Source organism: Phyllobates terribilis, unplaced genomic scaffold (assembly GCF_046119375.1).
Source record: "Phyllobates terribilis strain yellow unplaced genomic scaffold, ASM4611937v1 Scaffold_10__3_contigs__length_209671492, whole genome shotgun sequence".
NCBI classification, from domain to species: Eukaryota; Metazoa; Chordata; class Amphibia; order Anura; family Dendrobatidae; genus Phyllobates; species Phyllobates terribilis.
The window spans coordinates 51,634,641-51,706,729 of NW_027362770.1; the positions used below are offsets into that span (position 1 = coordinate 51,634,641).

The 72,089-nt window shown below is 44.6% G+C and overlaps 1 protein-coding gene across 1 annotated transcript; it reads left to right on the plus strand.

Annotated features, from left to right (window-relative positions):
* The first annotated feature begins 15,550 nt into the window (after nt 1-15,550).
* Nucleotides 15,551-37,972, plus strand: HSPA9 (heat shock protein family A (Hsp70) member 9). The gene is made up of 17 exons (XM_073649555.1): nt 15,551-15,745; nt 18,462-18,520; nt 20,859-20,946; nt 21,939-22,120; nt 22,518-22,642; nt 23,437-23,510; nt 27,670-27,776; nt 27,909-28,071; nt 28,787-28,879; nt 29,019-29,228; nt 29,336-29,563; nt 31,004-31,108; nt 32,266-32,383; nt 32,513-32,607; nt 33,165-33,257; nt 33,684-33,824; nt 37,533-37,972. The coding sequence occupies exons 1-17, from the start codon at nt 15,680-15,682 to the stop codon at nt 37,599-37,601; spliced, it is 2,016 nt and encodes a 671-aa protein (XP_073505656.1). The 5' UTR covers nt 15,551-15,679; the 3' UTR covers nt 37,602-37,972.
* The last annotated feature ends 34,117 nt before the right edge of the window (nt 37,973-72,089 follow it).

A 72,089-nucleotide genomic window follows, 5' to 3' on the forward strand; every position in this document is an offset into this window, starting at 1 on the left:
TCAAGGTGTTGGAGTGGCCTAGTCAGTCTCCTGACCTTAACCCAATTGAAAACTTGTGGAAGGAGCTCAAGAATAAAGTCCACATGAGACACCCAAAGAACCTAGATAACTTGGAGAAGATCTGCATGGAGGAGTGGGCCAAGATAACTCCACAGACCTGTGCCGGCCTGATCAGGTCTTATAAAAGACGATTATTAGCTGTAATTGCAAACAAGGGTTATTCCACAAAATATTAAACATAGGGGTTGAATAATAATTGACCCACACTTTTATGTTTAAAATTTAACAAAATTCAACTGAGCAACATAACTTTTTGGTTTGTAAGATTTATGCTTCTGTTCATAAAACCTACTCTCGTTTGCAGTTTGAAGGCTCTAACTTATTTGCATCTTATCAAACCAGCTAAATCTGCAGGGGGTTGAATACTACTTGTAGGCACTGTAGGTTTATAAATCATACAAAATGCTATTTATTGTGCAGGAGTATATTCCTACTGAACAAATCACACCTAAATGTTATCCATAAAATTGCCGCCTTCCATATGAGCATATATAAATAATTACTTTCTGTGATGAATGGCACCAGAGATCCTGCAGAATCCCACCGCTGCCACCACTTGTGACTGATCCACACCTCATCACCCGCCTGACGTCACAATTACGTCAGACGAAACACCAGATACGGATCTGATCTTTGCAACAACATGACGTTCTGCACCCCCTTGAGGACGCATAAGGTCAGATTGGTACAGTTCTACACAGACACCCCCTGTCCACACGGGTAAAGGAAGGCACCAGGAGTGAGAAGAGGTGGCCCACTCAGTCACTGACATGGTACCACACTTGCTCACACCCCTGACAGGCCGAGAGGCCCCTTCACTAGCCCCAGTGAAGCAGAACCCTGTCGGCCTGGTAGAGCTGACACCAGTTCCTATTAAATATAATTCCCGCTAGGACCGGGGGATTATATCGGGCCAGAAACCAGCCCGGTAGCGTGTTCTTTGGACTGAACAACGGACGTGATAGTACGTGGATTGAGATAAAAGAGCAGCCCAAGGTTAAATTATATATTTAATCGTTTTAAGGGCACACTAGACAATACACTATATACATAAGGGTTATACATACATAATGGTCAGAGATGCAAACACAATTGTAGTGGTACAAAATATATAAGCAGTTATTGAGTCAGTTACCAGTCAGTTGGAAGGCCTGGCTTGCGGGGGAGGGGCTGCCACATGGGAGGCTTGTGGTCCCCTTTGTTACGGGACTTCTCCTACACGATATGTCGTCGTGACCACTCAAGAAAAAGACACTGGGCTATGGCTGCTGGAGCTCTTAATCCCTCTGAGTCACTCCCCCTCCTGCCCCCTGGCTGGACCTAAATCTCCACCCCCGGCCTCTCTCAGCTAAAAATTCCAAAAACTAAAATGGTCTATACTTAATGGACGGTCCTAAGGAGCCAGTTCTGGTGTCATCGGATCCAGCCGGGCCCCTGTTACGCGGGGAGACCAAAAACAGTGGCCCTAGTGGTTGCCGAAAGGCTATGCTGTGTATCTCCTCATCCCTATGCGCTAGACTGTGCTGGAAGCTAAGATGACAGTCCTCCTGTTCGTGTGATTCCAAAAATCTATTCGGTGTATCGCTGGGATGTATTGTATTCCCATAACACGGTATTGAATTATACTTGTCTGACACAAAGGACATGCTGCATGGCTGGGGTCCACAGGGGGTCTTCCTGGGGCAGCTCCACAGCAGAAGATGGGGGTTTTGTTACTCACTGTGCCTCAGCCCCATCCCTTCTTCTTTAGCTTCAGAAGTGTCCGATTACAGCTGTACATTGTAGACCACTATAAGCCCCCGCTAAACAGCGCACAATGATTGACATGGGATTATACCTAGAATATTTTTCATACTTTCCAAATGAAAAAAGTGAACCTTAAAAGCTACTAAAGGTTATGGATAGATGGACACATAAAATACAGGGCATATACAATGAAATAGGTTTACCACTATTCCCTCCTTTGACGCGTGTTTCACCAAGATGGCTTCATCAGAAAGGGTCCATAGCCTATAGCTGAGTGCACTGCAGAAGACAGCATTGGACTCTCTTGCTTTGCAAATGTAAATAACCAAAAAGAGGGAAGCAATAGAGACCCAAGTAATAAAAGTATAACAAACTTTAATTCTAAAGCATAATAAAAAAAAACAGTTAAAAACTTTGTAAAAAGGGAGAAAAACAACAAGAGATATCCCCTACATATAGGTCCTATCTGATGGAATATCAGATATTATTATTAATATATCATCTGATAAGTTTACAATTTCTTGTCATGAGCCACAAAATATATGAGACAATGTATAAAACAACGGTGACCCCTGGTGGTCAAATGAATAGTTGCAGTTGTACTTTAATAATGCAGTAAGGGTAGAGGAGAGCAATGTAAGTAAAAGTACAAGGCAACATGTAACGTCTGTGTCAGGGAAATATTAATGTCAGGAAAGTGTTCTTCCATATCTGCCTGACATAGATATTCACCCCCTCCCTTATTCCCCTTCTGCTCAGCACAAAAGCCCCAATTAACACATGCCTGAGAAATCGCTTACACAAAAAAAGGCCAGCCAAGGAGTGTTATAACTTAATTTAGAAGCAAGCATCTTGTCCCTGGCACACGCGAGGGATAATTACTGGCAGGGTTGCACTAATTTGCGTGTAACTGGGAAAGTTATTTTTCCAAGCTTCAAAGAGAGTTTAACAGAAATTTCTAGCGGCACAGACTCCGAAATGTGAAATATTGTGAGTTCCATACATCTGACAGTAACGGGACCCATATGTTTAGTGACCAAATCAGCCCAGGAATGTATATGTAGTTTTCCAGGGCTGTAAGCAAAATCAGGGAGCTGTAGCACAAAAACACCAGAATAGCAGACTGCAGCTATGCGGTGTGTGGTCTCTCCCTAAAGATAAAATCATAAGGGAAAAAAATGGCATCGTTTGCAGGCTTCTGGGATCAACGAGTGATGAGTTGTTGCATTAGTTAGCGTTTTTAATAAAAATGTATAGGCTGGAGAACGGCCCACATGATGTCACCACAAGAGCGTGTGGCCAGATCTCCCCTTAGGTATAAGAGAACCCATGAACAGTACAGACTCACTCATTGCCAGGGGGGGATAAGAATTATAAGCAACGGGTCCTGTGCTATAACAGCATAATCCAACTGGAGAGCCACTCATCCACCTATATTGAATAGTCTCTGCGATCGTATAGTGTAAGTTATCTTCTTTTATCCTGTTTATTTTAGGTAACTGCTTATATATTTTAATGTCTCCTTTGCAACATCCTTGTATATATTTTTCCTAAACACTGCCTCCCTTTTGGATTAAATATAAAATTTAATAGTCCTGTTTCTCTTGTTCTGTAATTGTTCACTCCCCCGAAGCAATATACGCTACCAAAACGCAGGCGTCCGGCCAGGCCTGTATTATAATTCAAACTCGGCTGGTGGTGGCAGAGAATATTAATAATTGGGCTATCGTGAAGCTGACAGTAACCGTACGGAGGGCATTAAACACGGATTTCAGGCGTTGGAACCCAGGGGTGTTACGCCATACGCTCACTGGTCGCTTGCCGATACCTACGTGGAGAGTAGTCTGGATCGCGTGCTCGCAATTCCAGATGAAATACTGACAGTGTGACGGCACCGTGGGATATTGCGTGATCTCCCTGGTGTCGTCGCTCTGTGTGTTGGAATTCTTGACAGTCTGTGATGCAGATGACTACATCGAACAATAAATTATAAAATGTATGAGGCAGTGGTGAGGCTAAACAGCCCAAAAAAAAGATAATTACTGCTGAATTATAGTGGTAGAATAAAGGTTAAATACCAGTCATGGGCATAAGTATATGTAAGGTATGGGGCTGTCAAGAACACCAGTGACTCAATCAATGCTACTGCATGGTCAGAGAGCAGAAGTGTGAGGTCAGTGGAGGCAGGGGAGTGAAAACCCCTTGGCTCTCTTGCTGTGTTGTGTGAACACCGCTGCTGCTGACTGCAGTAGTCGGGGGAGTGGACATAGGGTCTGCACACTTACTGAGTACTGTAACAATGCTGGTAGGGAATGAAGCAATGTTATCCACTGCCTAGCTCTGACCCTGGCAGGACATAGACAGCGTTACTGTGGACACTTTTCATTCTTGGGCCAGCTGTCAGCGTTCCTACCACAGTAATGAATGAAGAACAGGAATGCAGACACTACATGTCAGTGTCACACAGAAAACTGCTGCTTACCAGCTAATCAGCAGCACTGTACAGAAATCACATTCACACACACCTGCAGTTCCCCATACTCTGCTCCTATGCAATCAGTCTGATACCAGAGGGTCTTGGACATCACAGTAGGACTGGGAAGCGCGCCCGGGAGCAAGGATTCTGAGAAATGAAGGACAGCCGGAAGTCATGTGACGCTGAGCTGTTGACCCACCAGCAAATGCTTCCAGTAGTACTGACAGGAATCTTCTGATGTTTTGTAAATTCGCTGATTTGTGGTAGGAAAGTATAGAATGCTTTATAGGAATATGGCTCCCGTTTAGGCTGTGTTTTTGTTTTATCGTTTTCCTGGGAAACCCCCTTTAAATCTCTAAACACTTTCTTTTTGTCATTTATTGCACCTTTACAGCTCTATTTAACCATAGTGGTTTCTCCCATTTCTAGCTTGTTTATTCCCATAGGGTATATATATTCGGCGCAGAACCTATTCAAGATTCTTATAAAACTGTCCCATTTACTTTGTGTGCTTTTATTTCCCAGGACATTGTCCCAGTTTATGGCATGAACATCTCTCAGCTGTTGGAAATTTGCCTTCCTGAAATTTAGTGTCCTGTAGCCCCTCTACTGTACATCTTATTAACCCCTTCACAACCTTGTCTCTGCATTTGATGCGGGCTCCGGTGCTGAGCCCATATCTTTCCTGCACATGACAGCTGATTTGACCAGCTGTCATGTGCATCTCACAGCCGCGGGTGGAATTGCGATCCACCTGTGGGTGTTCAGATAAACGCCGCTGTCAATCTCTGACAGCATCATTCAACATGCACCGAGTGGAAGCGCGTGATCAGGGGGCACCGATGGGTAGCCATGACAGCCGGGGGTCTCCGGACGATCTCCGTTCCTGTCACTGTAAATATTCTATGAACTCCCATGAATGGTCAACGTTCATAGATGATTTAAGCTACACATAGCAGGGCTGAAGCCCTGTTATGTGTAGCATAGGCGATCAGACGGTTGCAGCTTTAAGTTTCCTAAAGGGACTATTGAAACAAGTCAAATGTAAAAAAAAAAAATAAAAGTGTGAAGACCCAGGGTCTTCCGTGGACGTAACACTACTCAGACAACACAGGGTGAGGGAAAAACAGTGTGGCAATATTTTACTGAATCACAAAGCGGACAATAAACAGATAGAAAGGTCCCAGCAAGTACCCAAGATGGTGCAAATTACAGAGTCCTCACCCTGCCGCTGACCCATCAAGAATAGAGTAGCTGCAATTTCGGGGCTTCCAGGGCCGACTACCCCCAACAGTGGCACCCAGCTTTTGGCAGACCCCCAAAGAGAGAAGGTAACGACAAGCATAGGAAACTAGCCGAGAGCAGTGAAGTCTGGGGCCAGGTGACCCGATTGTCCTAACCTGGATTCTTCAAGACGTCTCTGAGGGTTTAGCAATGGTCAATGGAGCCGATCTGTATTCCTCCAGTTGGGGCCGAAGTCCCCTAAGCTGACATGCTGTAGAATGACCCTGAATAGAGGCAGAGACCCCCTTTTTATAGCTCACAATTGTCCTTGCAGCCATCATTCATCGGTTAAGGATGAAGGTGTAAAGAGCTCATGACTCATTTGTAGCATCGGCGTCTAGACGCCGTCCCCCTTACCGCCGCGGTCCTGCTCCGGCATCTTCTGGCCTCCCTGCAGCTGCTGCTGGTGCACGCAGCTTCCCTGGCCCTGTGCTTAGGGCGCGCGCTCCTGCCCTCTTAAAGGGGCAGGGCGTGCTGTCTTAAGAAGTCCCCGTCCAAGGGCCGGAGGACTTACCCTATAAAAGGCACCTCCTCCAATATGGAGGTGCCCGTGCAAGGTTGTTGCTCTATATGCTAAACTCTGCTTCAGCCCACAGGTCCCGCTGCCTGTCTGACTACCTGTCTAGTCCGTCTATCAGTCCAGTCTGTCAGCCTGATTACCAGTCCAGCCCAACAGTCTGCTTACAGCCCAGTCCGCTAGTCTGTCTATAGGCTTGGCCAGTCCACTTATCCGGAGCCTCCACCTGCTACCTATTTCCGCCTGCCAAGGACACTCTCCAGCCCGACGGTCTGCCTCCGGTCAAACCCGCCAGTCTGTCTATGGGCTAGGCTAGCCTGCCTACTTGGAGAACTTGCCTGTTACCTGGAGGCTCCTGCCTGCACCTGCCATGTATACCTGACAGCCTACCTAGAGGCTCCCGCCCATCACTTGCCGTGACCACCTGACAGCCTACCTAGAGGCTCCTGCCCGTCACTTGCCGTGGCCACCTGACAGCCTACCTAGAGGCTCCTGCCTGCACCTGCCGTGTAAATCTGACAGCCTACCTAGAGGCTCCTGCTAGTTTCCTGCCGTGTCTGCCAGCACGTCTGCCTGGATCTCTTGTCAGCCTGCCTGCCGTGCTCATCTGCTGTACCGGTCAGTCTCTGCCTTCTGACCCGTGGGAGTCACCTGCTCTCATACAAGGTCGGTCCCCAGAGTAGCACCTGGTCCCTTTGCTCAGTCCTTCCCTGGTCACGGAGTCGATTGAGCCGCCGTACGGCCTTGGTCGGTCTGAGTTGATACCTAGTTACGCCCCTCTGGTCCCTCCTTGCACCGCAGCACAGAGGTTCTACCACCCGGATCCGTAACATCATTGTTTGAGCATTTAATCAACTTGCATAGTTTGTCCTCCATTGCTCAGCAAATCAACCTCTCCCTGGGCTGGTATAATATGTAATTAGCATATTATTAAACAGTATTGCTCCATTACCCTATCTTGCAAGATTTGCAGATAATATGTTGCAGTACATAGAAACATAGTTTGTGTTAATCAAACAAAGAAGAACACCAATGCAAAAGTCAACATGAAGATAAAAGCATATAGCTCTTGCCTTACTGAATTTGTCTGGCATAATTAAGAAGAAAAGCTGTGTTGTCACAAAAAGTAAAAAAAAAAAAACAAAAAAAAAATTAAAAAAAACATAAAAGTTGAAATCACCCCCCTTTTGCCCCATTCAAAATAAAACAATTAAAAATACACATATTTGGTATTGCTGCATTCAGAATCGCCAGATCTATCAAAATATAAAGTAAATTAATCTGGCCGGTAAACGGCGTAAGGAGAAAAAAAAATAATCAAAAAGCCAGAATTATGTTTTTTGGTCACTGCAACATTGCAATAAAATGCAATAACAGGCGATCAAACATCATATCTACCTCAAAATGGTATCAATAAAAAGGTCAGCTCGGCACAAAAAATAAGCAGTCACCCAGCCCCAGATCCCAAAAAAATGGAGATGCTAGGGGTCTTGAAAAATGGCGACATTTTTAGCATTTAGTGAACATGGTAAAAAAAACAAATTGTGGAATTGCACTTTTTTTTGTAAATTCACCGGACCTGGAATTTTTTTGCCGCTTTTTCAGTACACTAAATGGTAAAATCAATAGCGCAATTCAAAAATACAACTTGTCTTGCAAAAAACAACCCCTCCCACGGCCATACTGATGGAAAAATAAAAAAAGTTATGGCACTGGGATGGAAAGAAAAAAAAGAAAGCGCAAAAATGAAAAATCGCAAGGTGAAGGGGTTAAAAGACACCTAAAAGCTTATTATTTTGTGATCACTATTACTCGAGTGACCGCCAACCTATACATTTGACATTCTGTCTGGCCCATTGGTTAATATTAGGTCTAGCAGTGCTTGCCTTGCTTGCTGGTGGGGTCCTAATCCAGTTGTGAGAAGTAATTGTCTTCCGTTATTGTCAAAAACCTCTTCCTTTGCTGGACCTGCAGGTTTCTGCTCCCCAATTTATATCAGGGTAGTTGAAGTCCCCCATAATAATGACTTCTCTCTGATTCGCTGCCTCATCTATTTGCTTTATGAGGATATTTTCTGTTACTTACATTATATTTGGAGACTTATAACAAACCCCTATCAGTAATTTATTTTTCTCTCTTCCTCCCCTAATCTCCACCCACAAGGACCCTACATTTTCAGGTCTCTGTTATCCCCTCTATATTATAATTTTCTTCCAACAATCTTAATTCTAATTCCTCCATCTTGTTGGTGAGGCTTCTGGCATTAGTGTACACGCACTCTAAGTATTTTAAAACTGTCTAGTTTGGGTATAAGCTAAGGCGCTGATTAACCCCTTTAGAGCCCATGCTGTATTAGTACGCACATTTGCGTACCCCCCGTTCAGTGAGGGCTGCTGCGCTGAGCCCTCACTGAACCGAGCACATGTCAGCTGATTCTTACAGCTGACATGTGCCCGCAACAGCCACGGGTGGAATCGCAATCCACCTGCGGCTGTTAACATGATAAATGCCGCTGTCAATCTCCGACAGCGACATTTAACGCACGCTTCCGGGTTGCGCGACATAAGCCCCGCCCACCGGCGACCCCGTCACGTGATCGCGGGTCACCGATGGGCGTGCATGACAACCCAGGGTCTGCAGCAGACGCCTGTGGTTGTCATGATCTTGTCGCTATGAGCGCCACCTAGTGGTCGGCGCTCATAGCACAGGACCATTTCTGCTATATGCAGGGGATCTGCTCGTCCCCTGTATGTAGCAGAGACGATCAGACAACTGCTGCTTCTAGTCTCCTATGGAGACTATTGAAGTATGCAGTAAGTGAAAAAAAATGTTTTTAAAAATATAAAAAAAAAATATAAAAAGTTTAAATCACCCCCCTTTCGCCCCATTAAAAAAAAATAAAAAAAAAAACCCCACATACACATATTTGGTATCGCCGCGTTCAGAATCGCCCCATCTATCAATATAAAAAAAGAATTAATCTGATCGGTAAGCGGTGTAACGAGAAAAAAAATTCTAAACGCCAGAATTACGTTTTTTGGTCGCCGCTAAATTGCAATAAAATGCAATAACGGGCGATCAAAACATCGGATCTACCCCAAAATGTTATCAATAAAAACGTCAGCCCGGTGCGCAAAAAATAAGCCCTCACCCAGCCCCAGATCCCGAAAAATGGAGGCGCTACAGGTCTCGGAAAATGGAGCTATTTTTTTTTTGTTTTTTTTTACCAAATTTTGGAATTTTTTTTTCACCACTTAAATATAAAATAACCTATATATGTTTGGTGTCTACGAACTTGTAATGACCTGGAGAATAAGAATGGCAGGTCAGTTTTAGCATTCAGTGAACGTGGTAAAAAAAATAAATAAAAAACAACTGTGGTATTGCACTTTTTTTGCAATTTTACCGCACTTGGAATTTTTTTCCCGTTTTCCCGTACACGATATGGTAAAACTAGTAATGGCGTTGAAAAGTACAACTTGTCCCGCAAAAAATAAGCCCTCACACGGCCATATTGTCCAAAAAATAAAGACGCTATGGCTCTGGGAACCAGGGGAGCAAAAAACGAAAAAGCAAAAACGACAAAACCCAAGGTTGCGAAGGGGTTAATCATTAATTATGGCATTTTTATGCCAGTGCCACCAACTTTTTAGAAGTTGGGCAGAGCAGGGGCGGGGACAAGCCCACCCAATAAACTCATCATAATTGGTTGTAAATTATGCAAGCCCCTGGCTGGAGTAGCATTTCTGGGGGAGGAAAATCGCAGTTGGAAGATGCACAAGTTTATCAAGAAACACTCGCCTCTTAATGAATTTGGCATATCTGCGCTCTCTTTATTAAGACAGGACTACAGAATGCTAGTCTTAGAGAATCAGTCCTAAGAGTAAGGGCCCGTTTATAGAGACCGTTCAGTGGCATTAAACCTTTACCGATTTAATAGCCTGCTTACAGAGGCAGACTGCGGTTAACAGAGCACACTGAGCAATCTGTACTACAGTATTCTTAAGAACCTAATTCTTAAAGGGGTTGTCCGGTCTGAAATGAAAAGTCTCCAGTCACTCTGCGTGACTGACTGCAGACTTGTGAACCTGCCCAGCGCACGCACTGTGAGGATTCACCATTCTCTGCCCAGGGACAGCGGTCAGGTATGTGATATGCATGCTCATGGGAAGAACCTTTCCAGTGGACACGGCCTCACTCAATACACACGTATTAGTGGGCGCGGGCATCTAGTGGACGCTGCCTTGCCCAATGCAAGTGTATTGAGCAAAGCCACACGGACTAGGCTGGTTCTTCCCAGGAGAATGCATATCACATACCTGACCGCCGTTCCCTGGGCAGAGAATGGTGAATCCTCACACAAAGCGTGACTGCAAACTTTTCATTTTAGACAGGATAAACTCTTTAATTTCTCAGTGTAAATGCAGCTTTAGGGAATTTGGGTAAATTTGCTCAATTGTTGTAGACTATAATAGAGGCACTAGATAGCGATTCACTTGTCAGATGATAGCTTAACTAAGTATAAAGCAGAGGGGGTTTGAAATGATGCAGAATAAGCCCAAGTAGGCATTGCACCTAGGGCGCAAAGAGATCCTGGCAACAAAACATCAGGTTAAAGAGAATTTTCCAAAATGTCAAGTTACAACTTTCATTTAATGGCAATCCAGAGTAGGCTTTGGTCCCTGCTGGCCTTTGTTCACAAGCCATTATGCTGAGCTGCAGCTAGTGCCCGACACACTTATGTAATAGTAAGTGCTGGACAAGACCACTAATCCGCTGCAGAGTTCAGGTGCTAGCAGCTAATCAAGAGTAGAGGCCAGCCGAATGAGCCACTTTAAAGGGAAGGTGCCTTAATTTTTATATTAATTATATAATCAATTATTTTTAATACAAGATTAAATGTACCACTTTAATTGTTTATTAATTTTATTTCAGCCACTGGGGGCTGCCATTTGCATTTGATGGCGTTTAAGTGTAATATGAAATTTATATGGGAGCAGAGGTGTAACGTGTGACCCCGCTCCGTCCACTTCCATGGGAGCAGTGGTGTAACGCGAGACCCCGCTCCATCCACTTCCATGGGAGCAGTGGGGTAACGTGTGACCCCGCTCCATCCACTTCCATGGGAGCAGTGGTGTAACGCGAGACCCCGCTCCATCCACTTCCATGGGAGCAGTGGTGTAACGTGTGACCCCGCTCCATCCACTTCCATGGGAGCAGTGGTGTAACGTGTGACCCCGCTCCATCCACTTCCATGGGAGCAGTGGTGTAACGTGTGACCCCCGCTCCATCCACTTCCATGGGAGCAGTGGTGTAACTCGAGACCCAACTGCATCCACTTCCATGGGAGCAGTGGTGTAATGTGTGACCCTGCTACTTCTATAGGTGCAGTAGTGTAATGTGACACTGCTCCGTCCACTTCCATAGCAGCAGTGGTGTCATGTGTGACCCCGCTCTGTCCACTTCTATGGGAGTAGTAATGTGGTGGCCAGAGCAGGGGTCATACATTAGATACTGCGTATCGAATCCCATCCTGTGTGATACAGTCCGCTGAGCTCAATATCTAATCCCAGTGTGTTACTATAAGTGTATCTAATCGCAGCATGTGATAAATTCAATGTATCTATCCCCAGCTTGTGATACAGCGAGCAGCACTAACAGAATCGATGCTGCCGGCTGTCCTCGGTGACACTGTACTTGTCAGTATTACTGTCAGTCTCCAACAAAATGGCTCCACCATGTGATCCTGAACTTCATCCTCTTATCCTTTTACAAACCCAGAAGGGGAGGAGAGGAGCGGCATCACACACATGTGAGCAGATCCAGCCCCCATTTACTGCAGTCGTAATGTGAGCTAGCTGTACACTGGGTTTTCATGGCAAATTTCAGCAGCTGCTCCCCCTAGTGTTTAAAAGTGGAAATAACAAACCTTTTTAATTATTATTTTTCATATTTTACTTCATTAAATTAAATGAAATATTAAGTATTGTTTTTTTTTACATTTTTTCAATTGTTGAAATTCTCTCTTTTTTTATGGCACCTTCCCTTTAACAAGTAATGACCACGACTGCAGTCAAAAGAGCAAAATATGAACAAAACCCTAGAAAAGGTGACTGCATATATATTTAATCAAGTAATTTTATTAGTCAGGCTATCAAGAATACAATACAAACATGATTAACCCCGTTACATGCAGGCTCCGGCGCTGAGCCCGCATGTTTTCGTGCACATGACAGCTGATCTGTACAGCTGACATGTGCTCCTAATAGCAGTGGGTGGAATCGCGATCCAAACGCAGCTGTTAACATGTTAAACTGGCTATCAAACTCTGACATGCATGTGCCAGAAGTGTGTCACTAATCCTGCCCATCGGCGCCTGTGTCACATGACCATGGTTCACCAATGGGTTGCCATGACAACCCAAGGTCTGCAGGAGACCCCTGAGGTTATCATCGGGATGCTATGAGCGCCGCCCAGCGGCCGGTGCTCATAGCAAGTGAGCATTTTTGCTACACGCAGCAGGGCTGAAGCCCTGCTGGTTGTAGCACAGGCGATCGGATGATTGCAGCTTCTAGTCTCCCATTGAGACTATTGAAGCCAGTAAAAAGTGAAAGGAAAAACAAGTTTTTAAAAATGTAAAAAAAACACTCAAATCACCCCCCTTTCAAAATAAAATAATGTAAAAGCAAAAACAAAATACACATTTGGTATCGCAGCGTTCAGAATCGCCCGATCAATATAAAAAAAAAAAAAAAAAAAATGAATCCGATGGGTACACGGCGTAACGAGAAAAATCAAAACGGCAGAATTACTTTTTTTTGTTGTCGCAACAATGCAATGCAATTGAAAGATTGTATCTACCCCAAAGTGGCATCAATAAAAACGTCAGCTCGGCGCGCAAAAAATAAGAAGTCACCCGGCCCCAGATCACGAAAAGTGGAGTCTTGGAAAATGGTGACTTTTTTTTTTTTGCCACTTAAAAAAAAAAAAAAAAAAAAAAGAATCTATGCATGTTTGGTATCTACGAACTCATAATGACCTGGAGAATCATTTAGTGAACATGGTAAAAAACAAAACTCAAAAAACAAATGTGGAATTGCACTTCTTTTTTTGCAAATAAAAAAAAAACTTATGGCTCTGGGAAGACAGGGAGAAAAAAAACGAAAACGCAAAAACCCAAGGTGGTAAAGGGGTTAAAATAGTGGATGACAACATCTAAAAATGGTGCCCAATGAGGTACATAAGGTTGGAGGAATGCATCCAGAAAGGTAATAAATCTGCTTGCAGATCTGATAGGAAGTGTATGTAACCTGATGAACAAATGACATCACAGGAATACATAATATAGCGATGAATGTAAAACAACCCCTTTTGACCTTGGAGGAATCCATGGTGAAACGCGCGTCGGGCATTGAAAGGCGCTGCATCACAGAACATCATGTACTAAACTTTAATTGTTTGATATCATATAATAAAGCCCACAGTTAGTCATACATCATAGTATGTGACTACATATATCTTTCTCTCACCTACATATCGTGGTCAGTCAGACTTGCTGAGAGTCACTATGCCGAATAGCTAAATATATCTATTTATTCACCACATCATATGGGTATTATACTAACCTTTTTCAGACACTCTATCCATGACACCATTGTTTTATTTTGCAGAACAAGGAAAGGAAAGTCAGTTCACCTGCTGTGTTGTAGTCTGGCATCAGTGGAATGGACAATCGCACAGAAACACCCTGGCCAAGGCTGATATATACACGATCATTTATTTAGATGGTTAAAATAGTATATACATAGTACAGGCCACGGATATGAACACGACCAACATGTTTCAGCTCTCAGACCTTAGTCATGGTCTGACTAAAGAAATGTGAAGTTTTATCTGCAAAATAACAGGATTTATAATTCGCTGGAATTTTTTCTCCGTTTTCTTTTGGTCACTATATTATGTATTACTGTGATATCACCATACAATGAACACTGGAACAAAACAACCCAGCAGAATGGCTCATAAAAAGAAAATAAAAAAGATCAGAAAGATGCATGGCCCCAATACAGCAAGCCCTGATACAGCCATCGATAGAAAAATAAAAAGGTTATAGCTCTTAGAAGCCAAGCAGAGAAAAAGGTGAAGAGGAGCCCACTGGGACCCTGGCTGGGACCTCCATCAGCACTAGATAGAAGAGGGCGGCAGTTGCCAGAATATTTGCTTTTCCCCTCTTTATTATTAAGGCACGGTGACTCAGTGAGGAACCGGAGTAACTGTGAGCACATACTGCAGGCATCTCCCTCACCGGTTACACGCCATTGCATCATGCCCTTTCTCAGCACAGGACAGTGGCTAGTGGGAATACGGCCAAGGCTTCTCACAGGACTGCTGAAATGTAATGGGGTTTTCCAAGAAAAAGGTATACAGTAAAAGAACCTATAGTTACCCCAGATCTCAGGCTCCGCAGCTCCCAGTCAGGCTTTATGTACTGGGCTGCAGCAATCAGCTCGTATCTACCTAAGTGAGTGCTGCATCACTGACCTGAGTGATTGGCTGCAGCCACATATAGATCAGTGAGATTCTAGGTGAGAGGGGGTCATCCGGTCACTACGTTATCACGTACACACAGGACAGATAAGGGGCTGAACACTGAGAGCAGAGCTCAGCAGCCACAGAGAATGAATGGCTTGGTGGTCAGCCATATGCACTACCACCCTAATAATAATCTATTTATATAGCACCAACATATTCAGCAGCGCTTTATAATTCAGACAATTTACAGATATTATGGGCACTGTCCCCATTGGGCTCACAATCTAGATTCCCTATCAGTATGTCTTTGGAGTGTGGGAGGAAACCAGAGAACCCGGAGGAAACCCACGCAAACACGGGGATAATATACAAACTCCTTAGTGGGATTTGAAACCAGGAAGCCAACACTGTAAAGCTACAGTGCTAACCACTGAGCCAGCGTGCTGCCATATTCTGCGGTCGGACACCCACCCTCTTTCAGCTTGGATCAGTAGCACTTGAGGGCTCCTGGTATTGCGGGTACACTATGGCCAGGCACGATGTGATCACATATAATGACCACCCCTATGTGCAGTAATGACACATCGGCTGCACTGAGGCCCCGTATTCAGCCGCAGGCGCCGCTGCCCGTCACTGACTGCCGGCATCACCCGCACACCACGCTCGCGCAGATCGTTTCACTTCCTGTCCCCGATAACCTTGACAGCTTGGCCCTGTGCAGGACCCGGCCGGGCTGTCCTACCGGTGCCTGCTGATATGGACATCTGTCGGACCGCACTAGCCCTCGTCTTTGGGCTCAGAATGTCTCGGGCGTTCTCCTCACTACGACAGAGCCCGTTCTCCCTTTCCCGGTAGCCCCCTTACACTCCGTTTCCTCCGTCATGCGGACGCTTCTTGGACAGGCATCTAATGACGCGCCCAAGGCGGAGCCCCGAGGACGTCCCCTGTCGCCTGAACTCTGAGGTCACTCCCACGTGTTTCGGATACTTCTAGAAGTGCGCAGTGTGCCCGGTGTCTGTTCCTGCACTGTCTCCACGTATCACCCACTCCGTCTATCCCGCATCATGCTGAGCGCCAGCAGAACCGTCAGCCGCCTCCTGTCCTGCGTGCCCCGGAGCGAGGCCCGGAAGGTACGTGTCCGCTCCGTATCACACGTGTGACGGCGGCAGTCATCTGTGTTCTGTCACGTTACACGGATCTGTATGAGGGACCGATCAGCCACGGCATTTGTAGAATAGGGCACAGTCTATACGGGGCTACTGACTGAAGAAACCCCCTATACAACGGAATGGACCGGCCTTGGCTCCGTACTGCAAGGTTACACACAACGTCATGGGATTGCACCATCCAGGGGGGAGGGGGGGCTATATCTGCTCTTATTATGGAGGGGATTCGTCTTTAGTGGGATGTAAATGGCAAATGGTTTAGTGTCCCACTGTGAGATGTGACGTCTCCTCTAATTGCAGCACACACAGGCTCTGTGCCCCCCCCCTAATTACAGGGCAGTCATCTGCCCACATACGGGCTCTGGATGTGCCCCCCTAATTACAGGGCAGTCCTCTGCCCGCACACAGGCTCTGTGCCCCCCCCCCCCCCCCTAATTACAGGGCAGTCATCTGCCCACATACGGGCTCTGGATGTGCCCCCCTAATTACAGGGCAGTCATCTGCCTGCATACGGGCTCTGGATGTGCCCCCCTAATTACAGGGCAGTCCTCTGCCCGCACACGGGCTCTGGATGTGCCCCCCCCCCCCCCCCTAATTACAGGGCAGTCCTCTGCCCGCACACGGGCTCTGGATGTGCCCCCCCCCCCCCTAATTACAGGGCAGTCCTCTGCCCGCACACGGGCTCTGGATGCGCCCCCCCCCCCCCCCCCCTAATTACAGGGCAGTCCTCTGCCCGCACACGGGCTCTGGATGCGCCCCCCCCCCCCCTAATTACAGGGCAGTCCTCTGCCCGCACATGGGCTCTGGATGCGCCCCCCCCCCTAATTACAGGGCAGTCCTCTGCCCGCACACGGGCTCTGGATGTGCCTAGCCGTGGGGGGCAGCCATTTTTTGGGAACGTTGCTGATGTAATTGGCTCCACCCCAATATGGCCCCTTCCTGTTTGGTACAATTAAAGAACAGTGACTGTGCACGTGGGTTACGGGAGCAGCGGTATATGTCTGATATTGGATGAATTTATACTGAAACCTGGAAGCTTATGTCCAGATTAGGGTCATCCCCAAAAAGAGCTCAGTGCGATGTTACCTTGAATACGTGGGTCCTTATTATGCTCTCAGATTAAAGAATCTAGCACTCACTCAGTGCTTTACCTAGTTTTATTCCCTTTCAAGGTCCTTCATACTATACGGGCTGTAGGGGGCGCCCTCTCCAAGATCCAGCACCATGGCTGATTCACGTCCTATGTGGCAGTGCACAGTGATGTAATGTGGAGTGGCAGTGTCCCAAACAAGTATTGCATCTTTTAAAGGAGCAATGCACCTCGCTCTGTAGGGCCAGGTTACTCTGAGACGGTGTCATCCACACCTTTACTGATGATCTGTTGCTCCATGAACTGAGAAAAAAAATCACTGTTTTAAAGCGTATGCAAATGAGGCCTAAGTGCTCTAGGTGTGATCAGAGCACTTACCAAGCTGCTGCTTTCCTGGCTTTATTCCCCACCTTCCTCTTGACTGACTGGCAAACAGGTGAGCTGTTGGTGAAGCAGAGGAGGATTGGGCTGGGCAGGGAATATAGGCAGCGGCTTGGGAAGGGCTCCAATCACACCCAGAGCACTTACTCCTCACTTGCATGTGAATGACAGTCCTTTTTGAGTTTTCAAACAAAAGATTGCATCAGTAAAGGTATGGATGTATTAGCTTTCAGAGAGTAACATGGCCATATAAACAGCGTGGAAGGGGTGGATCGTTCCAACAGATTCACATTAAAGCAAATAATATTGTGTCCCCTCTAAAAGTAGTAACACCAACCTGCACAAAAAAAGAATGAGTTTATACTTTCCTAATCTGAGTCCCTGACTCGCAATCAGTGATGGCGCTGTGTGTCAGGACCCCGGCCAGCAGGATGGACAGTGGTGGGACAGGGCCTCTATGGCGTGCTGCTCTTCCACGTGTTAAACTGTAGTTATGTCATGTGATGCCAATACTGCTCAAAATGGCACTCGCCTGGAGATCAAGAAGCCCAGGGCATGTGCACTGCTCCAGATGTTTTGCGCTAGTGTGGTCACTGCCACTTTCCTTTTTTCTTCTTGAGTTTTGCGCCCAAAGCAACCATCCCTATGCCCATCCCTCTCCTACCCATTATAGCAGTGATACCACGTGATATTTATTTTACTCACTTATATAACACCATTAATTCCACAGCTCTTTACAGACATTATCACTGTCCCCATTGGGGCTCACAATCTACATTCCCTATCAGTATGTCTTTGGAGTGTGGGAGGAAAGTGGAGACCCCAGAGGAAACCCACGCAAACACGGGGAGAACATACAGACTCCTTGCAGATGTTGTCCTTGGTGGGATTTGATCCCAGGACCCCACAGCTGCAAGGCCGCAGTGCTAACCACTGAGCCACCAATGTATGAGAAGTGTTTGCAGCCCCCACTGATTATCTGTTCCCTTCAGCACCCTTACCTTCCATTAGCTGCATGTCTACTTTTCTCTTAGCTTGTCCCCAGGTTCATGTCTAATACTGTATAGATGGGCTGGAATGTTCCAGAACTTTTGTGAGGGACAAGGACACCACTAGTCCAATGTTTCTGTAGCCTGTGTTGTCCACCATGGCTCGTTCTGTCTGGACTCGCTGATATCTGTATATAATGCCTCTGACTTCTCTTCCCAGGGTTGTTTCAATGGCTTCAGTGAAGAATTGCTCAGAGCGGCGTCAAAGAGAAACTATGCGTAAGTGGTTTATCACCTGGATTTGTTGGTTTCTTTACACTATATATTTTCTCATCTGTAAAAAGGAAGCCCTTTTTGATAACTCTTGTTTGTTGTCTACGCCCCCATAACGTGAATTCAGCAAGTCTTGGTGTAGGCATTGTCAGGTACAGTACCCCACCCCGGTGCTAGGGAGTATAACAAGCACCAGAGACTATGTATTACTCAGTTACCACCACTACTACTATAAGAACCAATGGCCAATGGGGCATGTGGAAGTGGGTTGTTCAATGTGGGCCAGGACACAAGAACATGCCATGACACATGAGAGGTGACTACACCTGGGTTACATTGCAGTCTCCGATTGCAGAATCCTGCAGTCAGACATCAGATGCAGCATTATTGGGATCTGCCGGTTATATGATATATAAAGTGTCCAGGAAGAAAAGCACAAGATGCCTGTTTGGTCTCATACCTTGCTCTAAGGCTGCGTGCCCACTATTTGTTTTTCAAGCGTTTTTGCTGCAGAATTTCCGCAGCGAAAACGCTTAAAAAAACGCTTGGTAAGGCTATGTGCCCACGATGCGAAAATGCTCCGTTTTTTTTTTCCTGAGCGCTTCTGCATCTCCCTGGCAGAAAAAAGCATGCGGATTGTACATGCGGATTGTACATGCGGATTGTACATGCGGATTGTACATGTGTTTTTCCTGCCAGGGACAAGCGGATGTGAAGCGTTCTTCACTTGCATTTCTGCATGCGGGTTGTCAAGCGCTTTTCCAGGCGATTTTAGCATCACTTGGAAAGTGCTTGACAACTTGTCACACTATATAAATCCATGCAAACGGCATGGATTTATATAGTGTGACCGAAAGAATGGTAAAAAATAAAAAAATAAATATATACTTAGCTTCTGATGGCCCCCGGAGTCTTTATTCGATGCGTCTCGGCTTGCCGGCAGCTCGCGGTACACTGAAGGACCTGCCGACGTCAGCGGTCGCGTGCCTGTCACATGGCTAAATGACGTCAGCGCAGGTTCTTTAGTCTACCGCGAGCTGCCGGCAAGCAGAGACAAGCACACTGAGGGCCAACAGAAGGTAAGTATAATATTTATTTTTTATTTTATTAATTTTTTTTTTTTTTTACAGGTTCTATGGTACCCGGGTCCGGAGGAGAGTCTCCTCTTTTCCAAACCTGGGTATCATCCACACAGATTCAGTGATGCGGATTACATGCGTTCCAATGCAAGTCAATGGCGGCGAAAACGCCGTGCTTCTGCAAAATAATTGGTAGTGCTGCGTTTTTTTCCACAGTGGAAATTTCGGCAGCATGTACACAGCACATGCGGATTATCATTGGGGAACATGGCAGACCTTCTACCAAGCGTTTAAGCGTTTCTGCAGCAGAATTGCCGCTGCGGAAACGTTTAAACGCATCGTGGGCACACAGCCTAATACGTGCCCCATGTTCGCCAATGATAACCCGCATGTGCTGTGCACATGCTACGGAAATTTCCACTGCGGATTATCATTGCTTAAAAATGCTCAGCATGTCCATTAATTTTGCGGACACTCAGCATAATTGCCAACATTGACTTGCATTGAATCGCTTAACATCCGCATCACTACATGTCCTCCAGACTCGGGTACCATGGTACCTGTTTAAAAAAAAAGAATTTAAAATAAAAAAATATTATACTTACCTTCTGATGGCCCCCGGTGTCCTCAGCGATGTGTCCTATCTCTTGTACGGCTCACGATGGTCTAAAAGGACCTTCCATGACGTCATTTAGTCATGTGACAGGTCACGCGATTGCTGACGTTAGCGGTCACTTGACCTGTCACATGACTAAAATGACATCATGAAACGTCCTTTCACACTACCGCGAGCCGTACGAGAGACCGGACGCAGTGGAGAAGGAGACCGGGGGCCATGGGAAGGTAAGTATAATCTTTATTTTTTACCATTCTTATTCTTTTTTTTCTTTTTTAACTATTACTTGGTCACACTATATAAATCTATGCCGGTTGCATGGATTTATATAGTGTGAACAAGTTGTCAAGCGCTTTCCAAGTGATGCTAAAATCACTTGGAAAAGCGCTTGATAACCTGCATGCGGAAATGCATGTGAAGAACGCTTGACGAACGCTTCTACCTGGCGGGAAAAACGCATGTACAATCTGCACGCGTTTTTCCTGCCAGGGAGAAGCATAAAAAATCTGCAGCATTTCTGCATCGTGGGCACATAGCCTAAGCTCTGCTCTGTGTATTAGCTCTCCAGGAGTCCCCCCCCCTCTAGTCGTGTGACTACGTACTGTGACTATTACATTCTCCCTATTAACATTTGTATTTTGATGTACAGATCTGAAGCAATTAAAGGAGCAGTTATTGGAATCGATCTGGGTACAACAAATTCCTGTGTCGCTGTAATGGAAGGAAAACAAGCAAAGGTAATGTCATTAAATGAACAAAAAGGGGGTATGAAAATCCTCACTGCTTATGTCCTCAGTACCACGATCCAACCACCGACTAGCAGTAAAAATGCAAAAAGGATCGATACTTGTGAAGAATAAAACTTCCATTTATTTTATTCATTAAAAACAAGGATATCCATAGTTAAAAATAGAAAGCGTTTCCGGTGGGACTGCCCTTAGTCATAGAATATATATACATGTGTTTTTGGATATCAGTATATTGATCCTTTATATGCGCTTACACAGAAAGGAGTATGCAAATACATATATATCACAGAAAACATGCCTGGTCATATAAACGAAGAATAATCATAATCCTCATAATCAGCACTTCATTGAGAAAATTGCACAAGAACATCTGCAGAAAAGCACAATAAATGCTGTGATCGAATAATAATCCAACCAAATTAGAAGATGTGCGCAAATAATAACACAGGAATAACAAAGAACAGCACAGGGCACAGCAGGCAGGCAGGTAGGTAGTAGCCTCCTGCCGGTTAGTGCTTAGGCACATATATATTGTTTTTCACAAGTCCTGGATATCCCCTTTAAGCACCATGAAGGGAGATCTTGTACGGAATAGGAGCAGCTGATAAAGCGCTTCTCCCAACACTGGCTCCTGTACATGACACTGGTGAAATAGTGCATGGTATTTGCAGACCCTACTACTCGGGGTGCCCCCCCCTTATAACGAGCTGGTTCTTAGGAGGAGAAGCTGGAAGTGTTTCCATAACTTGGTTACTTATTCTTTAGTGGTTACCATCATTTCATATATTGGGCACGTTCGATGTCCCATGTGAGCATATATTGGGCACATTAGATGTCCCATGTGAGTTCACAGGAGGAATCTGAGCGGTGTAAGATAAACGATGTGTGGGTTACACCGTGCGGCGCAGGCTTGATCTACACTTTATTACTAGTCATTCTTCCTGATCTGTGTTTGGTACCTAATAGACTATGTTTTGCAGGTGCTGGAAAATGCTGAAGGTGCCCGGACCACTCCTTCTGTTGTTGCCTTTTCCACAGATGGGGAGCGCTTGGTTGGAATGCCTGCAAAACGCCAGGCAGTAACAAATCCCAACAATACGCTGTATGCCACAAAGAGGCTTATTGGCCGGCGATTCGATGATCCTGAAGTTCAGAAAGACATGTATGTACAAGTATAATTGTTCTGCAAGACCATGCTGACTTATGCACCTAAACTCGTGTTGGCCCACATTAATCTGTTCATTGGCATTAAGTAGGCCTCCCAAAAGTCACAATTTACTTAAAAGTTACGCAATTTAAGACTATTTGCTTTAACAAGTATAATGCTAGTATGATTTTTATAGGGGCTAAGTCCCTTATATCACTGTTAAGCTAGCGTAGTTTAAAATGCATTTTGCTGTGAAGGACTTGCTTTTAACCCATAAAATGGCCCAAATTGTGAAACCAGCCGCACTTTAGTACAGTCCAAAATGTGTCAAATTTATTAAGCAGCATGTGCCGTTTAATCTAGGGCAATTTACTCCATTTATTAATGTATATTTTTATTTTTTTTAATATAGCAAAAACGTTCCATTCAAGATTGTCCGTGCATCTAATGGAGATGCCTGGGTAGAAGCACATGGAAAGCTTTACTCTCCCAGTCAGATTGGTGCATTTGTACTTGTGAAAATGAAGGAGACTGCTGGTGAGTTTCTCCTGGATATTTGTATGTAGCCTGGTTTTTTTTTCATTTTTGTTGTAGTTTTGTAAAGTCTGGCACAGCCGTGGACTAAAGTGGCGATGTCTGTGCTGGAAAGTTAGAGGTATTCCCATTTCCAAGATCCTATCCCAATATGTAGTAGGTATAATACTATTAGAAAATACCTCAAATTAGAAATGTAGTGTAGTTCTTCTGATTTTGCTATGTCGCTGACCCCATGTGCAGGGCATTGCAGTAGTTTATGTATCCATGGTTACGACCACTAACAAATAACTGTTATTGTATGAGTGGTCATAAACATGGATACCTAAGCTATTGCAATGCCCTGCACAAGGGGTAAGCAACCTGTAAATGTAGTATAATTCTTCTGATTTGCTAATTGGAAGTTTTTACTAACCTTATTATTACACCTACTACATATTGGGATAGGATCTTGTAGATGGGAATACCCCTTAAAATATTGTCTGCAGAGAGATATGTCACCTTCCCATGTGAATAGACTAGATCTTGCCATGCTGTTTTACTCCAGCTGTGCTTGTGATTCATAAACGTGGTGGTAAACCATAGACTGCAGGTTTACGTATATTGGGGACTACTGTCAAGGACCTGTATTTTGGTGAGATGGTGCAATGGAATAAAGCTTGTGGATGGGAAGGTGTATAATTTTATGTAGCTTTTGTCACTTAGTACGTTTGCAGAAATCCATGCCACTATGTACTTCTCAACTATATTCAACTTAAAAAAATTGTGACACCTTTTTTATATATTTCTATTTGTAGAAAGTTATCTGGGTCATACAGCAAAGAATGCAGTAATTACCGTTCCTGCTTATTTCAATGACTCCCAAAGGCAGGTAAGTCTACACTGGGCGGTAGAGCACCATTTATTCTTGCCCTTTCCTATGGTTTATGTTAATAATGCATCGTGTGTCGTCAGGGAAAAACACTTTAAGCTCCTTCAAATAAACATGTTAAGTAACTGGTGATATGCCGATACCTGCTGATTGGTGAAGCTTGGCGGGCACAGGGGCAGACCACCCAATTATTCTAGGCTGTCGTTAGCATGGACCGGAATCCTGTACAAAAGATATTCTAGAACAAAAACTGGAAAAGGTCTTAAATGTTAAAAATGTGGAGACCGGCTTTTAACCCCTTAATAACATCTGACGTACTAATACGCGTCTGTGCCCTGGGACTTAAGAGCCAGACCCGTATTAGTACGTCATCGCGATCGCGCGCGCACACAGGCTGTGCGGGCGCGATCGCCGCCGGGTGTCAGCTGATAGTACCGGGTGTCAGCTGTGACAATGTGCAGGGAGCGGTTACGCACCGCTCCCAGCACATTAACCCCCGCGATGCTGCGATCGAAGTCGATCGCGGCATTGCGGGGGCAAGGGGAGGTGATCGCCGATACTCACCTCCTCTTCCGGCTTCCAGCGCAGTCTGCAAAGGCTTCCCGGGTGTTGCCATGACGACCCGATGTCGTCATGACAACATCCGGGTCACCAGAGAGCAGGAAGATTGCTTGGACATGCGCAGTGCATCTCCAAGCAATCTTCACACTGTGCACTTCTGACAGCCTTCATGGCATAGGGATGGTGCTCCATTCCTGTGCCATGCAGGCGATCAGAAAAAAAAAGTGAAAGTCCCAGAGTGGGACAAAGTAATAAAGTGGATAAACTGTGTGAAAGTGGAAAAAAAAAAAAAAAAAAAAATGTGCAAAAATATTATAAAAAAATAAAAAAAATAATACACCAAAAATAAAAATATAATGTACCCATCAATAAATATTATAAAAAAAATAAAAAAAAAACAATAAAAGTACACATATTTGGTATCGCCGCGTCCGGAACAACCTGACCTATAAAACTGTCCCACTAGTTAACCCCTTCAGTGAACACGGTAAAAAAAAAAAAAAAAAAAAAACAAGCAAAAAACAATGCTTTATCACCATACCGCCAAACAAAAAGTGGAATAACACGCGATCAAAAAGACGCATATAAATAAAAATGATACCGCTGAAAACGTCATCTCGTCCCGCAAAAAACAAGCCGCCATATAGCTCCATCAGCCGAAAAATAAAAAAGTTATAGCTCTCAGAATAAAGCGATACTAAAAAATATTTTTTTCTATAAAATAGCTTTTATTGTGTATAAGCGCCAAAACATAGAAAAATGATACAAATGTGGTACCGCTGTAAACATACTGACCCGAAGAGTAAAGCTGCCTCATCAATTTTACCACACGCGGAACAGAATAAAAAAAAAAAAAAAAAAAAAAAAACAATTCCTGAATTGTTGGTTTTTGTTTATTCTGCCTCCCAAAAATCGGAATAGAAAGCGATCAAAAAATGTCACGTGCCTGAAAATGCCACCAATAACAACGTCAAGTCATCCCGCAAAAAATGAGCCGTCACATGACTGTCTGCCAAAATCTGGAAAAATTATAGCTCTCAAAATATGGCGATGCAAAAACTAGATTTTACAAAAAATGCGTCTTTTAGTGTGTGACAGCTGTCAGTCATAAAAACCCCATATGATTCTGGCATTGCTGTAATCACACCGACCCGAAGAATAAAGTCGTCTAATCACTTATACCGCACAAGGAACGGCGTCAAAAATAAACTCTAGGGTTAGGGCTGGGTTTGGGGCTAGGGTTGTGCTGGGGCTAGGGTTGTGCTAGGGTTAGGGCTGGGGTTGGGATTTTTTTCAAAAGTAAGAAAAAAAGATGACGATATGGCGACTAGTGTTGAGAGCAAGTGCTCGCTACTTGAGTTTGCATCGGGTGCTCTGGTATGCATTGAGTATCGTGGGTATTTGAGTGACATGCTCGAGTCTCTGCCCCATATGCTTCGCGGCCAAAAAACTTTACGGGGATTGCCTGCCATGCACGAGCGATCCCCGCATGTTTTTTTTTGGGTGTCTAATAACCGTGAAACATGCGGAGCAGGGACTCGAGCATATCACTCGAGCACACGCTGTACATGGTGCATACCTGAGTACCCGATGCAAACTCAAGTAGCGAGCACTTGCGCTCAAGAATAATGACAACTTATTCAATATGATGACCTAATGTAAACAAATAATGTGCCGTACCTCTGGGTTCAAAATGTTCACTATACACCTTACTAAAATCCTCGAGGGGTATAGTTTCCAAAATGGGGACACTTGTGGGGGAGCTCCACTGTTTAGGCACATCACGGGCTCTCCAAACGCGACATGGTGTCCGCTAACAAATTGAATGGAAAATCGGCTCAAATTGTTAGCGGACGCCATGTTGCGTTTGGAGAGCCCCTGTGTGCCCAAACATTGGAGCTCCCCCACAAGTGACCCCATTTTGGAAACTAGACCCCCCAAGGCACCTTTCTAGATGCATAGTGAGCACTTGGAACCCCCAGGTGCTTCACAAATTGATTCGTTAAAATGAAAAAGTGAAAAAAAAAAACACTTTTTCATTTTTATGAATCAATTTGTGAAGCACCTGGGGTTCCAAGTGCTCACTATGAATCTAGATAGGTGCCTTGGGGGGTCTAGTTTCCAAAATGGGGTCACTTGTGGGGGAGCTCCAATGTTTGGGCACACAGGGACTCTCCAAATGCAACATGATATCCGCTAACAAATTGTCGGCTCAAATTGTTAGCGGATATCATGTTGCATTTGGAGAGTCCCTGTGTGCCCAAACTTTGGAGCTCCCCCACAAGTGACCCCATTTCGGAAACTAGACCCCCCAAGGCACCTATCTAGATGCATAGTGAGCACTTGGAACCCCAGGTGCTTCACAAATTGATTCATAAAAATGAAAAAGTGTTTTTTTTTTCACTTTTTCATTTTAACGAATCAATTTGTGAAGCACCTGGGGGTTCCAAGTGCTCACTATGCATCTAGAAAGGTGCCTTGGGGGGTCTAGTTTCCAAAATGGGGTCACTTGTGGGGGAGCTCCAAAGTTTGGGCACACATGGGCTCTCCAAACACAACATGGCGTCCGCTAATTATTCAAGCAAATTTTACAATCAAAAAGTCAAATGGCGCTCCTTCCCTTCCGAGCCCTGCCGTGCGCCCAAACAGTATTTTTTCCCCAAATATTGGGTATCTGCGTGCCCAGGGGAAATTGCACAACAAATTTTGGGGTCCATTTTTTCTTGTTACCCCTGTGAAAATAAAAAAAATTGGGTCTAAAGTAACATTTTTGTGAAAAAAGTTAAATGTTCATTTTTTTCTTCCACATTCAAAAAATTCCTGTGAAGCACCTGAAGGGTTAATAAAGTTCTTGAATGTGGTTTTGAGCACCATGAGGGGTGCAGTTTTTAGAATGATGTCACTTTTGGGTATTTTCTGTCATAAAGACCTCTCAAAGTGACTTCAAATGTGATGTGGTCCCTAAAAAAAATGGTTTTGTAAATTTTGTTGGAAAAATGAGAAATCGCTGGTCAACTTTTAACCCTTATAGCTCCCTAACAAAAAAAAATTTTGGTTCCAAAATTGTGCTGATGTAAAGTAGACATGTGGGAAATGTTATTTATTAACTCTTTTGTGTGACATATCGCTCTGATTTCAGGGCTTAAAAATTCAAATTTTGAAAATTGCAAAATTTTCAAAATTTTCGCCAAATTTCCATTTTTTTCACAAATAAACGCAAGTGATATCGAAGAAATTTTTCCACAATCATGAAGTACAATATGTCACGAAAAAACAATCTCAGAATCAGGGGGATCCCTTGAAGCGTTCCAGAGTAATTACCTCATAAAGTGACCGTGGTCAGAATTGTAAAAATTGGCCCGGTCATTAACGTGCAAACCACCCGCGGGGCTTAAGGGGTTAATATGTCAGGTTGGTAATTGATCATCAGTTCTTGCTCTTATTTTATTTCGCTGTAATCCTTGTTTTTTTTTTTTTTTTTTTTTTTTTTTTTTTTAAAACCGGCAGAAATTGCTGAGGAATAGAGTGCAGACTTATAGAATTGTCTACTATGTGATTACTGTATACCCACTAGTGATGACCACATATTTATTCTTAGGCAACTAAGGATGCTGGGCAGATCGCTGGGCTTAATGTTTTGAGGGTCATTAACGAACCAACTGCTGCTGCTCTTGCTTATGGCTTGGATAAGTCTGATGATAAAGTGTAAGTTAATTTCCTGCCTGTACTTAACAGGTCTTAAAATCCTGTACCAGATACTCCATAACTTGCCTGGTTCATGAGCAAATGTTTCTCCATCGACATCTTATATCTGTGTGTATTGTGCTTTTCTTATAGCATTGCAGTCTATGATCTTGGAGGTGGCACTTTTGATATTTCTATCTTAGAAATTCAGAAAGGTGTTTTTGAGGTGAAATCTACCAATGGCGACACTTTCCTAGGAGGAGAAGATTTTGACCAAGCTTTGTTACAGCATATTGTGAAGCAGTTCAAGAGAGAGGTTAGTGATTTTTGGTAGTGGCTGCCCTTTCTGTATTGTCAAAAGCATGAGTGGGGGGGGGGGGGGGAGTGGCGTAAAAGCTTCGAAAATATACATTTTTGCTCAACACAGAATTGTGCAAAAATGTTGCGACTTTTAGCGGTTTCACGCCACTTTAAATCAGCTCCGTGGAAATAGGTGGCGCTGAGGAGGAGCCAGGATGGTAACCACTTGGTAGAGGCGGTGAATTAAGTGCCGTGTGCCTCGTAAAGAATTCGGCACAGTGTACTGTCAACACTGGCTTAGCGCAAGCTTGTGCTAGTCTTGATGAGTCTGCCACAGTGTCTCTTGTATATACCTGTTATACTTGATGTAAAATTTATAGGTTCTTTGCCATGTTGATTGCTTTTCCCCACTCATATGGTTGTCTTAATGCAGACTACATTTCCCTTAATTCCTTAAATTTTACTAGGTGGAATAACCTCCTCACACTGCACTTCTTATGCTGAGTTCTGGCAGAATATGATGAATGCTTAATTTAGATCTGCTGTCTCCTCATGCTGCGATCTTAGTTTATCCCATGTGATGCAGCTTCAGCATGTTTCCCTGATATCTGCTTGTGATGGGGTTCTCCCTGTCAGCTCTTATAAGCAGGAGGAGCAGTGTGCTTTTTTGACTATAGTGTATGATTTTTAATTTGCATTATTAATATTCTGTCCCTTTTTTAACCTTCCAGACTGGAGTAGATTTAATGAAAGACAACATGGCTTTACAAAGAGTTAGAGAAGCTGCCGAAAAGGCCAAGTGTGAGCTGTCTTCATCCGTGCAGGTGTTTTTTTTTTTTTTAAACATTTTTCTCTAAATAGATGAGCCTTTCACGCAAGTGAAATGGACCCTGTTTAACTTGCATGATTGCCATACAGGGTTTTTCCTGAAACCTTGTTGTTTTTTCCCTACTCTCCTTGTAGACTGATATAAATCTGCCATACCTTACCATGGATGCTTCAGGGCCCAAGCACTTGAATATCAAGTTGACTCGTGCTCAGTTTGAAGGGATTGTGGGTGATCTAATTAAAAGAACTATTGCACCAAGCCAGAAAGCTATGCAAGATGCCGAAGTGAGCAAGAGTGACATTGGAGAAGTTCTCCTAGTTGGTGGAATGACCAGGATGCCAAAGGTATAAAATGTTTGCATATGTTTGAGGGTCAGTATACAGGGCTTTGCTGTGTACTTTGCTTGCTGGATAGTACATTTCCTAATCCAGTTTTTGTGTGATCTGTGAAGGTTCAGCAGACAGTACAAGACTTGTTTGGCCGTGCTCCAAGCAAAGCTGTTAATCCCGATGAAGCCGTTGCCATTGGAGCTGCTATTCAGGGTGGAGTGTTGGCTGGAGATGTTACAGATGTTCTCTTGCTGGATGTCACTCCGTTGTCACTTGGAATTGAAACATTAGGTGGAGTCTTCACTAAGTTAATTGGCAGAAACACTACGATCCCAACCAAGAAGAGCCAGGTAATATATTAATGCAATAATACTTTACAATTTGCTACAAACCTTGGAAGTGACAGCTTTCCTATGTGCTTGGATATTACAATACTATATGGTATTGCATAAACATACAGAAAATGTATGTTCATTGTAGCATTTGGTCCCTTTATCAATAAAGATGATTAAAGAGTTTGTCAGCAGGACTTTTTCTGTTTAATATGCGAGCAGCATAATGGATGTAGGGGCCGAGATCCTGATTCTGATGTATCACTTACTGTGCTGCTTGATGTTTCAATAAAATCAGGGTTTTCTGATCCGTAGATTATCACCAGAGGACTAGGTGTCTTGTTCCATGTAGTCATCCTTTTTCGAAGTCCGACCCACACTGCTGGCAGCTTTTTGCCTATGCATAGTTTACACAGAAAGCTGCCAATTGGTGGTGTAATTGGGTTTATACAGAACTTTGCATTCAGAGAACTGGTAGATCTGCAGCAGATACAGGGACTTTGATCAAAACTGCAAGCAGTGACACATCGGTAGGAATCAAGTTCTCTGCACCCACATCATGCTGCTCTCATATAACAGCTAAAACATGGTGACTGATTTTCCCTTTACAGGGGTTGTCTGGTCCAAATCAATGCGTTTGCAGTTGCTCTGTGTGACTACAGACTTATGAATGCTCCCAGAACACGCACTGTACGCTGGTTTCTGAGCCGGGACTGAAGGGTATGTATGCATTATGCCAAAGCCCATGCAGTGGGAGTGTCCTTGCTCCATACACTTGTATGGAGCGAGGCCGCGTCCTGACTAGTGACGTAGCTGTCCAGTGGGCGTGGTCGACTAGAAGGCGTGGCCTCCATACAAGTGCATGGAGCAAGGCCACACCCACTGGTTGGGCTGTGGTCGGGAGTATGTATAACTCTTACCCTCCGGTCCCGGCTCAGAAACCGACGAATCCCCACAGTGCGTGCGCTGGGGGGATTCATATCTCTGCACTCACACAGAGTGACTGCAGACTTATCGGTTTGGACCGGACAACGCCATTAATAAATAATTTCAGCTCCTCGTAATGCAGACACACTGTATCCCATTCCTAGCTTATGTGATGCTCAGCAGTGGAGAATTTATTACTGCCCTACACAATTAGGATTTAATTTCCGCTAGTCTCCACTAGATAACCCCAGCATGGTAGTTGGCTGTTATTGAAGGAAGCTGCGAGCAGGTACGTTTTAGTATTACATGACCCTTGTGCCGATGAATAGGTGACTATGTAATGCATAATTCCATAGTCCATTCCAGCAGAAACTGTATTTTTTTTTTCTTATTTTCTCTGTGCAACGCACTAGATTTGTAAATCTGTGTATAGAAAGTGTGGTTGTCTAAGATGGGCAACAGCTGATGCATTTGTGCTGGTTTTTGATTGCTAGAGATCTGATCCGCAGGCTATATTTGTTCTGTGTCTAGGTTTTCTCCACTGCTGCTGATGGACAGACCCAGGTGGAAATTAAAGTCTGCCAAGGTGAAAGAGAAATGGCTTCTGACAACAAACTTCTTGGCCAGTTCACCCTAGTAAGTGGCTGTAGTTAAAGGGGTCCTTTACTCTGCAAACACAGGATATTTTGATTATTTAAAACTCGTTGGATTTTTACCAAGAATATTAATGGTCTTGCCTTAGGGTAGGACATCAATATTACAATGGTGGGGTCTCAGCTATGCATCCCTGCCAATTAGATGTTTGAAAGGGCCACAGCACATCAGAGGTGCGGTATGTACTGTTTGCCAGGCACAGATCTGTACTTTTAGGAACTGATGCTGCTGGTCTTACAGCTTTCAATCGCAAGTCTTATGCAAGTGGATGGGACTGAGATGTAATGCTAGACAGAACACCAACTAAATGTCATGTACTAATTTATAAAGGAGATGCTGTTTTTACCAAAGCACCACAGCCTCTTTAACTCCTTACCGCCATGACGTACTGATGCATCATATGCCAGCGCCCTGATTTTGACGCGGGCTCGCACGCCGAGCCTGCTTCTTTCTCTGCATATGACTGCTCATTTAATCAGCCATCATGTGCCTCTAGCAGACGCTCCCCCATATTTGTTAACCTGCATTTAACATGCGCCGGCAGGGACGGCGTGTCGTTCCACACTCCCATTGGCATGTTTGTGACTTGATCCCAGAACTCCAATTGGTTGTCATGACAGCCCCCATGCGTGTTATTATGATCCTTTGCCTGGTATTCATATATCGTGATTTTAGCTACACATAGCAGTGATAATGCACTGCTATATATAACAAGCAATCAGATGATCACAGCTTCAAGTCTCCTAAGGGGAGGATTAAATAATTATTTTTTCACCACTTACCAAACATGCATAGGGTTTTTTTTATTTAAATCTGTGTACATGTACTGATCTGGAGAATCATATTGGCAGGTAACTCTTACCATATAGTGAACATGGTAAGTAAAAAAAACAAAAAAAAAAAAAAACAAAACAATTGTGGAATTGCATTTTTTCTTTTGCAGTTTCGTTCACTTGGAATTTTTTTTCTTGCTTTCCACTGAATCACATGATAAAACGAATAGTCTGGGGACGAAGGTGTTACATAACTGACCTGCGGAGTGTTGATAGTTGGACCCACACAATTTTATATTTTCTGGCCATCCATTTTTAAACCTAGGTTTTAAGACTTGTTTCTTTTCTTGTGTCTTTGTCTCATAGGTAGGTATTCCGCCAGCACCCCGTGGTGTTCCTCAGATAGAAGTTACTTTTGACATAGATGCCAATGGAATTGTACATGTATCTGCAAAAGACAAAGGAACCGGTCGTGAGCAGCAGAGTACGTTTCCTGAAGACAAACCTCTGGGGAATTGCACTTCTATCCCACTGCTTTTGTGATGGATGGAGGAGGAGGTGGGGCTGTCAATGGAATTGAATAACTGATATCTATTTTTTTTTTTTTTTGTAGTTGTTATCCAGTCCTCAGGCGGACTTAGCAAGGACGATATTGAAAATATGGTGAAGAATGCTGAGAAGTATGCAGAGGAGGATAGAAGGCGGAAGGCAAGTATTAGATTTTATTTATTTTATTTTTTTATTTCTCTAATAAAATCTAACCCTACTTGCTAGTATTCGCACAGTCACTGGATGATTATCTATGACTGCTGTTCCAGAAAGCCTTGTTTGGCCTTGTCTTTACCCTGCAGGGTTTGCAATGGATTGACAACCATATGATACTTCGATGGGCAAAGCCTGTCAATGCAGGAGCTGCTTTTGCTTACAATAGACGCAGGGTTATCTCAGTGGGAATATGCCATCAGAAAATGTCCACCTGTTTTTATATTATATGTATTGTTTAAAGGTTAATAATTTTTTTTTTTTTTTTTTTTTAAATATACAGTGGGTCACTTTCTGATGCATTGTTTTAGTAGGAAGATCTGTACACTATTTCTGGGAAGATGCCAGACCCCTCTTGCAGCCACATTATGTGTTCATAGATGGCAGATAATGGGGCTTGCCTCCAGAATAAATGGCTATTGAGCGGTTCTGACAAGGTGGTGCTCTGGCTGATTAGTATACTGCATGGCAGTTGATTGACGCATAGGTTTTTGCTGTTTCAGGAACGTGTTGAAGCGGTGAACAATGCAGAAGGCATTATCCATGACACAGAATCCAAGATGGAGGAATTCAAAAGCCAGCTGCCAGAAGATGAGGTTTGTGCTTGTTTTATGTGTTGAACTTTTTTGATATTTGTGTAGTTTAAGGCTATGTCCATGTTGAGTATTGTCCCCCTCCCCTGTCACATCATTTGCTCCATCGTGGCTTGCTTTGAAGCTCTGGAAAACGGCATTCAGATGTTTGCACAGACATGGTCATTAACTGCTGTGTGCTCTGTCCGACATGATTTTCGGCCGTAGCTGCCGGTTAGAGGAGGGCTCCAAGACATGGTTGACTTTGTTTTGGTGTCCTCCTCAAATAGGCAGATATGGACAAAAATGGTGACTTTGTCTGCATCATTAGTCAATGGCACCAACAGTGCAAGAGTCCAAATCCTGTTTTCCGTGGTTTCAAACATAGCCACTGATAGAATGGTAATGCAGTATGAACATAGTCTGACCCTGTACTGTCCTTTATTTCAGTGCAACAAGCTTAGGGAGGAGATTAGCAAAATGAAGGAGTTGTTGGCAAGAAAAGATACGGAAACCGGTGAAAGCATCAAGCAGGCTGCATCTTCACTCCAACAAGCTTCTCTGAAGTTATTTGAACTTGCGTACAAAAAGGTAACCATCCTGACGTGTCCTAATGTATCCAGGATCTTTATTTGTCTGCTCATGTCCCTGGTGGACACAGCAAAGTTTAGTACAGACCTTTTACTCTTACCTGCATCTACTTCATCAGTATTTGGTGCCCCCCCCCCCCCTTCCTTGTCTCCAATTATTTCATTTTTTGCATGTTTTGTTTTTTTCTGTCCCCTTCTTCCAAGACACATTTTATTTTATTTTATTTTTTACTCACTTATATAGCGCCATTAATTCCACAGCGCTTTACAGACATTATCGGCACTTGTCCCAATTGGGGCTCACAATCTACATTCCCTATCAGTATGTCTTTGGAGAGTGGGAGGAAACCGGAGAACCCGGAGGGAACCCACACAAACACGGGGAGAACATACAAACTCCTTGCAGATGTTGGTCTTGGTAGGATTGAACCCAGGACCACAGCATGTTCTCTAATTGGCCTGTGTTGTTATTTTTTTGGAGACTCTTAGCTTTATTTTTCAGATGATGGAGATTTGAGGTGCAGTGACTGAAAATCATCATCACTTCTGGCATTTCATATGGGATAAATTTTATATTTTGATAGATGGAGCTTAGACTGATGCAGAGATGGCAAATATGCACAAATTCCATCACCTGTGCATTACTAAAGAAATCCTGGAAACATTACTCTTTAGGGGGATCCTTGAGGACTGGGAGTGAGAATCCCTGATTTTAAACGATGTTTAATAAGTTCCCACAATGAATTTTATGATGCCGCAAATTTTCGCTGTGCAAATCCGCAGCGTCTTAGAATTCCAGCTAAGTGGATGCGAATTCTAGGGATCTCATGCCCACTGTGCTTCTTCTTTTTTTTTTTTTTTTTTATAATGTGGCACAAACTGCCCAGCGGTGTGTGTTTTGAAATCTGCTAAATGTAAATTTCTCGGAGTACGCAGAGTTTTATGTGTGGAATTTCCTCATAGAATTGTTTAGCTGTGGAACCATGCGTTATTTAGTGCTTTTCTGCTGCTGAAATGTACTAAAATCACGTGTAATCTGCACATGACTATATCAATAATGTTTTGTCAAAGCTAAATACTAGGAAAAGGCTTTATTTCAAACCTGACATGCCAAAAAACCCTCTAAAAATGCAGGTAACCTAATTTAGCTTATAGGTGCAGAAAATCTGCAACATCAAAATTGCACCAAATACTCACGTTAAAGGGTTTTCATTTAATTTTCAGACTCCTCCACCCTACCTAGAGGAGTTACAGCTCCTGTATATGTGTGACACCTAAAAGGGTTAACAAAAAAGATTCTTTAAGTTTCTATATTGTATAGATTTTATGCAGAAATCTTGGTATGTGTGTGCAGCCTCCATGTCAAAATACACTGCTCAAAAAAATAAAGGGAACACTCAAATAACACATCCTAGATCTGAATGAATGAAATATTCTCATTGAATACTTTGTTCTGTACAAAGTTGAATGTGCTGACAACAAAATCACACAAAAATCATCAATGGAAATCAAATTTATTAACCAATGGAGGCCTGGATTTTGAGTCACCCCCAAAATTAAAGTGGAAAAACACACTACAGGCTGATCCAACTTTGATGTAATGTCATTAAAACAAGTCAAAATGAGGCTCAGTATTGTGTGTGGCCTCCACGTGCCTGTATGACCTCCCTACAACGCTCCTGATGAGGTTGTGGATGGTCTCCTGTGGGATCTCCTCCCAGACCTGGAGTAAATTATCCGCCAACTCCTGGACAGTCTGTGGTGCAACGTGACTTTGGATGGAGCGAGACATGATGTCCCAGATGTGCTCAATCGGATTCAGGTCTGGGGAATGGGCGGGCCAGTCCATAGCTTCAATGCCTTCATCTTGCAGGAACTGCTGACACACTCCAGCCACATGAGGTCTGGAATTGTCCTGCATTCAGAGGAACCCAGGGCCCAACCGCACCAGCATATGTTCTCACAAGGGGACTTAGGATCTCATCTCGGTACCTAATGGCAGTCAGGCTACCTCTGACGAGCACATGGAGGGCTGTGCAGCCCTCCAAAGAAATGCTACCCCACACCATTACTGACCCACTGCCAAACCGGTCATGCTGAAAATGACCACGGCGTCTCCAGACTTTGTCACTTCTGTCGCATGTGCTCAGTGTGAACCTGCTTTCATCTGTGAAGAGCACAGGGCGCCAGTGGCGACTTTACCAATCCTGGTGTTCTGTGGCAAATGCCAAGCGTCCTGCACGGTGTTGGGCTGTGAGCACAACCCCCATCTATGGACGTCGGACCCTCATACCACCCTCATGGAATCGGTTTCTAACCGTTTGTGCAGACACATGCACATTTGTGGCCTGCTGGAGGTCATTTTGCAGGGCTCTGGCAGTGCTACTCCTGTTCCTCCTTGCACAAAGGCGGAGGTAGCGGTCCTGCTGCTGGGTTGTTGTCCTTCTATGGCCCCCTCCACGTTTCCTGGTGTACTGGCCTGTCTCCTGGTAGCGCCTCCAGCCCCTGGACACTACGCTGGCAGACACAGCAAACCTTCTTGCCACAGCTCGCATTGATGTGCCATCCTGGATGAGCTGCACTACCCGAGCAACTTCTGTGGGTTGTAGAGTCCGTCTTGTATTACTACGAGTGTGAAAGCACAACCAACATTCAAAAGTGACCAAAACATCAGCCAGAAAGCATTGGTACTGAGATGTGTTCTGTGGTCCCCACCTGCAGAACCACTCTTTTATTGAGTGTGTCTTGATAATTGCCAATAATTTCCATCTATTGTCTATTCCATTTGCACAACAGCATGTGAAATTGATTGTCAATCACTGTTGCTTCCTAAGTGGACAGTTTGATATACTTGGAGTTATATTCTGTTGTTTAAGTGTTCCCTTTTTTTTTTTTTTTGAGCAGTGTATTTTAAAAAAGGGTGGTCTGTGACTGACATATTGATGACCTATCCTCGGTCATCAGTGAGATCAGTAAAAACTCCACATGTAGAGTCTGTAACAAAGCAATGTACAAGGCAGAACACAGCAGCCCTGTATATTGCTTAAAGGGAATCTGTCAGCAGGTTTATGCTATGTAATCTGTAGAAAGCATGCTGTAGGAGTTAAAACACAGATTGCAGTGATGCCTCTCATTAGCTCCAATGATTGTTTTAGCACCAGTAGCTTATCATTGCTGTGACTAGCTGGTGAGTGAGCGCTGGTCTGACATGCCCCCTGCTGTTATAGGCAGCTCACTGTCTATGGACATTGTATATGTAGAGCCTGGTGTGGGCGGGGTTAGCTTTCTCAACTCTGTATTGCTAAATCTAAAAACTGTGTCAGAACGGCTGCACCCAGTAGTCAAAGTGATACATCATTGGATCCAGCTTCTCTATGCCTACATTACACTGTTCTCCGATGAGGTAGCAAAAACATGCCAACAGATTCCCTTTAATGGTCCCAGACGAGTAGTTTGTTATAGTGATTGGTGGGGGTGCCAAGTTTTGGACCCCCACCCATATCATATTTGTGACCTATTGTATGGATGAGTTAACAGTAGAATAGTTCTGGACAACCCCTTTAATGAACTTATGGTAATTCGTAGTCCCTTTCGTAGCCTATAATAATAGAGTTGCTTTCTGTAAGACCAGCCTAATGTAGTGTATTAAAAATCTTCTAATTAGAAATACATATTCTAACTGTTCAATTCCTTACATTTGTTTTTGCAGATGGCATCAGAGCGAGAGGGTTCTGGAACTACTGAGCAAAATACCGAGCAGAAAGAAGACAAGCAGTAAAGGAGTAGTACAAGTAGATTGGTGGCTTGGGAGCCAATTTCCATAGGGATGTCCTGAGCAGATATGTTCAAATGTCAAATGTTCTACTGTGTTTTGGCAGTACTCTTTATATAATTTCTTTACCATATTGATTACTTGTATGTCCAGTGTTTTTTTTTTTTCTCATTTAATTATGCATCTTTGGCCCTACGTAAACTTTTTTTTTTTTTTTTTTTTATATATATTTTCATTCAGTGTCTTGGCTTTACAACCTCGTTTTATACTGTATAGAAGTTTGGGAGTCTGTTGTACATTTCACATTAATGCCTCATATTTGAGGCAGTTTTGTGTAAGTCAAAGTTAAGTTATGCTTAATCATAATCTAAATAAAATGCTGGCTGAACAGTGTCTGGTAGTCCTTTAACTTGTCTCATCTTTATAGAAAACCAAGCAGCCGTTCAAAGGCCCCAATTTAACAAAGCTATTGCTCCAGACATCTAGAGCACACCGCTTCGAAAAGTTGGAGTGGTGTTTTAAAAAAAATAAATAAAAAATGCAACTTTTGACGTTTACATGCTGAGTTTGGCCAGCTTTGCCAAAATGAGCAGGACAGGGATGTGGCGACGGCTTCTCATCAGTCATTATGAGCTGCGGAAAATCTTACCTTCTTCTTGGACTGGAGTAAGATTTGTGGCGAGGCACACACCACTTTTCAGACTCTCCTATTTTATTAAGAGGCATACCTCTCTTCAGGAATCCTAAACGTGTAACTCCAGCAGGACCCTTCATCAAGACCGCCGTGAACTACTTGAATCACCCACAGCATGTAATGCCTTTTGTAGTTCTGATTGAGCTATGCATTTTTAGGAAAGCTGTCACACTGTAAATACAGCTGTAATTGCTTTCCCCAGCACTGTTTTATTGAATATAATATGGGGAAATGTATCAATGACTTTACAGCACATTTCTAATGGGGGCGGTGGGGAAGCATAAATGATGCGCTTTCCTGCCACTTGTCAAACGAAACAGGAGAAATCTGCACCAGCCCTCTAGATAAACCCCCACCTGTCCGGTTGCACTATGCAATAAGCAAATTTATAGTCTAAATTCCAACCCCTTCCTGACCTCTGCCATACATGTACAGCATGGTGGGCTGTAATCTGGCTCACAAGCAGAGCCAACTTCATTACCAGCAGAGTGTGGGCTGTAAATCCTAGCTGACGCCCTGTTGCAATCGTTAACCCCTTCATGACCATGCTACTTAACTTTTTTTTATTTTTACCATGTTCACTATATGATGAAACTGAACTGGCAATTCTGATTCTTTAGGTCAGTATGAGATCGCAGATATCAAACATGTAGAGTTTTTTTGTTTACAATTAAGTGGTGAAAAATTCTGAATTCTTCTTCTTTTTTTTTATTTTTTTTACAAAAAGTAGCCATTCTCTGAGACCCATCACGTTTTTATTTTGAGGGATATGGTGCTGTGTGAGGCCTTTTTTTTTTTTTTTTTTTTTTTTTTTTTTTTTTTTTTTTTGCGCCTTGATTACTTTTTTACTGATACCATTTTAAGGTAGCTATGATGTTTAATCACTTCTCGTTGCATTGTATTGCAATGTTGCGGCTGCCAATAAAATGTAATTGGGGCGTTTTTTTTTTTTCTTTTCTCGTTACGCCGTTTACCGATCGAATTAAGTTATTTTATATCTTTGCGACCGCAGTTATACAAAATGTGAGGTTTGGGGTTTTTTTGCTTTTATTTTTAATGGGGCAAAAAGGGGTATGATTTGAACCATTTTATTTTTTTCATATTTTTTTACTAATTTTTTATTTAGCTGCATTTGTCCCTTAGGTGACTTGATGCTGCTGTCATCTGATCGTTTGTGCTATACATAACTGCATGCATAACCAAAATCACGGTCTCAAATGAACACCTTTCACAGGAGAGTCTTAAGCAGACCCCCAGCTGTCTCCCTCCCCACCTCCCTGCTTCAGAGTGTTTTAAATTTCCACAGTCTGAGATTGAGCGCAGCATTTAACATGTAAACAGCAGTGGATGGACTTCTGCTCCACCCACAGCTGTTAGAGGCAGATGAAGACTGTATACTTCAGCCATCATCTGCTGGGAAAGATGTGGGCTTGGCTTGCAAGCCCACATCAAAGGCAGGGAGGGACACGACATATGATACAATGTAAACTTGCATGTCATAAAGCGGTTAAACCCCTCAGATGCTGCTGTCAATAATGACTACAGCATTTAGATGTTTATTTGAGGGAGAGTGATTCCTTTCTATCCCCATTGGCACCCTGTGATTGCATAGCGCCAATGATTGCAATTATGACCCGAAGCCGAATATTGGCCACGGTATCACTCGGGCCCTGCCATAAACCTTACATGCCTCCTGTTGTTACAAGACTGCAATACCATGAAATCTTATGTATTAGACACTGACTAAAATAAAGAAAGTTGATATTGTGCGTGAAACCCAACTCTCTTCTATGCCTTTTGCACTCAACATATTAAGATTTTTTTTAACGAGATCTCAGGAAATCGGACCGTACAACCTTTATTTTGATGTAATTGGGATTTCTGGTTTATTAATGCACTTAAATAGTGTCACAGACAAAGGAAACTTCCGCCGAAAGATATAGCGCATGGAGACATTCGGAGAAGCCAGATTGGAACCAGCCGGTCATCTGCCCCCATGGAAACTCTCAGAGAGGCCAGAGTGGGACCCTTGGGTCTCCTGGCCTTGTACCTCGATGGACTGTCGGCTTCCTAAACTTTCTGCTACCTCTTCTAGGTTGGGGGCTGGCCAGAAGCGGGGGGACTACTAGTTGAGGTTGTTGGCCCTGAAAGTTCCAAAGTTGCAGTTCTATCCCAGGCGGGCCAGCGGAAGGGTGAGACTGTAATGTTGTACCATCTTGGGTATATGCTGGGACCGTTCTATCTGTTAATTGTCCGCTTGTGGTTCAATAAAGTATTGCCACACTGGTTTACCCTTACCCTGTGTTGTCTGAGTAGTGTTATTCTTACGGGAGACCACGAGTCTTCACAGTAACCAATAGGAATTTAGAGGCATCTCAGGAGGCGTTTATAGGAGCGTGCTCCCCATGTCCTCAGGTCTTTCCTACCTGCCTCACCTCAGTTGGCAGTCTACCTGCCATAACTGAATACCCATTACTGTATCACAACTATGGTTCTCTTCTTGGTTGGGGCCTGTAATATACAACCAGGGGCTCTTTGATAAGGTTTCCCTTACACAGGGACCTGATTAAATTTGGTAAGACACAGATTAGTGCTTTTATGGTTACATATACCATTACAGAAAATACTAGTTGCATACAGGTTTGTGTGATCCCTGATACCCAGCTGCTTAGTCTTGGACTTACTGGTTGCGTTCATGAAAGACCATGTTTGTCCCCACTATGAGTCTTTATTTGTGGAATACTCTTGTAAACATTTCTCCTTTATTTCTGCTATTTTCTATATATCAGCCCTCACCTAGAGATTTCCTATAAGGTTGATATAGTGACCACATGTAGGACCTATTGCTTAACCCAGGGGTCTCAAACTCAGCTGGGTATATGGGCCACATATGGGAAAGAATTGAATTTGGGGGGGCCGCATTCTTTGCATGACAAAGTGACATTTTTAGTGATACCATTTTTTTTCTATAAACCTTTTGAACTGGTCCTCATCTTGTAGTAATGCCCCATCCTGGTCCCCATCTTGTAGTAATTTGCCTATGGCAAGCTCGCACACGTGCCATGCATGCCTCAACATAGTGGTTCAGCGGTTTCTGAAAACTTACCCAGATTAGTTTGAGCTACTTGTGAAGGTACGCCACAAGTCCATTTCAGCAAGTCAGCTACAGCTGCCGCTGGTCTGGCAGTGCTGCAGTTGCAAGTGTAAGCTCACCGACTGGTGTGCGACGTTATCCTGCACTGGAACTCCACATTACACATGTTTGCAAGGCTTTGTGAGCCGCAGAGGGATGTAGTTGAATACCAGCTACAACATGCCCATCTGTATTCTGGTCAGCCTTGACGCATAACAACTGACAAGTGGGAATGAATGTCTGACATCTGTGAGGTTCAACAAAACTTTGAGGAATCAACAGAAGAGGGTGAAGGGTGATGACTCCAGAATCAGTGTAACCATTCCGCTTCTGTGTCTACTCAAACGCTTACTGCTCACAATTAAAGAGGAAGCTTTGCATGTGGACCAGGTGGAGATGAAGGAAGAAAGTACATAGGTTGATATTACCCAGCCCAACCTCATCTCATCTTCTCTGTGCAGGATTGGGTGATAATGAAAAGGCTGAGGAGGAGTAACAGGAGATGGTTGCCCCTTAATACAGAAGATTCTACCCACACCAGCTTCATCCCATCTGTTCCTTGTGGGTGGGCTGAAAAGGAGGAGAGGAAGAAGGAGTAGAAGATGGAGAGTCATCCTGGTGGGGACAGGGAAGTCTTGCCTGTTGGGAGTCTGGCACACAAAGCTGATTTTATGTCCCGCTGCCTTTCCCGTGACCCTCGCATTATACGCATTTCATCCAACACTGGTTACTGGTTGTTCACTCTTCACGACCCATGCTACAAGGAGAACTTTCCATCTTTCCTTTCTGCGGTGGAGAGGGCTAGTAAAATGGTGCAATACCAGAAAGCCTTAATCAAACAATTAGTACAAAAAATCCCATCTGACAACGAACGCTGGCGGCAGAGGTCATAATTTCTTGGGCAGCCAAGGAAGAGAGATGAGGGTCCAACAGAGACAGAGTAACACTATCAAAGGTCTGGGACAGTTTAATTAGACCCTCCCAGTGCTCAAGCCATGATGCGTGGGGTAGTCTGACAAGGAGGGAACATTTTTGGAAGATGGTGAAGGAGTTCCAAGCCGACCGTAGCAGCGTCCTCTGTGATTCCTCTGTGCCGTATAACTATTTGGTATCCAAGCTGGACACATGGCATTAGCAGTCTCTGTACACCTTGGAGATGCTGGCCTGCCCTTCCGCTAGCGTTTTGTCAGAGCGGGTTTTTAATGCCGCCGGTGGCATAATAACTGATAGGCATATCCGCCTGTCAACTGAAAATGCTTACAGGCTTTTATAAAAATGAACAAGGATTGGATTGGCCCACACTTCTCAACTCCACCGGATGACAGCAGTGGAACATAAAGCCAATTCAAATGTTCCTTTTTTTTCTGGTGTATTACCATGCACTCCTTCCCACCCAAAAAAGGGTACATTTTTTCTTCTTTTTCTTGTCCTTCTCCATCATATCAACAGGGTCATCATGGGGCCCTCGCTCCAAAACTTTAGAGGGTCATAATGCGTCCCTCACTAAAAATTTTTAGAGGGTCATCATGTGGCCCTCTCTCCAAATTCTTAGATGGGCATCAGGCTGCCCTCGCTTCAATTTTTTTTATGATCATCATGCTGCTCTCGTACCAAATTTTTAGAGGGTCACCAGGCGGCCCTCATTCCAAATTTTTAGAGTGTCATCATGCTCTTAATTTTTGTGTGTATGATGCCCTCCTTCATAATTTTTACAGGATGTGTATGAGCCCTACCTCTACAATTCTCTTACATACATATACGTATACCCACCCAGGGGTAAATGTTTTTCAGCCCTTGCACTAAGTGCATACACTTTACCAGTCTAGGAGTCCCACTCCTTAAAAATGGGAAAAAATGTTTTATGAGGCCCTCCTTTACATGTCTTCCAGGATGTATTGCAGTCCCTCCTAATTTTTGGCAGCCCTTTCACTTAGTACATAGGCTTTATGATTCTACCTAACAACTTTGACAGAATGTGTATGAGGCCCTCCTTTATATCTAATACAGAGGAGTGTATCGGAGTCCCTCTTCCTTCTAATTTTTGGCAGTTCTTGCAATGCCCGCATAGGCTTTGTGAGTTTCAGAGTCCCTCCTTCTTAAATTAAACAGAATGTGTCTGACCGATCCATGTCACACACAGAGCACATGCCCAGATAAAGTAGTAAAATGTTAAAATGACATTTACCGGTGACTACTGGTGAGTATGGTTTTATTTCTCCATCTACTGTAGTCATAGGCGATGGGAAATACTGTGAGGGATGGCCTGGCTATTAAGGGTTGGAGGAGGCAGTTTTTTTTTTCTCTTTTAAATTTTGCCTCATATACAAGTCATTATACAGGAAAGAATGTTTCCTAACATTTTTTCCTGTAAAATCGATTTTATCTTCAGTTTTGTATGTTTTATTGTCGTCCGTAAAAGTTGTGTAATATTCTGAAAACATTGTTCCCAGCAGCAACCTGGGAGTCAGAGATGCATCCAGGCATCTTCCTGGTGCTGTTCCCATTCTATTATAGTGCTGTTTCCATTAGTTTAACCGATTTTCCTGGCCCACCAGCCCTCCTGTTAGTGTCTTCTGAAAAAATGCTTGAGTTTCCCAATGACTTCCATTATATAGTCGAGCCTGTCCGATCGTCCGACCTGCTCGATTCGAGTCCTGAGCACTCGAGCATTTTAGTGCTCACTCTTCACTAACAGTCACCTAAAAATTAAAACAATTACACAAAAGAAAGTTGCTATACCTGTTGTCATAGGAATGGCGCAGATCTTGTTAAGGGGTGCACTCCATTTAGAAAATGGCGTAGTTCTTACAGCACGCTTTATCTCCCAGGTGACTTCAGATTGGGGCCGGTAGATAAGATGCAAGTTCAAGTACCAAAAATTATGAGCTCCCTGATTTTAAAGATATTTGCCCACCTTGGAGGTCCCAAGCTGAAGATATTACCGTCATATTTCCTATGATTATAGTTTTCCATTCATATGAGACATTTCATATGCAACTCTACCCACCTGGCCGATAATAATTTTAGCCTAATGGGCAGGTCGCACAGTAACACAAGTGAATGTGTTGCGTTCAGCACTGCATCACAATGCCAAAAATATGTCTCCCATATCAATAGAATCTACACCTGTTACTGATATCCCAATATTCTTATCTTTTAATGTGACCTTGAAAGGCTGGGATATTGGCCATGTGGAATTGACCGTTGCTTTGAAGTCAGGAAGAGCCTACTTAGAAAGGGACAGAAAATTGTAACCACACAAACCTGTTGTTTCACATTCATACTGACCACATCAAAGGAGGTGGCTGCAGACTCTCTGCTCAGTGGGGGGTCATCGAACAAATGGGAGGAAGAGATTGTCCGCTCTGCTTCCCATGGCCATGATTCACAATTCATAGTGAAACCATGCTCCTATGCTTGGTATGAGGGTGATAAACCTATTGTGGTAGATTGGCTCACTTGGCTGCACACGAAGATAGACACGGAACGCTGTCTCTTTAAATTTCTTATTGGTTTATTAAATGACATAAACCATTATAGAGTTCATAAAAATAAACACAGCCCTTCGGGCATAACGGCAATGCAAGAGAAAATGTACAGCACAGTCCTTACACCTGTCGGGGTCCGGCCTCTCAGGTTTAGCAAAACACATAGTTCAGATTAGCACAAAACCACAAACTCCTCTCTCTGGAGTTTGCCTCTCCAGATACTGAACACACATGATTCAAAAGGCTGGCTATTTATATTGCAGGCCACACCCTGGGGTGGAGATATGGTGAACAGCCTCCCACCCGCTATACAGTTGTTCATATGAAATCCTAGTCCATTAAAAATGACTGATTAACCCCTAGACACAGTGTGCAGGAGCAAACTTCTAGGTTTCAACTCACTGAAGCTTATAGCCTCAGTGAAACATATCTCCCCTCCAGTACTTTTCCAATGACTTTGTCAAACTATTCACAAAAAAATTATAGCTCAAATTTTTTTTTTTATTATTTTACAAAAGAATATTAAATATAAAAAGACACAGTGAGCAAACACTAAGGCGACAATAACAGCAGGAGGAGATGCAGTATTTCATATATTCCAGGAGAATAATAACATCTGATATAGGTCATAAGGATGCAGGTAAAACAAATATAACTAAACACATGATCGAGATCCGGTCACGTGTCCCGGTCCGGGCTTGGATATAGACGCGGTGAGGAAAAGGACCTGCTGGTCGAAGATGCGCATGCGCAACTACCAAAGAACGCTGAATGAATGAAACATGATAGAAAATAATAAGGAAAAAACGGTTTTAACAATGACAAAAGGACTATGTATAAATGACTATAATAATAATAGACAAAATTCCTCTCGTATGTTAGTAGAATTTCTTCATATGTGCTCTGGAAAAAAAACAAAGATTATTCAGAAAACTGAAAAACAAAATGGGCGTAACGCTACTCAGGCAACACAGGGTGAGGGTAAAACAGCGTGGCAATACTTTATTGAACCACAAAGAGGACAGTAAACACATAGAACAGTCCCAGCAAATACCCAAGATGGTACAACATTACACAGTCTTACCCTTCCTTCTCCGTCTGCCTGGGATAGACCAGCTGCGACTTTGGAGACTTTCAGGGCCGACTACCTCAATCAGTGGCCCCCCCTCTTCAGTTGGGCCCCCACAGAGAGGAGGTAGCAGCAAGCTTAGGAAGCTAGCAGTCCATCAAGGTACAAGGTCAGGAGACCCAAGGGTCCCAACCTGGCCTCTCCACAAATTTCTTTGGAGCCAGATGACCGGCGGGTGCCAATCTGGCTTCTCCAAATGTCTCCATGGGTTTCAGGTGACCGGTGGGTCCCTCCTGGCAACCCCAAACAACATATCCATTGGTCCAGTTGACTTCCTCGTCCCTCCCTAGTCTCCCTAAAATGTATCCATGTGTCTCTGATGGTTAATGGAGCAGATCTGTATCTTTCCAGTCAGGGCCGTACTCTTATGCTAGAATCATATAGAATTCAAATCTGTGTCCCTTTGCATGCCATGCAATCCATCTGCTGTCCTGAAGGATGTCTCTCATTCTCCTTGTAAAATCTTTCTCCAATCTCTGTTTCAAGTCTCACAGCTACAGAAACACATGTCCCTTCTGCTTCTCTGAGCTCAGCTCCCTGAATGGGCAGAACTGCTTTCATCCTCCCCCCGCCAAAGCTAAGTGTGCATTAGTAGAGGTATCTTTCTCAGGTTGACAGCATCACCTGGGTCTACATGTGAGGTGAAGGCTCCATTGAATCTTCTTTCAACACTTACACAAAGGGCCTAGACGATTTTTGAACAGTGGTTAGAGGCTCCTGAGATACTAATGAGATTAGTGGAATGCTGGACACTTTACAAGTTAAAGTAGTGTACATAAACTGACGAGCAAGCAGAACATTAATAAAACACAGCCAGCAATCTGTAATAAAACGCAATAAGGTATTTCTCTTGGATTAACAAATCTAATCTTCTGGCTAATTAAGATTTTACACTGTACCGTCACAATAGTTGTTAGAAAAACATCAAGAATATTTTATATATATACAAATACAAAATCTTTATTGTGTAACAAATAACAATAGATAAGTGAAAGAAGGTATAAAATCAAGTTAAAATTGTTAAAAAGAGAACAGGTAAATCAAGGAAATACATTTTTGAATCAAGGAACTAAAACTTAGAGGAATGATGCAAAACTGCAAACTTCATTTAATCCCATTGGCTGCACAGTATCAAGAGTCCCTCCATGAACACCAGTCAATGCCTCTCATTTTTGAAAGTGTGGCATCACAATGATGGTGACTTTTAAAGTGTTTTGGTATTGGTTTGAGACAATCTATGTTGTTTTCTTTATTTGCTGCTGTAATGTCGCAAACATGTTTGCGTTACTCTCACTTTTAGGGTTAGTGCCCACAATGCAGATTTGATGTAGAGCGTTTTTGCCTCTGTCTGGCAGAAAAAAACGCATGCAGATTTACATGCGTTTTTTCTGCCAGAGAGAAGCGTTTTTTCAGCGTTTTCGCATGCGTTTTTGCATGCGTTTTTTCAAGCACTTTTCCAAGCGATTTTGAGCATCACTTGGAAAAGTGCTTGACAAGTTGGTCACACAATATAAATTCATGTAACTGGCATGGATTTATATTGTGTGACCAACTTAGATGCTTTAAATGCTGCATCTATAGTAAAAAAAAGAATTAAAAAGTTAAAAATAAAAAAAACCTGTATACTGACCTCTCCGGTCTCCTCCCGGCCACGTCCTCTCTCTTCGGCATCCCGCGGTGTACTTGCAAGACCTGCGGTGACGTCATTTTCTCAGCTGATGGTCACGCGACCATCACCTGACCGCTGACGTCAGCGGTCGCGTGACCATCAGCTGATTAAATAACGTCACCGCAGGTCCTGCAGGTACACCGCGGGACGCCGAGCAGAGAGGACGCGGCTGGGAGGAGACCGGAGAGGTGAGTTTACAGTTTTTTTTATTTTTAACTTTTTTATTTCTTTTTTTCACCGCGTGGTAGCCGGGATGAAGAGGAGTTGTAGTCTCCTCTTCATCATGGGTACCACATGCACCGAGATTACGCCCCAAATTCGTGGCCATTGAATTTAATTGAAACGCAGCAAATCCACATATACCTGCAGGTTTGCTGCATTTCAATGTTCCTCAATGGCCGTGAATTTGCGGCGTAATCGCAGTAAAAATGGTCATGCTGCATTTTGAAACGCAATGCGAATTCAGCGCGCTAATTAGCGCATCATGTGCACAGCACGTCCGAATTCACATTGCTTTGCATGGCAGACGGTTTTGAAAGCATTTTCGCGGCCATAAAAACGCCGCAAAAACGCTACAAGAACACTATGTGGGCACATAGCCTTAGTTCGCGTGTTGTAAGCCCCACGTACACTTTTGGACATGGGCATATTTCACCACAGCCCGTGTGGAACAAGTAATGTGATGAGTGATGGTATAATTTCTTGTACTCGCCGTGTTGGAGAAACTTGTAGCATGTTCAATATTTGGACAAGCAACACCATTGCCACATTGTGCACAGAAATGGGTAGTGGAACAGAAGAAGTCAGGCACCTTTGAGTTGGTTGGTAATGACTAGACTCAAGTATGTCTTTTAGATTTAGTCCACATCTAGCAGTAATACTGGCAAGTGTGCCCAAACATTGGCGCTCCCCCACAAGTGACCCCATTTCGGAAACTAGACCCCCCAAGGCACCTATCCAGATGCATAGTGAGCACTTGGAACCTCCAGGTGTTTCACAAATTGATTCATAAATATGAAAAAGTGTTTTTTTTTTCACTTTTTCATTTTTACGAATCAATTTGGGAAGCACCTGGGGGTTCCAAGTGCTCACTATGCATCTAGATAGGTGCCTTGGGGGGTCTAGTTTCCAAAATGGGGTCACTTGTGGGGGAGCTCCAATGTTTGTGCACGCAGTAGCTCTCCAAACGCAACATGGCGTCCGCTAACAATTTGAGCCGATTTTCCATTCAATTTGTTAGCGGACACCATGTCGCGTTTGGAGAGCCCGTGATGTGCCTAAACAGTGGAGCTCCCCCACAAGTGACCGCATTTTGGAAACTATACCCCTCAAGGATTTTATTAAGGTGTATAGTGAACATTTTGAACCCAGAGGTACGACACAGAATTTGTTTACATTAGGTCATCATATTGAATAAGTTGTCATTAGTCTTGAGCGCAAGTGCTCGCTACTTGAGTTTGCATCGGGTACTCAGGTATGTACCATGTACAGCGTGTGCTCGAGTGACATGCTCGAGTCCCTGCTCCGGATGTTTCACGGTTATTAGACACCCAAAAAAAGCCATGCGGGGATCGCTCGTGCATGGCAGGCAATCTCCGTAAAGTTTTTTTGGCCGCGAAGCATATGGGGCAGAGACTCGAGCATGTCACTCAAATACCCACGATACTCAATGCATACCAGAGCACCCGATGCAAACTCAAGTAGCGAGCACTTGCGCTCAACACTAGTCACCATATCGTCATCTTTTTTCTTACTTTTGAAAAAAATCCCAACCCCATCACAACCCTAACCCCAACCCTAACCCCAACCCCAGCCCTAACCGTAGCACAACCCTAACCGTAGCACAACCCTAACCATAGCACAACCCTAACCGTAGCACAACCCTAACCCTAGCACAACCCTAACCCTAGCACAACCCTAACCCCAAACCCAGCCCTAACCCTAGCCCAATCCTAACGCAAGAGTTTATTTTTGACGCCGTTCCTCGTGCGGTATAAGTGATTAGACGACTTTATTCTTCGGGTCGGTGTGATTACAGCAATACCAGAATCATATGGGGTTTTTATGACTGACAGCTGTCACACACAAAAAGACGCATTTTTTGTAAAATCTAGTTTTTGCATTGCCATATTTTGAGAGCTATAATTTTTCCAGATTTTGGCAGACAGTTATGTGACGGCTCGTTTTTTGCGGGATGAGTTGACGTTGTTATTGGTGCCATTTTCAGGCACGTGACATTTTTTGATCGCTTTCTATTCCGATTTTTGGGAGGCAGAATAAACAAAAACCAGCAATTCAGGAATTGTTTTTTTTTTTTTTATTCTGTTCCGTGTGTGGTAAAAGTGATAAGGCAGCTTTATTCTTCGGGTCAGTACGTTTACAGCGGTACCACATTTATATCGTTTTTCTATGTTTTGCACTTTTACATAATAAAAGCAATTTTATAGAAAAAAATATTTTTTAGCATAGCTTTATTCTGAGAGCTATAACTTTTTTATTTTTCGGCTGATGGAGCTGTATGTCAGCTTGTTTTTTGCGGGACGAGATGACGTTTTCAGCGGTACCATTTCTATTTATATTCGTCATTTTGATCGCGTGTTATTCCATTTTTTATTTGGCAGTATGGTGATAAAGCATTGTTTTTTGCTTCGTTTTTTTTTTTTACCGTGTTCACTGAAGGGGTTAACTAGTGGGACAGTTTTATAGGTCAGGTTGTTCCGGACGCGGCGATACGAAATATGTGTACTTTTATTGTTTTTTTTATTTTTTTTTTTATAATAATATTTATTGATGGGTACATTATATTTTTATTTTTGGTGGATTATTTTATTTATTTATTTTTTATATTTTTGCAATTTTTTTTTTTTCACTTACTGACAGTTTTTATACTTTATTACTTTGTCCCACTATGGGACTTTCACTTTTTTTTCTCTGATCGCCTGCATGGCACAGGAATGCAGCACCATCCCTGTGTCATACAGGCTATCAGCGCTGCACAGTGAGAAGATTGTTTGGAGATGCACTGCGCATGTCCAAACAATCTTCCTGCTGTCTGGTGACCTGGATGTTGTCATGACGACATCGGGTCGTCATGGCAACACCCGGGAAGCCTTTGCAGACAGCGCTGGAAGCCGGAAGAGGAGGTGAGTATCTGCGATCACCTCCCCTTGCCCCCGCAATGCTGTGATCGGCTGCGATCGAATTCGATTGCAGCATCGCAGGGGTTAATGTGCTGGGAGCGGTGCAGGACCGCTCCCTGCACATAGTACCGGGTGTCAGCTGTGACAATCAGCTGACACCCGGCGGCGATCGCGCCCGCACAGCCTGTGTGCGCGCGCGATCGCGATGACGTACTAATACGGGTCTGGCTCTTAATTCCCAGGGCACAGACGCGTATTAGTACGTCAGATGTTATTAAGGGGTTAAAAGTTCAATATATATATATATTTTTTTTATTTTTTATAATTCTTTATTTGTTGAAATTTTTAACATTGTATGGAGTTTCTACAATGAGAATTGTGAATCATGACTAACACGTAAACAAACACAAAATAGTACAAGTATTATCAAGATTGAGTTTGAAGTCTAGATAATAGTAAGAGCGTACCAAAGGAAATATTTCTCATCTAGACTATCATTATAATAATAATAAATGTCCAAAACAGGGTTAGTTTATAATATTATTTAAGATAGGTTATACCAACTTATAGCAATGGCTGAACTATTTAATAAGTAAGTATAACACTATTTTACCAGATGTAGAACTAGATAGTTAGACCTAAAAGACTTAAAGCATGGGCATTTATATTTTAGGGCTATATTTTTGTATCCACGGTGACCAGGATTTTAAAAATAATGCATGCGTATGTGTCTTCCAACTGGAAATTTCTTCCATTCTGTATAGTAGTCTGATTTTATCTATCCATTCTGAGTGCGTTGGAGAAACAGGACTTTTCCAGTGTATTGGACTTAGATGCTTAGCTGCGCAATCATTAAGGTGAGTGGGTCATAGAATCATAGAATGGTAGAGTTGGAGGGGACCTCCTGGGTCATCTGGTCCAACCCCCTGCTCAAAGCAGGATTCACTAAATCATCTCAGACAGATGGCTGTCCAGCCTCTGTTTGAAGACGTCCATTGAAGGGGAACTCACCACCTCTCGTTGCAGCCTGTTCCACTCATTGATCACCCTAACTGTCAAAAAGTTTTTTCTAATATCGAATCTGTGTCTCCTCCCATTCAGTTTCATCCCATTGCTTCTAGTCTTTCCTTGTGCAAATGAGAATAAAGATGAGCCTTCTACAATGTGACAGCCCTTGAAATATTTGTAGACAGCTATTAAGTCTCCTCTCAGTCTTCTTTTTTGCAAGCTAAACATTCCCAAATCCTGTAACCGTTCCTCATAGGACATGGTTTGCAGACCGGTCACCATTCTGGTCGCTCTTCTCTGAACTTGCTCCAGTTTGTCGATGTCTTTTTTAAAATGTGGTGCCCAAAACTGGACGCAGTATTCCAGATGAGGTCTGACCAAAGAGGAGTAAAGACCGATAATGACTTCACGTGATCTAGACTGTATGCTTCTGTTAATACATCCCAGAATTGTATTTGCCTTTTTTGCTGCTGCATCACACTGTTGACTCATGTTCAGTCTATGATCTATTAGTATACCTATGTCTTTTTCACATGTACTGTTGCTTAGCTCTATTCCTCCCATTTTGTATAAGCTTTTTTCATTTTTATTGCCCAGATGTAGTACTTTGCATTTTTCCCTGTTAAAAAACATTCTGTTAGTTACTGCCCACTGCTCCAGTTTATTTAGGTCTTTTTGAATCCTCTCTCTCTTCTCTAGTATTAGCTATCCCTCCTAGCTTTGTGTCATCAGCAAATTTAATCAGTTTACCCTCATTTTCCCTCATCTAAATCATTGATAAAGATGTTGAGCAATACAGGTCCCAGAACAGAGCCCTGTGGCACCCCACTTGAGACATTCATCCAACTGGATGTGAAGCCATTTATGACCACTCTTTGAGTCCGATCACTAAGCCAGTTATGAATCCACCTAACAGTTACCTTGTCCATTCCATACTTGGTAATTTTTTCAATAAGGATGGTGTGAGATACTTTGTCAAATGCTTTGCTGAAGTCAAGATATACTATATCTACAGCATTTCCCTGATCCACCCAGTCAGTGATTCTGTCATAGAAGGAAATTAAGTTAGTCTGACATGACTTGTTAGTTACAAACCCATGCTGACTCTGGTTAATCACTTCATTCTTATCCAGGTACTTACATACATGTTGTTTAATAATTTGTTCAAAGATCTTTCCTGGTATAGAAGTCAGACTCACCGGCCTATAGTTCCCTGTGTCCACCTTCTTCCCCTTTTTGAAGATAGGAACAACATTTGCTCTTCTCCAGTCTTCTGGGACTTCTCCTGTTCTCCAAGAATTTTCAAAGATTATGGAGAGTGGTTCTAAAATTTCTTCTACTATTTCCTTCAGTGCTCTGGGGTGTAATTCATCTGGACCTGGAGACTTGAACTCATTTATGTTATCCAAATATTCCCTCACAATCTCTCTGTTTACAGATAACTTGGATTCTTCTATTCCTTTAATAGGACAGTGAAGATCAGTTGATGTTACATTTTCTTTCTGAGAGAAAACAGATGCAAAATAGGAATTAAAAAGTTCAGCCTTCTCAACATCCTTTCTTACCATTTCACCATTTTCATCCTGTAAAAATCCTATAGCATCTTTGACTTTTCTTTTACTATTGACATACCCCCAAAATCCTTTTTTATTGCTTTTGACATCTCTTGCAAGCCTTAATTAATTGTCAGCTTTAGCTAACCTGATACGTGCCCTGCAGGATCTGCAGACTGCATTATAATCTTCTTTAGATATGCCTCCCTCTTTCCATTTGATAAACATTTTTTTCTTTCTTTTTAGCATGTGTTTAAGTTCTGTGTTCATCCATCCTGGTTTCCTTAAATGCTTCCCATTCTTCCTACTTTTCGGGATTGTTAACGATTGTGCTTTGAGAATTTCATTTTTAAAAATTTCCCATCCTTCCTGGACATTTTTGTCCTTAAGAACATCCAGCCATTGGATCCCTCCTATTCTCTTTCTGAGTCGCTTAAAATCTGCCTTTCTGAAATCTAACCTTGAAGTTTGAGTCTTCACATGTCTTCCTCCTCTAGTTATCCAAAATTCTATAATAGCATGATCGCTGCCTCCTAGGGTTCCAGCCACTTTTACCTCCTCAACCATTTCCTCCCTATTTATAAGGATTAGATCCAAAGTAGCAGATCCCCTTGTTTTCTCCCCTACCTTTTGGAAGATAAAGTTGTCAGCAAGAGAGGATAAGAATTTGCTTGACCTGTTAGCTTTACTTGAGAGAGATTCCCAACAAATCTCTGGATAGTATTATCCTGTTTCTTAGTTTAAAAGCTGGAGGAGGGACAAGAGAGTAGAATTTCTTTCAGATTTAAATCTCTGCCTATCAGGCCTAAATTCTTGAGTGTTTTGTTTACCTCTCTCCAAAACTCTTGTAATAGAGAACAAGACCAGAATATATGCGTCATGTTTCCCACACTGGATTTGCATCTCCAGCACATTTTCGATTTAGATTAACCCAGGTGATAGACTGGTGTTCTGTTACGGGTCCGGGAGGTGGAACCTCTGAGCTTCAATACAAAGGGGAAGTCCTTGTAAGGAAGCGGGTGACTCCCAGGGAAGGCAAGCAGGCAGCCACAACAAGTGACGGGGACAGTCTCTGGGTAGACAGGCAGGTGGTCACAGCAAGTGATGGGGACAGTCTCTGGGTAGACAGGCAGGTGGTCACAGCAAGTGACGGGGACAGTCTCTGGGTAGACAGGCAGGTGGTCACAGCAAGTGACGGGGACAGTCTCTGGGTAGACAGGCAGGCGGATACCTGACAGGTAACTGTCGGGCGCTCCCAGGTGAGCGAGCTGACGGAGACAGCAGGTAACAGGCGGGTAACTGGTGGACGCTCCCAGGTGAGCGGTCAGACAGACGAGGCAGGTGACAGGCAGGTAACAGGCAGATAACTGGTGGACGCTCCCAGGTGAGCGGTCTGACAGACGAGGCAAGTGACAGGCAGGTAACTAGTAGACGCTCCCAGGTGAGCGGTCTGGCGGACAAGGCAAGTAACAGGCTGGCAGGCAGGACGAGAAGTCAGGCTAGCAGCGGAACCTGAGGGCTGAAGCACAGGTGAGACACAGTGCAAACAACATTGCTCCGGCACCTCCATTTTGGAGGAGGTGCCTAAAATATGGGAGGTCCAACGGCAATTGGCCAGGGACTCCTTAGGACGGCGCGCGCGGTCCCTTTAAGAGAGGGGGAGAACGCGCGCGCGCACCCTAAGCACACTGCCGGGGAAGAAGCGCGTGCCGGAAGCAGCGGGGAGAGAAGCGCTGGAGGACGCCGCGCCAGAAGTGGGGAGGTGAGAGGGACGGCGTCTCTGCCTAGCAAGGGGCAGAGACGCCGATGCTACAGTACCCCCACCTTAGGCCCCCTCTTTTTTAGGCCAGAAAGAAATTTTTCAAGGAGAAGCGGGGCGTTGATGTTTTCCCTGGGTTCCCAAGTTCTCTCCTCAGGACCAAACCCCTTCCAATCTACCAGAAAAAAGGTCTTTCCTCTTACCCTCTTGGTGGCCAGAATACTCTCTACCTCAAAGACGTCTTCAGCGGAAACCGGAGCAGGGGGAGTACCTGGATTGTTGTAAAAAGAGTTAAAGACAACGGGTTTGAGGAGAGATACGTGGAAGGAGTTGGGAATCTTTAAGGTGGCCGGGAGTTTTAATTTGTAGGCCACTGGATTAATTTGCCTGTGGATTTCGAATGGGCCGATAAAGCGAGGACCTAACTTGTAGGAGGGTATCTTGAGCCGTACATGTTTGGAGGAGAGCCAAACCTTGTCTCCCGGACGGAATTGAGGCGGATCCAGACGTCTCTTATCAGCATAGTTCTTCATCCGCTCGGAGGACTGAAGAAGTGCGGACCTAGTACTCTCCCAAATGGTAGAAAACTCGCTGACGAGACTGCGCAGCAGGGTTGTCCACAGAGGCGGAGACGGGAAACGGAATCCGGGGGTGCTGGTCATAGACAATAAAGAACGGGGATTTGGAAGAGGATTCGCTCTTGTGGTTATTGTAAGAGAATTCGGCCCAAGGGAGGAGGTCCACCCAATCAGAATGGTGGGCAATAACAAAGTGCCGGAGGTAGCTGGTAAGGATCTGATTGATCCGCTCCACTTGACCATTGGACTGTGGGTGGTAAGCGGAGGAGAAATCCAGGGTGACGTCCAGCAGCTTACATGTGGTTCTCCAGAAGCGTGAGGTGAACTGAACCCCTCGATCCGACACGATGTGGAGGGGTAGGCCATGGAGACGGAAAATGTGGCGGATAAAGTCCTTAGCCAGCTCGGGTGCAGATGGGAGACCAGGCAGGGGAATGAAGTGGGCCATTTTAGAAAAGCGGTCAGCGACCACCCAAATGACTGTACACCCGGCAGAAACAGGAAGGTCGGTGACAAAGTCCATAGCAATGTGCTGCCATGGAGCAGCGGGCACGGGAAGGGGCAGAAGATGACCGGCTGGTAGATGTCTGGGAACTTTGTTGCAGGCACAAGACGAACAGGCCGCGACGAAGTCTACAACATCCTTACGCAGGGTAGGCCACCAGTAATGCCGGGTAATGAGCAGGAAGGTCTTCTTTTGGCCAGCATGGCCAGCTAGTTTAGAAGAATGACCCCAGCGAAGAACCTTCTCACGATCTGGTACAGCTATAAACGTCTTATCGGGTGGAAGATGAGTCAGATCCAAGGGGGCCACATTCATCACCTTGGAGGGGTCGATGATGTGCATAAGCTCCTCCTCTTGATCGGAGGACAGGAAGGATCGGTACAAGGCATCAGCTTTGACATTCTTGTCCACCGGGCGGAAATGTAAGATGAAGTCGAAGCGGGCAAAAGACAAAGACCACCGGGCCTGACGCAGATTAAGTCTCTGGGCATTTTGGAGATATGCCAGATTTTTGTGATCCATGTAGATGATCACAGGGTAAAGAGCCCCTTCAAGCAGGTAGCGCCACTCCTCCAGCGCCAATTTGACGGCTAGCAATTCTCGGTCTCCTATGGAGTAGTTGCGCTCAGACGAGGAGAAGATTTTGGAGAAGAAGCCGCAGGTTACCATTCTCCCGGTAGAAGATTTTTGGGTGAGTACCGCTCCGGCTCCGGAGGAGGAGGCATCAACCTCCAGGTAGAATTGTTTATTACAGTCTGGACGGTGCATGACTGGGGCAGAGGAGAAGGCTTGCTTCAGGGAAAGTAAGGCCTCCTCAGCTTCGGGTGGCCATACTTTGGGATTTGCTCCCTTACAGGTGAGCGCAGATATGGGCGCAGTCCGAGACGAGAAGTGAGGAATGAAGAGACGATAGTAATTAGCAAAGCCCAGGAATCGCTGTATCGCCTTCAAGCCCTCCGGACGGGGCCACTTTAGGACAGCAGAGAGCTTCTCGGGATCCATTCGCAAGCCTGTCTGGGAGATAACATAGCCCAGGAATGGAAGAGAGGTCTGCTCAAAAAGGCACTTCTCGTATTTAGCATAGAGGTGGTTCTGCCTGAGCCTAAGCAGGACCTGGCGAACATCCCTCCGGTGTGTGGGAAGATCCGGAGAGAAGACCAAGATGTCGTCCAGGTATACCACCACGCAGGAGTAAAGAAGGTCACGGAAGATGTCGTTGACCAGTTCTTGGAAGATGGCGGGAGCATTGCAGAGACCGAAGGGCATCACATGGTACTCATAGTGTCCATCCCGGGTATTAAATGCCGTTTTCCACTCGTCTCCCTGACGGATACGGACCAGCTTATACGCTCCACGTAGATCCAGCTTGGAAAAGATCCTGGCGCCTTTAAGGCGATCAAATAACTCAGAAATGAGCGGAAGGGGGTATTTATTTTTAACCGTGATCTGATTGAGTCCTCTATAGTCAATACAGGGGCGTAGCGAGCCATCCTTTTATTGACAAAGAAGAATCCGGCTCCAGCCGGGGAAGTAGACTTCCGGATGAATCCCCTGGCCAGATTCTCCTCTATGTACTCAGACATGGCCCGGGTTTCAGCTACAGACAACGGATAAATACGCCCACGGGGTGGAGTGGCGCCAGGTACCAGGTCGATCGGGCAATCATATGGCCTATGAGGTGGCAATGTCTCTGCTTCCTTTTTACCGAAGACGTCAGGATAGGGCCAGTAAGGAGCCGGAAGACCGGGTAAATTAGCTGGGGGTAGGTGGAGGACGAACCGGACGAACCGGAACCAGGCATGTCTTATGGCAGACCGGCCCCCACCGGCGTACTTCACCGGAATGCCAGTTCAACACGGGTTCATGTGACTGGAGCCAAGGTAGTCCTAGCAATAAGGAGTGGGAGAGTCCGGGCAACACATGGAAGGAGATTACCTCAGAGTGCAGCATTCCCACCTGCGGGGTTATGGGTTCCGTGACGAGCAGGATGGTCACCGGAAGGAGTCTTCGATCCACGGAGGCGACTGACAACGGTTCAGCCAGAGACTTGGTGGGAATACGGTATTTCTCAACCAGGGACTGGGAGATGAGGTTTCCAGCGGATCCAGAATCCAGGTGGGCGAGTTCAAAATGACGGTTCTCTCCCCAGGAGATAGATACAGACAAAGTCAGGGTTGGAGAGGACTTATTTTTGTCTAGGGCGACCTCTCCGAGCGGTCCTAGACACCGGAGTTTCCCGGCCTCTCCGGGCAGGAACGAATCAGGTGCTCCTTACAGCCACAATAGAAGCTGCTCCCCTCGGCTCGGCGTGACTCTTGGCGAGATTTGACCATCTTGGTCTGGTCGATCTGCATGGACTCGGGTGAGTGCGCCCGGGGAGTGACAGAAGAGGAGACAGGTTTCTGGAAAGTAGGAGCTAGGCGGGGAAACCTTCTCTCACGGGTGGTCTCTTTGGTGCGTTCTTGAAACTGGATGTCAATCTGGGTAGCCAGCGACACCAGGTCATCCAGGGATGTAGGAATGTCCCGACCGGAGAGCTCATCTTTAATCCGACCGGAAAGACCCTCCCAGAGGACGGACACCAGGGCCTCATTATCCCAGGCAAGCTCAGAAGCGAGGGTGCGGAACCGTATGGCATATTGGCCCACGGTGAGACTCCCTTGGCGGAGACATAGCAAAGAGGAGGCAGATGAGGTCTTTAGTCCCGGTTCATCGAAGACTCTCCGGAAAGCAGTGAGGAAAGACGACAGGTCAGACACCAGGGGGTCCCCTCTCTCCCACAGGGGGTTAAGCCATGCCAGTGCCTCCCCAGTGAGATGGGACATGATGAATGGTACTTTGGCCCGGTCGGAGATAAACTGGTGAGTCAAGAGTTCAAAGTGCAGGGTGCACTGGTTTATGAAGCCCCGAGCTTGAGCGGGGTCGCCTCCGAAGCGAGGAGGTGCAGAAAGCCGGGGTCCGGGGCAGAATGCCATGGTATTGGTGGGCAGCGGCGCTGCCGGGGTGCGAGTCGTGACACTAGCGGTGGTTGCTGGTGGAGCAGTCAGTGAGTCCAGGTGGGAGTTGACATTCCGCAGGAGGTTCAGGATGGACTCCTGCTGGGATCTCTGATGGGAGACTTCATGGTATAGGTCAGAGAGTGAGGGAGCTTGGGTGCCACCGGGTTCCATGGCCCGAGCAAACTGTTACGGGTCCGGGAGGTGGAACCTCTGAGCTTCAATACAAGGGGGAAGTCCTTGTAAGGAAGCGGGTGACTCCCAGGGAAGGCAAGCAGGCAGCCACAACAAGTGACGGGGACAGTCTCTGGGTAGACAGGCAGGTGGTCACAGCAAGTGATGGGGACAGTCTCTGGGTAGACAGGCAGGTGGTCACAGCAAGTGACGGGGACAGTCTCTGGGTAGACAGGCAGATGGTCACAGCAAGTGACGGGGACAGTCTTTGGGTAGACAGGCAGGCGGATACCTGGCAGGTAACTGACGGGCGCTCCCAGGTGAGCGAGCTGACGGAGACAGCAGGTAACAGGCGGGTAACTGGTGGACGCTCCCAGGTGAGCGGTCAGACAGACGAGGCAGGTGACAGACAGGTAACAGGCAGAAAACTGGTGGACGCTCCCAGGTGAGCGGTCTGACAGACGAGGCAGGTGACAGGCAGGTAACAAGCAGGTAACTAGTAGACGTTCCCAGGTAAGCGGTCTGGCGGACAAGGCAAGTAACAGGCTGGCAGGCAGGATGAGAAGTCAGGCTAGCAGCGGAACCTGAGGGCTGAAGCACAGGTGAGACACAGTGCAAACAACATTGCTCGGGCACCTCCATTTTGGAGGAGGTGCCTAAAATATGGGAGGTCCAGCGGCAATTGGCCGGGGACTCCTTAGGACGGCGCGCGCGGTCCCTTTAAGAGAGGGGGAGAGCGCGCGCGCCCTAAGCGCACTGCCGGGGAAGGAGCGCGTGCCGGAAGCAGCGGGGAGAGAAGCGCTGGCGGACGCCGCGCCAGAAGCGGGGAGGTGAGAGGGACGGCGTCTCTGCCTAGCAAGGGGCAGAGACGCCGATGCTACATGTTCTATACCATCTTGTCAGGATTTTGTATGCATTTTCCTGTAGAAGCATACATCTAGAAAAGCCGTGTGAATTTACCAGTATTTTTTGAACCTCTAAATCATTTAGTGAGATACGTGATTCCTTCTCCCAGGAGACTATATAAGCGGGTTTAAATATCTTTGGAGGGGAAGTTATATTCTTGTATATTCTTTAAAGTATTTGGGGAAAGGGAAATTTGGTCAATAAATCGATCCAAGACCACTCCCTAGCAGTTGGGAATTTTGTTTTAAAAAGGCTAAGTCTGTTCACAACATGTGAATGCTGTAGGAAGTTTATTGGATGCTTTATGGCATCTTTAGGCCAGGAGTTTGCCATGGGAATTTTGTTAGCAGTTAGTTGAGATTTTGTGTACAATGGTGGTGGTGCCATAGGTCATAGATATCTTTATAGTTAGGATCTAAGAGATAGGGTATGATACTGATAGGTGCCAATGCTGGAAGAATGTTTGATGTAGATAGAGATTTACTTATACCTCTTCTAATTTTTAAAGTAGTCGCCGTGATGGCATCTATACTCTTCCTTAAAGGAGGTGAAAGGTCATTCCAAATGTAGTGGCTTAATTCTTTTCCAAGTTGAATTAGTTCTACAGGGTGGGCCATTTATATGGATACACCTAAATTAAATGGGAATGGTTGGTGATATCAACTTCCTGTTTGTGGCACATTAGTAGGGAGGAGGAAAACTTTTCCTGATGGGTGGTGACCATGGTGGCCATTTTGAAGTTGGCCATTTTGGATCCAACTTTATTTTTTTCAATGGGAAGAGGGTCATGTGACACATCAAACTTATTGAGAATTTCATAAGAAAAACAATGGTGTGCTTGGTTTTAACGTAACTTTATTCTTTCATGAGTTTTTTACAAGTTTATGACGACTTATAAAATGTGTTCAAAGTGCTGCCCATTGTGTTGGATTGTCAATGCAACCCTCTTCTCCCACTCTTGACACACTGATAGCAACATCGCAGAAGAAATGCTAGCACAGGCTTCCAATATCCATTGTTTCAGATGCTGCACATCTCGTATCTTGATGATATGGTGTGGTATATGGGGTACAAAGATAGTGGGGACATTCTTCATCAATGGAAACTTCAATGCCACTGGATATTTGAAATTGCTACATGATGATGTGTTGCCCTCTTTATGCACTGAAGATGGCACATTCCCTGAGTTTTTCCAACAAGATGGTGCACCACCGGGTGTCAGGTCCGAGCATTCCTACATGAACAGTTTCCTGGAAAGTGGATTGGTCATCATGGGCCAGTTGAATAGCCACCAAGGACTCCCAATCTGACCCCCTTAGACTTTTATCTTTGGGGTCATCTGAAGGCAATTGTCTATGCTGTCAAGATACGAGATGTGCAGCATCTGAAACAACAGATAAAGGAAGCCTGTGCTAGCATTTCTTCTGTGGTGTTGCTATCAGTGTGTCAAGAGTGGGAAAAGAGGGTTGCATTGACAATCCAACAAAATGGGCAGCACTTTGAGCACATTTTATAAGTGGTGTAATGCAACGGCTTGCTGCATTGCTAAATTATCCAGGGGGTGTGTTCTGGCTGACCATTTACCTCCCCCTCAGGTGACTGATCACATGACTGTGACATCATCACAGGTCCTGTGTGCACAGAAGGATATATAAATCCTGGTGGTTTAGAAATGGAGGGAGAGAGTGGTCTGGTGAGGCCTGGGAAGGCAAGAGGCCTGGTTCCTGTTAGCTTGGAAGGCAGAGGCTGGATCCCTGTGTCTGAGATACCAGTAGCCTTGGAAGGCAGAGGCTGGATCCCTGTGTCTGAGATACCATTAGCCTGGAAGGCAGAGGCTGGATCCCTGTGTCTGAGATACCAGTAGCCTTGGAAGGCACATGGCCTGGAGACTACGTCTGGGAGCCTTAAAGCCACGGATGTGGCAGAACCGAGCTGATAGAAGCAGCTGAGATCCAGCAAAGGTAAATCGGCGCTTTAAGTGAATATTGTTGCTGTATCTTGCTGAAGTTTGTATTTGAAGCCAAGCGGGCATAGCTGCCACTGAAAAGGCTCTATGATACATGTGTAACATTCCTGCAAGCCACTGAGATGGACTATGTTATGAGCAGTTTATGATGTGTAATAAACTACTGGTCTTCATATTACCAGAAAACGTTGCATGTGTGCTTTAATTGATCTGATGAAGCGAGTACCCCCAGTGTGATGAATAGCGCTACCTTACATGTGATTGGAGAATGCGGGCAACTGCAGCCTGGTTGCTAGGGGTAACGGCACAGGACGACGATTGTGGATGCAAGCATCTTGCTGTGGCTTGGCGGGGTCACGAAGAATAAAGCATCTGGCTGTAACTCGACGGGGTTATGAAAATTGTCGACGCACTCAAACATGGTTTGCTGTGGCTCGGCGGGGTCACGAAGATTAAAGCATCTTGCTGTAACTCGGCGGGGTTACAAAAATTGTTGTCACACTCAAACCTGGTTTGCTGTGGCTTGGTGGGACCACGAAAATTATCCGGGGAGAGCGGTGTGAAGTGTCTAGTGTGAACAGTGTACCGCGATGGCTATGAATGGAGCAGTATCCCCAGACGGAATGGAGAAGTGGTTAGATGACCGGCTGCAAACGGTCTGCAGCAAAATAGAATTTCCTGAAGAAATGCAGGAACTGATAAAGATGGCTGTGAAGGGAGCAGCAAATAAGACTGAAGCTGTTGAACAATTAAAGTGCCTGTTAAAATCGCAGCAGCAGGCATTTGAGAAACAACAGCAGGTATTTGAGAAACGACAACAGGACTCGCAGCAGGCATTTGAGAAACGACAACAGGTCTTGGTACAGGAAGGGCAGGAGCTGTTGGCCCTTTACAGAAAGGTGGCAGCAGACCATTCCTTGAGTTCTCCTGTGGCGCCGGTACTATCACAGAGTTCCCAGGGAGGCAGTAAGATATGTTGTGAACGGGGTCCTAAGACTATTGCGTTTTTTTTTTTAAAGTATCTCCTACAGTGTGGTTGTCCAAAAGGGGGCAGAGTCTCAAAAGGGGGCAGAGTTTCAAAAGAGCGAGGAATATAGAAAACCAAATTTGTTTACTGGTTGTGGGTTGGTACCACCTAAAAATGACAATTTGACCTTTGATAACAGGGTAGCTCCAGTAGAAGGGGTTGACGTCAAAGTGGGAGGTGACTTTTTGGTCCACAACACCATGGGGAGTGACACAGACCCCATAGCTGACGGTGAAACTACGAAAGTAGAAAGACAGTACAGTCAGGAGGAGCTAGACGAGGTGAGAAAGTCCCCCTCTCGTCGTCGACGGCGCAAGAGCCACAAAAAAGTTGCTCCTGAAGCCTTTGCTGAAAGGGCAAATAAAGAAAATGCAATGTTGTGTGCCTTTATTCCGAGTGTGGATCCTCCTTTAGAAGATCAGGAGGAAGAGTTGGATGCAGTTCTGCAGATTAGTTACAAGCAGGATGATCTACTGAGACAGAAGGATCAGGAACCGACAGCCCTGAAAGAGGAGATGGCCAATCCTGACCAAGAGCTGGAGCCTATCAGGCAGCAGTATCAGAGTGACGTGCATCAACTAAAGAAAAACATGGAGAACGTATCCCCGGACCAGCTGAGCCTGGAGTCCGAACGGCAGAAAATAAATCAGGTTGTGAGGAACTTGCAGCGAGAACTGGAGGAAAGCAGCGAGGAAATCAACAAATGGAAGGAAAAGTTCCAGAAAAACAAAGAGGAGGTTTTTCAGTTGGAGCTTGACAAAGCGAAGTTTGAAGATGAGCTGTGCAAGATGAAGGATCGTTTCTCCCTGGTACAATTAGAACTGTCTGCCTTAAAAGAGGCGCTGCAGGATGAAGTTTCTAGACGTGATCAAAACCTAGAATGACTGCGCGAACAGTTCAACCGGGAGCTGTGTGAATCCAAGAAGGAGTATTGTGAACTCAGTAATGATCTGCAACAAATTAAGAGAGACTATGAGGATCTCCTCAAGGTTAAGGAAAAACTAGAGGATGATAAGGTGGATGCAGAGCACATGCGCCGATTGATTGAGACCACTCTACAAGGTGAAGAAGCTGAAAGTCAGTTGTCCCTGATACCTGAGCCAGATGATCATTTGGAGACCACTGGTGAGACAGAAACGTCTCGGTACAAGTGTCTCATAGATGTACCCGAAGATTTGAGAGAAGAATGCACCAGAGAGTCAGTGCATGAAGAGTTTAAGAAGGCCGTGGGAGCCTGTAAGGTGTACGCGACCTCAAAAGCTAAACAGCTGGTGGTCCTGTCAACAACCGAAGTCACAGTGAAGAGGGTGGCTATCCTAAGTGACATGTACTGGCGATGTGTTCGCACGAAGCGGTTTGTCCGGTTGAAAACGGAACAAGCCATTAGACAACTGAAGCTTATGAGAAAAGTTCAAAGTCTGTGGGAAGAAGTCATCCGGGTGCCTCATGCTTTGGTAAGAAAGCTCATTGGGAGAAATGGCTGAACCATGCAAATGATGGTAAAGTAGTCTGGTGTGATGAAAGTAAGCAGTCCACGTGATCGTCAGGACTGGATACCAGATGAAGACGCATGGTGTCATTCTCCGCTGTCGGAACAGAAGAAAATCTTGCATATATACGCATGCTGATGGAGTACCGAGTGACCTACCTGCGAGAGGTAGAACAGTTGAATCTCGCCAGACTGCGAATGGAAAGACAGCATAGTCTGAGCAGCAGAAGAAGGCAGCCGTCTATAAGTTGTGGGACCAGACAAAGAAAGGGCCCTTCAAAATAATTGGACGGCTACAGTAGAAGTTAGAGACCTTCCAAGATTTCCTGAGGATAGTGGGTTTAGAGGTAGTGAGACCTCCAGTAACTCAGGTCTGAGAGGCCTATACAAACGACCCAATAGAGTACGGGACAGCACGAAGTCAGACCTGACCTTATATACAAGGGCAAGTGAGTCACACTGCTGTATTGACCGCTGGGAGCAGGGGAGATCTGACAAGGTTACGACTGACCGCTGGGAGCCGGGGAGGTCTGACAAGGTTAGGACTCGGAAATGTGACTTGACGAAGTTTGTGACAATGATAGATGGTAGGTCCCTAAGGAATGGGCTAATGTTGATGACTAATGTTCCAGGGGCTGAGCAGCGCAAATGTCAAGTCCATGGTCTCTGTGTGAACTGTAGGTTATAATGATTGTGTATATTATGTGTTCAACCCCACAAGTTTGAACAGAGGGGGGATATGTAATGCAGCACCTTGCTGCATTGCTAAACTGTCCATGAGGTGTGTTCTGGCTGACCATTTACCTCCCCCTCAGGAGACTGATCACATGACTATGATATCATCACAGGTCCTGTGTGCACAGAAGGATATATAAATCCTGGTGGTTTAGAAATGGAGGGAGAGAGTAGCCTGGTGAGGCGTGGTGAGTACTGGGAAGGCAAGAGGCCTGTTTCCTGTTAGCTTGGAAGGAAGAGGCTGGATCCCTGTGTCTGAGATACCATTAGCCTGGAAGGCAGAGGCTGGATCCCTGTGTCTGAGATACCAGTAGCCTTGGAAGGCACATGGCCTGGAGACTACGTCTGGGAGCCTTAAAGCCACGGCTGTAGCAGAACCGCGCTGATAGAAGCAGCTGAGACCCGGCAAACGTAAATTGGCGCTTTAAGTGAATATTGTTGCTGTACCTTGCTGAAGTTTGTATTTGAAGTCAAGCGGGCATAGCTGCCACTGAAAAGGTTCTAGGATACATGTGTAACATTCCTGCGAGCCACTGAGATGGACTATGTTATGAGCGGTTTATGATGTGTAATAAACTACTGGTCTTCATATTACCGGAAAAGGTTGCATGTGTGCTTTAATTGATCCGGTGAAGCGAGTACCCCCAGCGTGATGAATAGCGGTACCTTACAGTGGTCATAAACTTGCAAAAAACTCATGAAAGAATAAAGTTACGTTAAAACCAAGCACACCATTGTTTTTCTTATGAAATTCTCAATAAGTTTGATGTGTCTCATGACCCTCTTCCCATTGAAAAAAATAAAGTTGGATCCAAAATGGCCGACTTAAAAATAGCCACCATGGTCGCCACCCATTTGGAAAAGTTTTCCCCCTCCCATATACTAATGTGCCACAAACAGGAAGTTGATATCACCAACCATTCCCATTTAATTTAGGTGTATCCATATAAATGGCCCACCCTGTATATTATCTGTGTTAGCTTGTTTTTGCGAATTGACCAGTTTCAGCCATCTGTTGATTTGTATAGCTTTATAGTATGAGAATATGTCTGGCAAGTTCAGTCCTGCTGACCTCTTTGGGTAAGTAAGATGTTTGTGCGAAAGCCTAGCTTTTTTATATTTCCAAATGTATTGTGAGATAAGTTTTGATGGTAGTGAAAAACAGCTTGGGTAGGTCTATAGGGAGCATGTTCATTGTATATACCAATTTCGGAAGTATATACGATTTAACTATGTTTTTTCTCCTTTTCCAGGAAATAAATGGCAGATCATATGATTTCAAAAGGGTTGAGTATGTATTAATTAGTTTTACATAGTTTTTTTCATACAGATGTGTTGGACTACTAGTAATTAGTGTTCTGTCTCCATATAAGGTGAATGATGGTGAACCTGGGTGATAAGGGGCTGTGAGAGTTCCTACCTTTGTATCCTTGAAGTGAAGCAGACAGGACCATTACATCTATGCTCAGCATCCGTAGACTTGAATGTAAACCATTGCGTTGTTTCAATCCAAATCTTGGTTTATTAGAACCCGGATACAGCGCTATACTTATGGGTACAATGTAGTAACTTTCTCTGAAGTTGCTGGCACAGGTTAATGTGTGTTTTGGTGGTCATAAATTGATGCTTTCACAAGCCAGTAAATGTGTGTCTTTCTCACAGCATGAGGAAAGGAAGAAAGATGGCTGCTGAGAGGAAGTGACCCATGAACTGCAGAGAAAACACACCCATTATGAATAATTAAAATTACAGATACAATAAGTATAACATATTGGCCAGCAGGTGGCAGCAATGCAATATGAGTAACAGTAACAATACAACTAACTAAAGACAAGCAATGCAAACTTATACTATCAAATATACAAACTGAACTGCCGAATAGCAATTATACCTGGGGGACAGCACAATAAATATGTATTTAATATAGTTTGGAGGCCAATTGAAAGGTGTAGTGCTAATGTTATGTCATTCAACGAGGCAGTGATATTAAGCGCTTCTGACTTTTCCAACTTGACTTTAAAATTTGAAATCTCCCTAAATTTGCTAAGGATTTCAATAAGTTTAGGAAATGCCAACTTAAGATTAGTGAAGAGGAGAAAAAGATCATCTGCAAATGCTGTCATCTTCTGTTCTGTGTGCCCTATTCTAAGTCACTTGTTTTCCGGGTCTTGTCTGAGTGTTTGGATTAGAGTTTCCATCACTAAAATAAAGAGAGTAGGGGAAAGGGGGCACCTCTGTCTTGTTCCTTTATAGATATCAAAGCTATGCGAGAAGGCTCCATTAACTTTTACTGTTACCGAAGGAAAAGAATACAAGGTAAAAATGGCTTTAATAAATTCTATGGGGAAGGCAAATTTTTCTAATGTTTTTACCATGAAATGCCAGCTAACACCATCAAACGCCTTTTCAGCATGTGTTGAAAGGAGTGTTAACCCCTTTCCGACGTGCTCAGTAATAGTACGTCGTACTGACCGGGGCCTATTGGACCAGGTACGTACTATTACGCGCACTGCGATCGTGCCCGCCCACAAGCAGTGCAGGGCAGGTAAGCATGACCTACTTACATCCTCTTCGACGTCCCACGCTGTGGGTCCCGGTAGTTGTCATGGTCACCCGATGTCGTCATGACAACATCCGGGTCACCAGACAGCAGGAAGTTACTTTGATCATGCGCAGTGTGCGATCAAAGTACCTTCTGCCTGTGCAACGCTGACACGCAGCAGTGATGAGCCTGCAAAAAATGAAAGTCCCATAGTTGGACAAAGTGTAAAAAAAAATGTCAGAAAGTGAAAAAAAGAAAAAATTGTAAAAATATAAAAAAAAAATGAAAAAAATAAATAAGTATTATTATGAAAAAAAACCTATAAAAGTACACATATTTGATGTTGCCGCATCTGGAACGACGCTTTATCATCTATCAGCGATTTTGTTGCCAAATTTAAACCCCACTCTGCTGATTGGTCGCGGTTGCCGGCCGCAACAAATCAGCAGTATTGGCGCCAAATTTAAACCCCGCTCTGCTGATTTGTCGCGGCCGGCAACCGAGAACAATCAGCAGTATTGGCGCCAAATTTAAACCCCGCTCTGCTGATTGGTCGCGGTTGCCGGCCGTGACCAAACAGCAGCATTGGCGCCAAATTGAAACCCCGCTCTGCTGATTGGTCACGGCCGCGACCTATCAGCGATTTTGTCGCCAAATTTAAACCCCGCTCTGCTGATTGGTCGCGGTTGCCGGCCGCAACAAATCAGCAGTATTGGCGCCAAATTTAAACCCCGCTCTGCTGATTTGTCGCGGCCGGCAACCGAGAGCAATCAGCATTATTGGCGCCAAATTTAAACCCCGCTCTGCTGATTGGTCGCGGTTGCCGGCCGCGACCAATCATCAGTTTTGGCGCCAAATTTAAACCCCACTCTGCTGATTGGTCGCGACTGCCGGCCGCGACCAGTCAGCGATTTTGGCGCCAAATTTAAACACCGCTCTGCTGAATTGGTCGCAGTCACCGGCCGCGACTAATCAGCATTATTGGCGCCAAATTTAAACCCCGCTCTGCTGATTAGTCGCGACCGCCGGCCGTGACCAATCAGCGATATAGGCGCCAAATTTTAACACCGCTTTGCTGATTGGTCACGGTTGCCAGCCGCGACCAATCAGCGATTTTGGTGCCAAATTTAAACACGCTCACCAGTCCTCACTAACACGGTTAGCTGATTGGTCGCGGCCGCCGCCTGCGACCAATCACCAATATTGCCGACAAATTTAAACACCGCTTTGCTGATTGGTCGCGGTTGCCGGCCGCGACCAATCAGCGATTTTGGTGCCAAATTTAAACACCGCTCTGCTGATTGCGCTCGGTCAGCCGCATACATATTCTAGAATACCCGATGCGTTAGAATCGGGGCAGCATCTAGTTCAATATAATGACCTAATATTATCAAATCCTGTATCGTACCTCTGGGTTCAAAATGTTCACCATACCCCTTGATAAAATCTTTGAGGGGTCTAGTTTCCAAAATGGTGTCACTTGTGGGGGGTTTCCACTGTGCATCAGGGGATCTCCAAATGCGACATGGTGTCCTCTCTCGATTCCAGACAATTTTGCGTTCAAAAAATCCCACTGTGCTCCTTCCCTCCTGAACCTTGCCGTGCGCCGAAACAGTGTATTTTTCCTACATATGGGGTATTGGCATACTCAGGAGAAATTGCACAACAGTTTTTGGGGTCTATTTTATCCTCTTACCCCTGTGAAAATAAAAAAACTGGGGCTAAAAGATAATTTTTGTGGAAAAAGTTTTTTTTTTTTTACAGGGGCGTGCAGTGGCTCAGTGTGGTGATTGACAGCTCGGCTGTCCAATCTGAGACTGGGAAGCACTGGCTATCTTCAGGTGTTCATTATCCCAGGTTGATGCTTTGCTACTTAACTGATCTGTTTGTCCCAGATCTCTGTCAGACATACATTCAACTAGTGTGTGTGGTTTGTTTTCTGTGCCTTGCGTTCTGTTTATTGATCTTCTGCTGCCTGATCTTGGACCTTGTTCTGGCCATCCTTCTGTTCAACCCCTTCTGCTCTGATTTGCTGTCCTCCTGGTATTCTGACCAACGGTAAGTTACCTGACTACACCTTTGCCTCTTCCCTCTCTTTATGACGTGCCCTCCTGACTTTGACTTCGGACTCCTTGACTATCCCGTCTCATGGCCTGGCCGTGAAAAGTGACTCAGCGTCACATTACGTCTGGCCCATACGTTTTTCTTTTTCGCCAGTATGGAGACTGTACAGACTCTCTGTGATTAGGTGGTGAATCTGAAGCAGGTGACTCAGGATTTGGCTAACAAATACCAGAGTCTGGAGTCATCATAATGTCAGTTGCAGGGTCAGATAACTAATTTAATGAAGACCTCCCATAGCCCTCCACTGCCGGCAGTGGCTGTGACGTCAGTACCCTCTCGTGTACAGTTGGTCTCTCCCGAACCTGTAATAGCCCTCCCTGCGGAGGCCATGACCCAGGCCATACAAATGGACCATATAATCCGTGAGAGACAGGATGAACAGCAGGCTACCCATTATTCTTCCCGGAGCAGGTCCATTTACCGGAGGTGTAGCCATCGGAGATTAGAGTCGCCACTCTTCATGTTGTAGAGAAAAAACGTAGACAAGATCTCGGAATCTGTACTGTGGTCTCTCTGGACATTTCCTCAAGAAATGCCCAACTCGTTTTCAGGCTGGCAAGCTATCAGAGAACGTCTGGGTGACGGCCAAGGAGGTCACCCAGACTCCCAGGTACCTTTTTCTTCCTCTACTAAAGTACTGATAAATATTGTGTTATCCTTAGAGAACCAGGTGTTATCAACATTGGCGTTCATTGATTGTGTATCTGTTGCTAACTTTATTGATTCGGGACTGGTTCTGAAGTTAGGGTTAGGGACAGTTAGTTTAGAAAGACCCATGCAAATCTTCGCCCTTGACAAGACACCATTATCCCGGAATTTGGTCAAGAAGGTAACGGTGGATTTCACTCTTCAAGTAGGAGCTCTCCACTCTGAATCCATCTCATGTTTCGTGTTGGATAACTTGCCAGCTGGGTTGGTACTGGGGCTTCCATGCTTGCAGATTCACAATCCTGTGATTGATTGGTGTCAGAGGGAGATTGTTAATTGGAGCTTCAATTGTTGCAAGAAATGTCTAAAAACTGTACAAATATTCTCCGCTAGTCTGAAGGGTCTGCCGGGGTACCTGAAGGACTTCGGAGATGTGTTCTCGGAGAACGAGGCGGAGATACTACCTCCCCATCATCCGTATGATTATGCTATTGATCTTATACCTAGTGACAAATTGCCTAAAGCTTGCCTTTACAATTTGTCTGGGCGTGAATGGGCCGCCATGAAAGAATATGTCAATGAATGTTTAAGGAAGGGTCATATTCGTCCTTAATCTCAGGTAACTGCCAGATTTTTCTTCATAAAAAAGAGAGATGGGGGTCTCCGTCCTTGCCTCGATTTCCGAGAACTAAACAAAATCACAGTTAAAAAATACTTACCCACTTCCACTCATCCCCGACCTATATAATCAGCTTCTAGGGGCCAGGTTGTTCTCTAAACTTGATCTTAGAGGGGCTTACAATTTGATACGCATCCAGGAGAGTGATGAGTGGAAAATGGCGTTTTTAACGTAGGAGGGTTTGTTTGAAAACCTTGTCATGCCATTTGGGTTATCCAATGCACCTGCTGTCTTTCAAAATTTCACGAATGATATTTTCTCTGATTGCATTGGAAGATATGTTGTGATTTACCTGGATGATATTCTAATTTCCTCTCCAGACTTGGATTCTCATCAGGAACATGTCTGGGTTGTGTTACAAAGGTTAAGGGAGAACTCCTTGTTTGCTAAATCAGAGAAATGTGTTTTTTCTGTTCAGGAAATTTCATTCTTGGGGTTCATCTTGTCAGCAGAAGGGTTTAAGATGGGCCCTGGGAAGGTACAGGCCATAATTGACTGGGTTCAGCCTCGTGATCTTAAGGCTTTGCAACAATTTCTGGGATTCGCCAACTA

Coding starts and splice junctions, on each gene's coding strand:
- HSPA9 (XM_073649555.1), top strand. CDS start 15,680: ATGCTGAGCGCCAGCAGAACCGTCAGCCGCCTCCTGTCCTGCGTGCCC. Junction 27,777..27,908: donor GATAAGTCTGATGATAAAGT/GTAAGTTAATTT, acceptor CTTTTCTTATAG/CATTGCAGTCTATGATCTTG. Junction 31,109..32,265: donor TTCTTGGCCAGTTCACCCTA/GTAAGTGGCTGT, acceptor TTTGTCTCATAG/GTAGGTATTCCGCCAGCACC.